Below are 72,089 nucleotides of genomic sequence, written 5' to 3' on the forward strand. Positions count from 1 at the left end.
AACCCCTTCTCTAAATTTATTAATCAGTTCAATATTTTCTTTTCTTACTTTAGGTATTGGTGCAAGATCTATATTTACACCGGCGATTTCAGTACGAACTTTGCCAATGCCTTCAAAGTTCATGCCTACAGGAGGAGGGGGTTGTGCGGCAGCTGTCTCAGTTGGAAGATCTCGTAAAATTATATTCGTTTGTTTAGTTCTTCTTGCTATTTTTCCAGTATCTGTAGCAGTTCGTTCCAACATCGGAAGCAGACCTTCAGTAGCTTTTACAACTGTTTCAGTAATTTTTATAACAGGTCTAAATAACTGTTCCGTACCTTAAGCAAATTCAGCTTGAGATTCTTGACGTTCTTGCAATTTCTGTTTGACAGAATCACGGACGGGAAAAAAATTCTTTATTGCCTCTAGTCGCACTCGAGCTTATCTAGCTGTATAGGATTCTATAGCAGGTGCCATTATTTTATTAGCGATGGTTTTAATTACCTGCGCGGATTTATAACAATAAATTTACACGATCCTCGATCACGATATCGTATAGGTCTTGATAAAATATTTGGCTGAGAGATTGATTTAATTGCTCATACATTTATAAGAGCAGAAAGGGTGCGACCTCAATGAAACGTCCGGCGGGTAAACGAAAACTTGCACACAAATTTAGAAAAACACGAACGACAAAAAATAAAGTAACAAAATAAACTAACCCAATTAGAAAAACTGTTGGTAAGCAGCAGAGGGGGCGAATCGGACATTTTGTCCAATCGTTATTTTGCTTAATTATTACTTTCTGCACTCAACGATCTAGTGTCGTCAGCGCCTGGTAAAAAAAAAACGACGACGACGCTGGGGGATCGTCCAATCGTCATTTGGTTTAATTAACACCTTCTGCGCGCCGATCCCCAGCGTCGTCAGCGTCCGGTAAGCACGTCGACGACCGCGTCGATGTCATTGCCCCCTCTGCTGCTAAGGAGTTATTTACAATGAGGGTTTTTATGATCTTACAAACAGAGTGATCACTAACTCCTCCTCCTGCAGATCAATTAGGTTATTTGACTGATCGGTGAGTTTAAAATTAATTCTCGTTAAAAACCGATCATGGCATCGCATATAGACCGGATTAATCGGATTCTCAACGATTAAAAATCCCGGAGGGGCTGTTGGTGAAAATGAATAAAGGATATATCCCTGTTGAGCTTGATTTGATTGATTGGTATCTACCTGGTAACTCCCTTCGATAACATCACACACTAGATTGATTGCTATCACCGATGCGATATTTACGTTGTATGGAGCAATATGCCTACCATCATCCCCGTTATCGTGTCTGAGGATATAAGTTGATGGACTGATAAAATCATTAAGAGACTTTCTTAGTTCTGGCGCGTTGTATCTTGGAAAATTAAAATCGGGTAAATCGGCTTCTGCGATATTATACTCGGTTAGGAATTTTTGTTTATCATTAGTTCTGCTAGTGGATATTATTACCCCGACGATTCGTTCATTGATATATTCCATGTCTGATATAAGTTGATTTAACACCTCAACGTGTTTTTGTGCTTTTGTTTCCCGTAGCTGTTCTAGTTGTGATTGGTAAATATGATTAATCTCGATAAAAAACCTATCGATATCATTTAAATTAATTTCGGCCGTCGAGACCGATCCAGGAGTTTTCTCGTCCCTAAAATACCAATACATGGTATTCCTGTCTTGAAATGAAAACCAGTCGGGGGGTGACGCGTTTTTCATAACGAACAAAACATCTCGATAACTGGGATTAATCTCATGATACGATTGCTTGTCCGCGGGGTTTTCATGAGGTGGATTCTTAGGCCAACCTAGTATGGTTCTTATTGAACTGTTATAGATATCAACCATATACCCCGGTGTGCTTATTTCAATCGTCGACGATAACGTCGGTTCATGAACCGTAATAGCGATTTTTGACTCTTTTCCTGTGATCGATTTTATCCTGCGTTGAAATTCTTTATTGATTTGTTCTATTTGGTATGACCCAGTTGGTATTGTAACCTCCTTCCAGTCTGGGGTTCCATCGGGTTTATTTGTCCGTGCAAAAACCAGCGAGTTATTAGGTTGTTGTCCGTTAAATGCGTCCGCTCGAATATTAGGCCAACTGTGATATACTCGCAATTTTGCCAGCGCTATTTCCTTCACTGGAACCGGCGATGGGAAGTTCACACTAAATTCGGGTTTCGTTGATGTTATCGATATCATATTTGTTTGTACCGGAGTGGTGTTCTCCACGATCCGCTGAAGTAATTGAAACCCTTCGGGGTTCAGCGACATTATTATTATTTGTTGTCTTTAGTGTTTAATATTAATAACCAGAGCCCATTGAGGTGGTTCCGGCTTCCAGTTGAAAATCCTCGATTTTTGACATCGCGGAGCTATACAACTGGACCATCGTGGAGAATTCAACATCGGATACGAACAAATTATCAATCGATAACGAGATCAACCCGGATAATTTCGAGTACGCGTCGGATACTATTTGATGTTTTACTGTGTACTCGTCGAGTTTTTTCTGAAAACACGATGATATCTTCCTAGTGATTGCGTTGGCGACTCCAGCAATTGTTGTCATTGCGGAGACAGCGATTGGAACAGCGATCGGGGCTATCGTGGTTACCGTGGATAAAATAACACCGGCGCCGGCTACTATGCCCGACACTGAGTACACGACCGCGTCGATGGCGGTTATTTTACGACGGTATTTTTTTATTTTTGCACGGTATTGTTCGGAAAGCGTTTTTAAGTTCGCGGAGAATTCTTTTGCGGTATCGAATCGATATTGATGTGACGTCGGTGATACCTCTGATTCAATTTCCTTGGTGGTCATTTTTATTTTAAAACAGCTAGTGTTTTTAATTACTTAGATTCGCTGCAAATTCCACATACCATGTAATGTTTGCCCCGGCTAGATTTCTATCAACGGCATAAATTGTAAACAGTTCAGTTGCGTTCTTGTCTATAATTGTTGATATTGTATTGTTAAACCCGGATGAACTCGACGATAATATATTAAACTGCATCATTGAAACCAGTGTCAATCGATAAATACCCTTAACAGTTGCGGTAATATTTACTGTATTCTGTGTAGGAGTCCAATCGAATGATCCATGCCGAATTGTGTATACTGTGTTGATGATGTTCTCATGAGGGTTTTTTATTTTTTCGAATTGCTCTGCTACTCTCGGTAGTCCGTCTTTAATCGTTTCAACATCAGTTCTGATTATTCCTACTTCCCGCCAATGCGCGTCTATATTATTCTTGTTCGCTGCAACATTAGTTTTGATTGTTTCTATTTCCCGTGTATTCTCGGTCATACTTTTTTTGTTTGCTGCAACATCAAGTTTGATTGTTCCTATTTCATATGTATGCACGTCTATACCTTTTTTGTTCGCTGCAACATCAGTTTTGATTAATCCTATTCCCCGCCAATACGCGTCTATATTTTTTTTGTTCGCTTCAATATCAGTTTTGATTGTTCCTATTTCCTGTGTATGCGTGTCCATATTATTTATGATCGTTGTAACATCAGTTTTGATTGTTTCTATTTTCCGTCCATGCGAGTCTACATTATTTATGATCGTTGCAACATTAGCGCCGATTATTTCTATTTCCCGTTCATGCGCGTCTACACTCCTTTTGTTCGTTGCAACATCAGTTTTGATTGTTTCTATTTCCTGTCCATACGCAGTGATATCATTTATAGTTATTGTGATTTCATCCGGTTTGGTATTTTTTTTACCAAGGAATTTATCAAAGTTGTCATCGATCCTGTTAACATTTTTTCGTAACGAGGTAAATTGGCCCGACAGCGTCGTAAACTCCAAAATAGCATTTTTTATTGTTGCAAGATTCGGTTCGGTTACCGTCGGGGTTCCAAAAAAACTAGCGGTAGTGAGTTGTATATCGGTGACAGATTTTTTCACCTCGGCGACAGATTTTTTCACCTCGGTGGCAGATTTTTTCACCTGCGCGTCAAGTTCGGTCACCGATCTATCTAACCTTGTAAAACCGTCCTGGACTAATGTTATCCTATCCGTCACCGCTGATATATGTCCACCCGGTTTGAGTCGTCCGTCGACGGTATACAACGCGATATCGCCCTCGTCGGTATCACGCTGTCGTGTTAAAACATCATTCAGTGACACATTACCGGATTTCAATTTACCCTGGCGGTCTTGAAATACAACTATTTCGCCCGGGTCAACACTTGTTAGATTCAATATATCAGTGATTTCATCCTCAATTAGTTTTTTTATGTCATCGGTGGCGGGCGTTTCCGTGGGCTTTTTCAGCGCCGAAACCGGTCGCCCCCAGATATCAATCATTATTATTGTAAATGTTATTCTCTAAAATCCGTTGAGCTTCTACGACCCCACTAGTGTATTCGTTTACAACCATATGAGGTGGTTTTCGCGATGATGAAATCGCCGCAAGTACGTTCAATACCTCGCGGCCACATATCGGTGGGTCACTTAATTGCTGTGTTGGCAGCGTGGAATAAAAAACCCGGGCTGAACACGCCGGGGCTGAACACGCCCGGACATACCGCATGAACTCTTTCGGCGGGGCTAACCCGTATGAATCAAAATAGACGATCGCGCGCGGATCAATCGCGTACGCAACCCAATGAGTTCCCGCTCCGGAGGACCCATCGAGGTTAATTATGCCGGTTTCAATATTCCTTGGTGCCGCCGGTAATTGATCCCTCATAAAAACACCTCTGAAGTTTTTTATCGCTAACGCGTTTGCGGCGTCTATTAAATCAAAATTAGACATGGGAGTCATAGACTCAGGAGTCATAGACTCCCGAGTCAATAAACGGTTCCCGGTAGTCTTAGACCCTTTCCCGAGTACCATGAATACGGGGTTCCCGGTAGTCTTAGACCCTTTCCGGCCACGGGTCGTTTTTTTTTGTAGCCTTTCCCGGTTGCCTTCTTCAATGCCATCCCCGCCGCGGTACCAACGGCTCCTAACGCCGCCGCCTTAGCCACTGCTGGGGCCGCCGCGGCAATCAACGCTGGAATCGCAGCTAACAGCGGAAATATCCCACCGGTCTTTTCCATGTTTTTAATTGCTGCGGCTGAAAAATCTATTTGAACACCTTTTTTATTCTTCATCGCATTATTGAAATGTTTTATTTGACGCGCCGTCAACGATATCTTATGATTACCACCCGCCATCTGCGACGGCTTCAGCGTTATTGTGGTCCCGCATTGTTTAGCCGACTTTGATCGTAATTTCTTGACTTGACCATCAGTCAACTCTACACTGACGACACTATACGACATTTTATTGTAAACGCGTTTGTGTTTTCAATTACATGTTTTCCACTGGCGCATCAACGATTCTCATTCGTCCACCAACACCTTCTAGCAGCATTGATTTATCGCTGAGAATGACAGCAACCGCTCTATAATTAACATTACCCGGGGCTATATGAGCTCGGAAGTGTATATCAACGACGGATTGTCTCGTTAAATCAAGATGTTCCAGCGAAAAATAATAAATCGGATACCGGTTTTTAAAATCAAGTTGTGATATTTGCAAACCAGTGTCGACGTTTTGATCACGACCCATATACGACAGCAATCGATGATACACACGTGCGATATGGTTGTCACCGTAATTAAGCTGTATATCCTCGGATGGTTCCTGTTGTCCGTTTATTCTCAGCGAAACATCCCTGACTCCTAATTGATCAAATATCATATGGCTGTGTTCTTGATTACCCAATCGATTCCTATTCTGTAGCGCTATGAATATATGACGCGGGGCTGAAACACCCTGTTTTGATGCTAGGTGCCATGTAAACGTATCGGCGACGTTATCCTCTTTAGCATCAGTTGTTACCGCTAGCCAACTCAACAGCGATTTCCCTCCCTGTTCCATAAATGCTAACAATCGTGCTTCCGTGGTAACTGATGGAGTCAGCACCGGCATCCACAATGCCATTTTAGTTAAAATGACTTTACCGGCAGCGACGCCAGCAGCATGCCATATTGCATTGTTATCATCGCCCCTTCGCGTCAGCGCGATTGTATGCTTAGCCCCATAGACAACTTTTCTGACATTTCTGCAGAATCCAAATATGTGATGGAGTGGAATCGCGCATGAAAACTGTCGGCGTGGTCCTTGCAACATTCCTACTCGTGCTGCGAATCCCATATTGTAATTATCGTTAAGACTTTTTATAACAGTGAAATTAACGCCTGGTTTTACTCTGCGGTCTGGGTTATTTGCTTCAGCCTGATCAATTGCGGTATCTTTTTCCACCAGCAAGTTAACGTACTGAATATGGTCAGCGTTATTGGTGGTGTCCTTCGCAAACATCATAGATGGGCCCGCCGATCTTGTATAATCATCCGAGTATCTCGCCAACCCAATTATCGTCGTTGCAACATCAACCTCGCGTTCTATTGATTCAATTTCTCGCCCGTCAATAAGATCAAATAACGCCATGATACCGTTGTTGACGAAGCCAACTCGAACACGATGGTCATCTGCGTATGGTGCATTATCGGCGGCATTTGTCACGAGTTCTCCCTCAATTTCGATAAACGCTTCACACGGCAGAAAGTATTTACTGGTATCTTGGACTTGAAGTTCAATTCGCGATCGTAGGTCGGGTTGCGCTGCATAATAAGAATAATATTGATAATCACGGACAGAATCATCCCTGCGCACTGGGGCATCCATATCAAACGCGGGGTCAGCGGTTCGCGCAAACATTTTATTATTATTCATGTCGGTGTTTTCAATTGAAATCCATCAACGTCGTTTTCGTCGTAAATTCGAAGAATTTAAACCACTCCCCGCTATCGCGTTCATGAGCGCGTTGGTTCCCGCATCGGCTGATGGCGAAGTTGCCAACGACGGAGTCGTCGCCAACGACTGAGTCGTCGCCAACGACTCTAATTTTTCTTCCACGGCGTTATTTATTACTTTACTGACATTTGCAGGCATCACTGTCGTTGATGGCATTACCGGTGGTTTCTGTTTTCTTTTTGAAAATCTCTTGGATTTCACCAATGACATTAGTTTGTTCCGCGCGGCTGAAAGCGCCTTTCCGGCAACATCTCCAATGGCACTAATACCCTTATCACGAATAACATCAATAGCCTTCATTCCTAATTGTTTGGCTAACGGCGCTACTTTTGGAGCCATTCTTGTAAATAACCCCGCAATGGTGCTACCGAGACCATCTCCATAGTACGCGCGGTAAACAGGCAATCGCGAGTTTACCACGTAGACGAGTACTGGTTTATCGTGGTTGTAGTGTATGATCATCCTTATTAAAAACACCAGTTTTCCAATTAATCATCCACGAGTTCGTCTATGAGCGTTCGATATGCATTAATGTCCATAATACCGCCTGCAAATAAACGCTTGCAAATATCAGCGGCCTCATTGATTATTTCCGTAGAGTTATTTCCGGCTCGTTTTCCTCCGATTAGTACTTCCAGCCGTGATATATCACTGAGAACACTATTAGGGCAGGTAACGCCGTAGGATTCTTTACCAACAGAGTATCCTTTTCCTTTTTTTGGTGTTCTACTCTTAACTTTCTCGAGGAATTCATCGTAATCGGGATCACCACGATGTGGTAATGCATCTTTATGTTTACTCGCTAAATACACTATTCTTGCCCAGTTCTCCGTCGAGGTTATTTTTTTCTTGTAACCTTCATTGATATACTCATCTCGAATGCTCTTAGTTGATGTTGTAGCAACAAAATTAACTAATTCTTCATCGTCGTCGATGTCTCTAATTTGATCTATTGCGGACTTTTTAAGAACATTACGGGGTATATTTCCCTCTTTCTTTTTTTCTTTCGGTGTTTCTTCTTCTGGTGTTTCTTCGGGTATTTCTTCTTCTGGTTCTTTCGCAGTAGCGCCTAGTTCTTCTTCGTCGGCCATTGTAACATAAGGTTCTTGTGGTTCGGTTATAGCGAGTGGTGGTGGCCTCCGTGTTGTAGCAGCCGCTATTTTTGCAGGGAGTGTTTCTAAAGACCTTTTTGTTTGTTTTGTCTCTGCCGCTATCTTTTCAAGTGCACCAAGAACGGGTACAGTTGCCGCCGTAACATCCTTAGTCGCTTTAGTTACCGGGGCAAATAACTGTTCACTTCCAACAGCAAAATCAGTTTGCATTTGTTGTCGCGTTTGAAGTTTCTCTCTCACTCTGTCTCGTAACGGTATAAACTTTCTAAGCGCTGCTAGTCGCTCTCTGTAGTAGTAAGTGATTCACCTACCATTATTGCAAATTACTCCGCAAATTTCTAATTTTCCGCCGAGTGTACCATCGGGGGCTCCACGGAGTTTTCGTCTATAATCCTTCTAATGTTTTTGATCTTACTAGAAATCTCCCGGCGTCGTTCATAAACACGTCCGAGTTTTTTTCGTATTATTTCAACGGCAGTAAATAGTCCAATGAATGCATTTGCGTCATTGTGGTACAGGTTCTCATTAATCGTATGTTGTAATCGTTTTATAAAAAAGTACTCGCGGGCCAGGGTAAAACGCCCCCGTTTCGACTGTTCGTTAATAATCTCATAATCGGATAATATTTTTTCACTGTCGAGACCATCAGATAATTCAATTCCTTGATTTTTTAATTTTGAAATCTCGGCTAATATATTATTGATGTCTTCGATATTCATTATTCTTATAAACATCTTATTTCTAATATCAAAAATTTTAATAAAATTTAAGTTAAAATTTAATAAAAATTATATGGACAGTACAATGCCGTAAATCTCCACTCGAGTGTTGTGGCAGATTACAGGCATACATGGACAGTACAATGCCGTAAATCTCCACTCGAGTGTTGTGGCAGATTACAGGCATATACATATACTTAATTAAGGACATTCACATCTTGGAACCCCAAAGCATACATCTCCGGGAGGGAGGCCTAGGGTGACAAACGTCATCGTAGACCGCCCAGAAGATATGCTTGGGGGACATCACTACATGTACTTAATTAAGGATGAAATGATTGATGGATGATGGGACGGTACAAGACAGCACAAACATAAAACGGCGGGGCGGAACTCTACGGCCAATTCAACCAATCAAAAGCAACCCAATTAAATTAACCCGGTTGCATGATTGTGAACAAAAGACAACCACACGCCCGGGTCAAGAGCGTGGGTTAGTTTTGATTAGTTGAATTGGCTTTCGAAAGCCCCAGGCTTATAACGAGTCATCTTATATATAAAGTGACTAATACAGCGGCGTCAGTCACAAGGTGTGTGTTAATTTGAATTCCCTTGAATCGTTTGAATCCTTAAATACTTATTAATGGTGTTTCACGGCATTTAACTGAAACCAAATACTCAAATAAAACATTAAAAAAAAGAATACAGCTGTTAGATAACAGCGTGTATTTCATTAGTTTTCATCGTAAAATGATTAATTAATCGCAACATTAATTGGACTTCAAGGGACGTAACTCTTGTCATGCGACGCTATCACAAAACGAGTTATCTCCCTTTGATGTTATATATGAAAATCGAATTCTGTGTCCGGTCTTTTTTGAGATCGCTGTTTTAGTTATATTTTCTGCAACAAATCGTACTGCGGGCATACAAATATCAAAATATCTACTGGCTTCATTCATCGACTGAAAAGTTTTTTCTTCGTGCGTTGTTGTATCAAATGACTTTACGGGTTTTGCTTTTTTTGCGTGCTTCCCTGTTTTACCTTTTTTGACATTCTGACTTTGAGTAATGGACTGTAGGTTTATAAGAGAATTATCAGTCTTATTATTATTAATATGATCAATCACAAACCCATTCTCGATTAATCCGTTAAATACTTCAAATACAATCCTGTGAACATAATAGCTTTTTCCTCCCGCAGTAAACATCAAATACCCGCTATTACTAACAACACCAACCGGCCTCTTCAGTCTACAATTTCTAACAATGCCCTCGCGAGATGCCTCGTAATTAACGAGCACAGGATGCGGCTGAAATTCTTGGTCCATTTGTATAATAATACTACTTGTCTAATTCATTATTTGGTTTAATTATAAACCTTTCAATGTAGTCTTGAGGAGTTTTGATGATTTTGTCGGCGGTGGAGTAGATGACGGCGTTTTTTATTCGTTTATCATAATAGCGTTTTAACTCTCTGTATCGCTTTCCGCCACAATTGATACACAACTGCGATTTTCCTCTTACACCGACGTGACAAACCAAGCACGGGAGGGGGCCAAGAGAGCCATTACGAACGCTTTGTAAATGATACCCGCAGAATTCACCTCTACATGATTTATTGCACGGGGTTATCGACCCAATCATCAACCATTTGCATTTATTCATTATACTATATTCTTTTATTTAAATACTTGTTTTAATTATATGGATGAGTTTGAGAGATTAGCAGTAATTAAGCCCTGGAAAAATATTAAGTTCAATCTCGATAGAGTCCTCAAGGACACACCAAAAGCGTTAATAAACGATAAAACCCTGTTGAGTAAAATACGCGATTGTATCAATGAATTCAAGCGTGATGGTGCATCTCATAGTTGGTCAACATTTCGAATTGATGGTGTTGTTGATGCTACCATGAACGACAACCGCGCAGCAACGATAATATCACAACTTGACGGTAAAAGGTATTTCTTCAGAGTAAAATTCATTGTCCGGGTGGAATCAGGCGATTGGATCATACGTGATAAATTTGAACCAGTTCTCAGCGACAAGAAAACAGTCACTGTCAGCCGCGACTCCAAGCCGGGGTTGTTAACCGGAATTGACAGACCATACTATGAACGAGCGTATCCTGAAACAGCAGTTGTTTATGGAATATACCCGTTAAATAAGAAACCTGATATCGGAAAACTGAAACCGATGAAACAGTCAACTGGGATAAATTGTGTAGCAGAACGAATAATAGAGCATTTTACAAATGCATGTCGAGGAAACAAATTGACTGATTTACGACGTAGCAAAATCAACCAGTGGGAACTAACCGTAAAAGAGCGTGGAGCAACCATCAGCGACATAGCGAGATTAGAAACGTCGTTGAGATTTCCAATAACCGTTACAACGATAACCGGTGAAGTATTATACGAATCGAAGTATAAATCGAAGGGAACCCCAATCAAAATTATCGATCATAACGAACACGCATGGACGCCCGTGATCACAATATTTCCACGGGATAGAACAGTAAAGTATATACCCGAAGAATTCCTGGGAGAACAATTCTCCAAGGATGGTTTTCTCGCGGAGAGGAAACTATTTGATGCTATTGCCTACTTGTGTAAAAACGACCCTGTATCAGTGTGGTTACTTCGCAGCGCTGAAAACGATGCGGATACCTTTGATCAGTTTGTAAGACCAAACGGCGAATTATATCGCACTGAAGCATTTCACAACAGGATGAAAAAAACCGCCATAGAATTTGAGGAGCATGATGAACAACTGCTAACAAATTGTTTTACGATTCCATCGGTTGTAGCTCATGTTGCAGCAAGGAAAAATGCGTGGAGACCAACGCGCAAGGAATTTCTGCCGGATGTACAATCCAGTTGTTTGGAGTATTATCACGGTGGATTATGGAACACTGAATACAACCGCGACGCTATGATCTCGGTTGATATGGTTGCCTGTTATCCAGCGAGTTTTCTCGGGTATGGATCCGCCGCTGAGTATTTCAAACGATTTGGACACCCCAGACATGAAATGACTCGTGTTGCTATTAATGGACCACTGCCTGATTTTGATTTAACCGGATTCGCTCGCATAGTATCATTTGAATTCGCGGCAGGACTCCATCGCTGTTGCTATATTTGGATCGGTAGACACATGGCTGAAAAGAAGTGGCTGCCAATAGCGCTGCTACGGTATATGATTGATTGTAGCATGCTAGTTTCGTTGATTGTCAGTGACGCGATTATATCATACCGGGCACAGACTGAAGTCTGGTTACCAGAACCGGAGCGTCTAGATAGCATAATTGACGAGTCCAGAAAAAACATTGATGCCGACGAGGAATATATCATCGAATGGTCCAGGAGGATATTTAACCAACGAAACCGCGAGGCAAAAGATCTCGGTAGAAGAATAATTGGTAAGTTCACACAAGGTGGAAGAAACTGCGACTACAAACGATATTGCTCACGGCTGATTATAGATGACGCAGAATATGATTTCGTAATCAAGGACGCAGTGGCGAAAAATAGATACGTGAACTGCAAAACAGCTTTCTTGTCCAATGGAACAAGGTTGGGTACAGTTGTTACCTACAGCGATGGAGACAGCCCGGCGTATCCACATTTGAGGGCGTCTATGCTGGGTTATGCCGCTATTAATTTATTCTCGATGATAAATAGATTCCCCGATACCGCGGTTAGAGTAGCCGTTGATTCGTTTTATATTGACGTAGCGTACAAGGAAAACGTGGCCGAGTTTACTAGTCCGGACGAGAGTTGGGGTACATGGAGAATTAAAAATGAAATACGACGCGATTATTCCCCGTCAGCAGATGTCACCGTTGAGAACAACTACTTACGCGGTGATAAATTGTCAGAATGGTCTAATGCACCATCGTGTTCTGATCCAATTTGTAGACACAAGACGGTTTATTTAAGCGGCTGTGGCGGGTCGGGAAAGACGACTCGGGCAATTGAATTATTTCGAACGCGGGCAAGTATAATCGTGCTTACACCGACCCATAGACTAGCGCGAGAGATAAAACAACGAAATGTTGACGCCGTTACTTATCACAGCTTTTTTCGATACAGCGGCGGTGAGTGGACTCCTGATCGAATGGGTGAAAAATTTATTCCCGACATTATCATCTGGGATGAGATATGTACTGTTTCGTTAGATACTTTACAAATGTTTCTTGAGTGGTTGCTGCGCGCGAATACAGCGGTAATCATGTGTGGGGACCATGGCCAACCACCACCATTTGTCGGCGAGGGTCCACATGATTGGTTAAGGGGTTTTGTGGACTATTATGAAGAAACCGATACTGATTACCGAGCACTTGATGAACAACTGCGCGAGGTTAAGAAATTAATCAGATTACAGCCGGATAGAGTTCAGTGTGAAATAATCCGCGAGGTGATTCCGGAAACGCCGTTGAATGAATTCTGGGAAACATGGAGACCAAACGATTTGATTGTAGCGAGTAGAAAGATAGTCAGAGACACACTTCAGCGGAAGTTGTTTACGTTGCATAAGGAAAAGTTTCCAACGCGTCCAGTGCCGTTATGTTATAGACCCGCGGACACACGGCGGCAGAACATTGAAGCTGAAATTCCAGGCCGGACAGAAAAACAAATTCTCGTGCTGAATGATATCGTGCTCGTTGATATCGGTGTCGTCGAGGACGCGCTACGTGCTGATAAATCCCCGTGGACGCTAGGATACGCAACAACAATACATTCCTCGCAGGGACTAACTATCATGGACACAATTGTTTGGATAGTTGATAATCGCATCGAATGGTCGAATCTAGTCTATCTTGCAGTGTCCAGAGTACGAAGGATAAATCAGCTTCGAAGAATTGTTATTGACGGAGCCGGTGACCGAGTCACTGACGAAGCCGGCGACAAAGTCACCATCGATGCAAGCGTCATTGATAGAGAACTCTCGGGTTACCGCCAACAGGATAAAAAAAAACAGCGGCGTTTTGATATTGATGCCGAATTAATAATCTCGCTACGACAACAACAGAATAATCACTGCGCGAGTTGCAATTGTATAATGAGTTGGCGTTATTCGGATAAAGACACTCGCCAATTTACCGTGGATAGGATCGATAACAGTCTCGGTCATGTCAAAAACAATGTGAGGTTGACCTGTCTTGAGTGCAATAGACGCAACGGCGCTAGTTAAGACCACGTGGGGGTAATTGAGTATCGTTAGGTATCACTTGTAGTTGCTCGCGTGTAAATCCGCGCTGAGGAGCAGTTGAATCCAGTCTGTAGATCGGTGGTCTACCAGTTGATCGTGTTATCGTTGATATGTTATGTGTGGTAACACTCCAAATAGGATCGGTAGCCCTTTTTTTACCGCCTTCAAGCTCTCCTGGTTCATATAGATATCTAACAGTGACATCGCCAAGAATCGGCTTGGAAACGCTATTTATTTTTGATTTTCCGGGTATATACTCGTATTTAATTGCGTCGCTGGGCTTCATGTTGATTGCTCGGGTAATCTCGTTATTTAACGCTGCAATTACACCTGGCAACCTTTTAACCCATTCACGAGATCGTTTTTCTTGGATGAATTCCTTCGCGTATTGATATCCAAATAACCGTTCAGCGAGAGTCCGATTGAATCGTTCAACAATTGCCTGATCACGATGTAGCGCAGTATGACCTCGTCGTATCGCGACGCTATGATGTTTCAGCGTTGATAAAACAGCGCCGCGAAATTCACTACCGGGATCAACTTGTAATAGATTTGGCCAGCGCAGAGGGCCTCTTCGATAAATTCTTTCAAACGCAGCGGCTACTTCAGTTGCCGACTTTGTTTTTAACGGCTCCGCTTGTTTGTATCGACTCGCAACATCAACTACGGTTAGCGCGTATTTGTAACCGTTGTCATGCGGCAAAAATAGTATATCAGCCTGATGAACTTCATTAGGTACGCTGACATCAAAGCGCGAGAAGTTGATTTGTTTAGGCGGTGGTAGATAGATTTGCCATATAGCCTGTTTGGATAACCAATTAGCCGCAGTGGTCTTTGTTACCTTTGCAGCGCTTGCAAGCTTACCAATTGCGGCCTTCCCCTTCCAGTATCCTCTCGGAGAATAATAGATGTATTCCATGTTGTTATTATAAACGCTATCGTTTTCAATTACCAGCGCCAGAAGCTCCGCTTCCAATCATTAATTTACCTTTCATAGCCGATTTTACCAACCATGAGGCTAATTTTTCTTTGACGGATTTATCAGGAATAGCATTTAATGCGTGAATTAATTTTACATCCGCGATATGACGCTGTTGCAGATCGCTACTTTTGTAAGCAACATCATGAGCATGACACGCCTTATCGATAGCGTTTATTGGATACTCACCGGGTTTGGGCTGATTTTGATCATCGAGTCTGATATCTAATCGTGTTCCGGGGCCACAGTAGCTATATCCTGGGAGGTGCTTTTCTCCTGGATACTTTGCCCACGGTGTTCCGGGGAGTTTTGCCAATTTGGCTGCGATGTCACCTCCTCGCTTTTTTTTAAAACATCTCCGGGTCTAATAGAAATAAATCTAAATTTCTTTGTACCGCATTGTACACACTTGCCAGTAAGCGCCGATCTGTTATTTCTTGTTGTAGCGGTTGTCATATCATTTGTGCCAGTACGTACTCTACACTTCACACAATATAGATCCATAATTTATGTATAGAGATATGAATATAATTGATTTTTCGGCGACTAAAACAAGAGAACCAGTTAAGCATGTTGCAGCGTTACCAAACTCGATCCGGATGATTATCATCGGACCATCTGGATCCGGCAAGACGCAATTGTTACTCAATTTAATAATGAGATGGATGAAGTGGGATAAGTTGTATTTGGTTGCTCCTAGCGTAGATGATCAACGATGCTACGAGGTGTTGAAAGATTTCAACGAGAATGTATCAGCGATCGCTAAAAAAAATGTTATTGAGTTTATTACGGATATCAATGATGCACCGGGTATTGATGATATTGATGGCGACGTTAACAATCTAGTCGTGTACGATGATGTTATGTTAGATAATCAAAAAAACCCAGCTAGGATATTTTCCAGAGGCAGGCATAAAAACACTGACGTGATATATGTCACTCAACGATACACTCAGATTCCAAAAGTAATTAGAGACAACTGTAATATTCTTGCTGTGTTCAACGGCGTTGATACACACACGCTACGAAATATTTGGCAGACATGGTGCGGCGGTGACATGGACTTTAATGTTTTTCGAAACTTTTTTAGTCATGCTCAGTCGACCCCACATGGATTCGTAACGATAAATTTACATGATCCTCGGACACGATATCGTATCGGACTTGACCAAATATTCGGTTAGTTGTAAATAATTTTCATTGTAAATAACTCCTTAGCAGCAGAGGGGGCAATGACATCGACGCGGTCGTCGACGTGCTTACCGGACGCTGACGACGCTGGGGATCGGCGCGCAGAAGGTGTTAATTAAACCAAATGACGATTGGACGATCCCCCAGCGTCGTCGTCGTTTTTTTTTTACCAGGCGCTGACGACACTAGATCGTTGAGTGCAGAAAGTAATAATTAAGCAAAATAACGATTGGACAAAATGTCCGATTCGCCCCCTCTGCTGCTTGGTAAGTTAGAGGCTCTGGTTTGGCGTTATTGACTTTTTATCTTTCATTTTCGTAGGAAGCTTTATTTATTTTCAAAAACGACGTTCTAACAAAAGGTCTGCTCACCCTCTCTGCTGCTGTAAAGTTCAGAAATAACCTCGTTAGGGGCTATCCGTCTAGTACGTACGCATGGAGGGGGATGGGTTAACCAAAATGCATACGCTTGCGTATGGGGAGCGTCTTCTGATAATGCATGTTCACATAAGAAACTCGAGGGGGTGGGGGTGAAACCGCGATAATAATTTGTCTAATACGTAACCTGTTCCACTGGGTTCAGTCGGCGTTGAATGTTAGCGGACACTAGACAAACTTTTAAAAGTTAATATTATTAAACTTCGGAAAGTTCAAAACACAGCTGCTCTGATCATACTTAGAGTACCACGATAGTAGTGAAGGGGGACACTTTACGTATAATGGGAATTAGCATTAAAAACACCCTTGGGACACTTTACGTATAATGGAAATTTAACATGGAGAAAAATCGTGGGACACTTTACGTACAAGGGGAATTAACATGGAGAAAATCGTGGGACACTTTACGTACAAGGGAATTTAACATGGGAATAAATCGTGGGATACTATACGTACAAGGGAAATTTAACATGGGATTTTTTTTTTTTAAAGTTTTTTTAAATTTAAATTTAAATTTAAATTTTAAAAAAGGGGTAGGCAATTCAAAGACTATCTCTTTTCGAGAAATATGGCTGGCCCTGAAAAGGGCCTTTGGGTTTTATGTTAATGTATTCATTAACATAAATGGCACCGCATTGGTCTTCTTCTTGTCCTTAGGCTGCGTCTTACTGTTGGTCCGTACATCAGCACTCTTTTCAGGCATCCTTGTCTTTCGACGTAGATCCTACGTATCCACAGGCTGGTGTTTGTCCTGTGGACAACGGTCCACTTCGATCGGACATACATGAGCAAGTCTGTCCGAAACATCATGGAAGACACAAGGGTGGATGACTCAACTGTAGTCCACATCTTGAAGTGACGAGAACAGGTGAATCAATGCATTGAACGGCGCTTATTTATAGGCGGAGGAAGGATTGAAACGGATTGAGTTCATTCACCAATCCGAACACGCGTTACAGAATTCAGTCAGCCCGCATCCAATCCGAAGAGAGCAGTCTGTGACGTCACGTAGTCAATATAGATTCGCTAGCGCTTGTGTGCAGTCAATCTATGCGATAGTGATTCAACATGACGGAAACTCAGAAAACGATCCAGTGGGGTGCACCAGCAGGGGAGACTGCCCAAGGGAACCCGGACTTACTTTCAGAAGAGGTGAATTGGGATTTTGTGGATTTTCTCTCCTCGCAAGAATTTGTTCCGGAACCTTCGTTACCTTCTTCATTACCGCAAGTGGAGAATTTTAGACAGAGACAGAAAGAAGAATTGGAGAAATTTATACAACGACAAAAGGAAGCCGAACAAGTTTTTCTCCTACAGCAACAGCAGCAAGAAGAAGAGGTAAGAAAAAAACAACAGCAGCAACAGCAAGAAGAAGTAGTAGCAGCAAAGAAACAAGAGGGTGAAAATCAAACGGTCACGGTACTGTTGGACATTTTAGCGGAGTTAAGAAGTCTGAAACAAATGTATCAGACTTCATTATCACGACCGAAGAGAATACGACCTTCCCGAGCTAAACACGTCAACCCTGTGACTAAGCCTACCGTACCACCCTTAGTGATTTCAACCCAATCATCATCAGCATTACGCAGTTCAGAAGTAGGCCTTGGCCGTGGCAAAGGCATAAGGCAGTTAAAATTGATTGGTTAAACTCACCCCTGCACCATAAAGAAAAAAGGCCCTTTTCAGGGCCACCCACATTTCTCGAAAAGAAATACAATTTCAATTTGCCAATAACTCAAAAAAACCCACCCATGTTACCCTTATAGTACGTGTCTGTGTATGAATGCGTGAGTGTAGCTTCTTATTTTAAAATCACAACTCAAAGACTCTTACCTTATATCATTCATTTATTCTTTTCTCCATTTTTTACAATCCAATTCACAATTCACAACACAACACTTTAATAAAAAGTTCATTGACTTCTTCTGTCTCCTTGTTTAGTCTCTCCGTTTTTTGAATTTCTTCACCGTCACACTCTTTTCCTCTTCTTCTTCCTCCTCGCTTTCTTCCCTTCTTCTTTTTTTCTCCTGTTTCTTTTTCTTCACCTGTCTTCTTTCTTCCTCAGAAGAATCCCTCTCTTCCTCTGAAGAATCCCTCTCTTCTTCTGAAGAATTCCTCTTTTCTTCTGACTCCTCTTGTTTCTTTTTTGGGCAATCTGGAGACCAATGTCCTTTTTCTTGACAATAATAACAGGTATCTTCACTTTTGTCTCTTTTAGTCCCTGTTTTTTTTCTTTTTTGACGGTCTGGACACTCTGAAGACCAATGCCCTTTCTTCTGACAGATATAGCAAGTATCTTGACTTTTATCTCTAAAGGAAGGAGAGTAGTCCGTAGGCTGGTCTGAAGAGAATTTTCTAATGACCCCTCGCAAAGCTCTGACGAAACGTTCCATCTGGTCAGTCTCTTCCATCGTTGTGCTCGGCTTGAGAGTGAAATGAATAGTGAAAGGACAAGACACACACCCTTTTATATACGCTGGTCTGCCAGGACTATAAAGTAGTTTATGGTGTTTGAACTTGAGTCATTTGACTTTTTGCTTTCAAGATGAAACGATCCCATTCATTCGAGAAGAAAGAAGAAGAAAGTAAGAGGCAGAAACGTGATCTATCGCCTCGTACCAGGGCTGAAATCTTGGCACAAATTCATGCCAGTGATTTTGAAGAGGACATGAGTGAACCAGAATCCAAACCCTCTAAACCAAGTTCACCACCCTTTGTCAACCCTGAAAAGTACTATTCCATTCGAGAGACGGAAAAGCGCTCCTCTAGAAAATTTAGAACCACGGCTTACAAATACACGGTGAAGTTTAAAGATTTCAAGTCCGAAGTACCGTTAGAGAAAGCAGAAGTGTTCATCACTGAGGTGTGGGATTCTTTGCTCACTGCACTCAAGCGACAATGTCAACCCAAAGAAGACGATCGTTTGAGACTTTCCATACAACACGACGGTTTGAAATCCCCTGTTTGGATCGAGTTTAGCACCCCTGCAGAATTAACTGCTTCCAAAGTCATGGACAAGATTCAACACGTACAACAATCTAATGATCAGTTTGACATCACCGATGGTAAAGCCACACTGGACATGACCCACGTCTCTCCTCCTCAAGGGACTGGACGCAAAAAGATGTTATTGGTGGACGACCTTCGCAACACCAAAAAGAGTCTCGTCCGAATTAACAACTCTCATGACCAGATGTGTTTAGCCCGTGCCATCGTGGTGGGACGAACCTATGCCGACAAGAACGACACGGTAGAATGGAAAAGAACCTGGAACACTATTCAACGTTCCCATCTAGCCAAACAACGAAACGAAGCAGAACTCCTGTTACAACAAACCGGACTGTCCAAAGACACACTCTGTGGCATTCCTGAGATGCAAAAATTGCAAGATACCCTAGCTCCACGCTACACCTTGAAAGTGCACCCTCAAGAAGTGCGCGGACCTCTGTTGTTTCGAGGCCAAGACTTTAAGGACGGAAAATACATTCATCTTTATCATCACGATGAACATTTCGATACCATTACCAGTATCACCGGATTCCTGAAATACGGTTATTACTGTGAGAAATGTGACCATGGTTATAACAATCGAGAGCAACACAAGCATTGTGGATCGAAATGCACAGGATGTTTGGCCTCTTCACCCTGTCTGAGCGAAGAACCAGTGCCTTGTTCCACTTGTCTGCGCACGTTTGTCAGCCCTACCTGTTACCAACAACATCTGAAAACGCAAGGTTCACAGCAGAAATGTGCTTGTCAACTCCTGAGATTGTGCCCTACGTGTGAACAAGTCATACGTACCAATAATACCAAGGCACACGTATGTCGAGGAAAGAAAAAATGTCACATTTGTCACCACATCGTGGACTTGGAACACCAATGTTACGTGCAAAAATACCAACCCCCACCTGAGAAAGAGGACGGTCACAAGAAGAAAGGCAATTTCATCTTTTTCGATTTCGAATGCATGCAAGAAACTGGCATTCACATTCCTAATTTCTGCGTGGCTCATCGAGCGTGCGAGAAGTGCATTCAAGAACCTATCTTCAGTCATTGCCCTCACTGCAGCAAGATTCCCGGAGGGCGTGAAAAAATCTTTCGGGGACCGAACACGTTAGCCGATTTTGCCCAATGGGTCTTAGACCCCGTCGACAAGACATGGAGCCAAGAGGACATCGAACGTTACGGAGATTGTCATCGTCATGCCACGGTGATGGCTCACAATTTCTCCGGATACGATGGACAGTTTCTTTTGAGGTACTATACGGAACAAGGCACCGAGCGTCCTAAAGTAACTTTGAACGGAGCCAAAATCATTTTCATGCAAGTGGGACAAGTGCAGTTTAAAGATTCGATGAGTTACTTGGCCATGCCTTTGAGTCGAATGCCTAAAACGTTTGGAATGACAGAAATGGCTAAAGGGTACTTTCCACACTTTTTCAATACGGAAGCCAATCAACACGCCGTTCTACCCCATTTGCCCGAGGCTCACTATTACGACCCCGACAACATGCGTACCGAACAACGAGAAGCTTTCTACGCTTGGTACCAGGCTCACGCCTCGGACCCTTTCGACTTTCAGGAAGAAATGTTAAAGTATTGTCGTTCCGACGTGGACATTTTACGGCGTTGCTGTGGAAAATTTCGAGAACTGTTCATGGAACACGGAGGGGTCGATCCTTTGAAAGAAGCTTGCACCATTGCCAAAGCGTGTTCCTTAGTGTATCGACAACGATTCATGCCTGAAAAGACCGTGGCTGTCATCAGTCCTCAAACGACCCACTTTGTCAAACGTCAATACTCGGTCAAAGCCCTACGCTGGTTACATTACTTGTGCGACAAGGAAGACAAGTGGATTCAGCATGCCCGCAACGGAGGAGGCGAAAAGACCATCGGAACGTATTCGGTCGATGGCTGGGACTTAGAAAACCCCAAGATCGTGTACGAGTTTAACGGTTGCTTATTTCACGGATGTCCCGTCTGTTACCCTGACCGTGGCACTAAAAATCAGTTTTTGCAACGAACCATGGAAGACTTGTACCAGGACACTTGTCAGCGACGCCTAAAGTTAGAACAGCAAGGATACCAAGTGGTGGAAATGTGGGAACACGAGTACGATCACCGTATGAAAACCGATCCCGAGTTTAAAAGCCTCGTGGAAAGTTACCAGTTCATGGACCCGCTGAACCCGAGGGATAGTTTGTACGGAGGAAGGACCAATGCCACCTGTTTGCTGTACCAAGCCGACGAAGAGAAAGGAGAAGAAATCAAATACTTGGACGTGTGTTCGCTGTATCCCTACGTGTGCAAATATTGTCGCTTTCCTGTAGGGCACCCACAATTGCTGACGGAACACATCGACCTGAAAAATATTCGACAATACGAAGGCTTGATCAAGTGCAAAGTTTTGCCTCCCACGAACCTCTACCATCCCGTCTTACCTCACCATTGTCAAGGCAAACTGATGTTTCCCTTGTGCCGTACTTGTGCCGAAACGTGCAACCAAGACCAACCTTGTCAGCACAGCCAGGAAGAACGGGCCTTGACGGGAACCTGGGTCAGCGTAGAATTGTTCAAAGCTCTCGACATGGGATACCAACTGTTAGAAGTGTACGAAATTTGCCACTTTCCCAAGACACAACAATACTGCAAGGGTGATCCCAGTCAGAAAGGCATTTTCGCCGACTACGTGGATGCCTTTTTGAAACTGAAACAAGAAGCCAGCGGCTATCCTTCCTGGTGTCACACTCCCGAAGACCAAATACAATTCAAAGAGAAATACTACGAACAAGAAGGCATCACTTTAGACCACATCGAGAAAAACGAAGGCAGGCGATCGTTTGCCAAAGTGATGTTAAATTGCTTGTGGGGTAAAATGGCACAACGACCGTGTTTACCCAAGACGGAATATTTGACAGAACCTTCCCGCTACTTCCAGATGATTCACGACAAAACCAAATACATGAAACACGTGGACGTCGTTCGAGAGAATTTAATCTTGGTCAATTACGAAGAAGATCTGGACTTTGTACAAGACGACCCTTTTGGAAATGTCATCATTGCGGCTTACGTGACAGCTCATGCTCGCTTAAAATTGTACGAAGCTTTAGAACTGTTAGAAGAACGCGTCCTGTACTTTGACACGGACAGTTGCATTTACATCCATCACCCGATTCAACATCACCCTAACATCGAAGGAGACCGTTTAGGAGCCTGGACAGACGAGCATCCCGACGACAAGATTCTAAGTTTTGTCAGTGGCGGTCCCAAAAATTACGGCTACGAATACCGGGACAAACAAGGAGAAGTGCACACGACGTGCAAAGTGAAAGGACTGACTCTGAATTATCGTACCAGTCGAGTGGTCAACTTTGGGGTATTGAAAGAAGCCTTGCAATCGGGAGAGGATGGAAACTTTAAAGTGACCACTCACCAACCGAACAAGATTGTACGTTTACCCACTCACCACATCGTCAGTCGACCCTTGGAAAAAGTCTATCAAATCGTGTACCAGAAGCGAGTGAGACTTCCCAATCATTTCACCTTACCGTACGGTCACGTCGGTATTGGTCTGTATATAAAAAAGGAACCCTAGGCAAGATCTATAGTTCATTGTGACTACCAAGACCGAGCGAACAAGATGAATACTTTGAAAGAGACATCGTTCCAGTTTGGGGATTGTAAAAAAGTTGTATCTTCCTCTAGTGTGACTAATATTGGATGGATAAGACCCATGCATTGCGACGGAAAATGTCCGGAAGGAAACTGCGATTGTCCATGTGGTTACCATTGTAATTGCGTAACGGAGTTTGCAGACGAGTGCGATTGTGAGCCTTGCGATGGGATCGATGCTGTACCTTGTGACCTGAGCGATGCCGTAAAGCATCATGGGAACTTTAGTACCCCTACCCCTATCATGGAAAGTGATGCTGTGTGTGTCAGACCTGTGGGATGCGAAAGTGATGCTGCTCGTCCTCTTGGACATTTTACTGGGTTTCGTTTTAAAGGGGAATGTCCACCTTCACGTCTACCCCCTTACGGATGTCATCCAGCCCTGAGCAAACTCCTACCTATGTCACTCAACCCTCATCGAAACGAACCTGTGAAAGACGAATATTCGTTTCCTGTGCGTTTGTCGGAATACTGCGACTTTGAAAATCGTCTTCAATCGTTCAAAGGAAAATGGCCAAAGTATCTGGGAGGACCGACCCCCGAAGAATTAGCCAGAGCCGGATTTTTCTACTTGGGCGAAGGAGATAAAGTCAAGTGCTTCAGTTGCGGTGTGTCACTTCACCACTGGGAACCGCAAGATTCGGCCTACGTTGAACATGCTCGATGGTCACCGAATTGTCATTACTTACCCTTAGTGGGACCGAGACATTGAAGTAACTTCTTACCATAATAATCTGTTCATGGATACTTTACAAGAGAACATTCGTGCTTTGCCTGTGGAGTTGAGAGAACGCATTTATCGAGAACTGGTCAAAATACAAGTGAAACGTAAAGAACAATTGCATCCGATACGTCACCGGTGTTTGAACCACTGGTACCTTCAGGCTATACAAGGACTGATTCAATTGAAAGTGTTCCATTGGACAGACATTGATCAACGACCTCCTGGTTATAAAAAGGAATGGTTTGGTATGGACGATTCTATCTACTACATTGTAAACGTACTGCATCGAATTCCAGAGGAAGAGTTAACGAATTACCAACATCTTTCACGCAATGTCAACTTGGTGAAAGAGGAAACTTCTGAACGAATTGTCATGTGTAGATTAGTGACTCAACGATTTAAATTTGACACTGAAGTGAAACCATGTTTGTGCAAAGAGTACATTTCTTGTGTCAGACCAAAGAGGATTTAGTATGACCTATTCATGGATACTTTGCTAGAGAACATTCGTGCTTTGCCTGTGGAGTTGAGAGAACGCATTTACCGAGAGCTGGTCAAAATACAAGTCAAACGTAAAGAACAATTGCATCCGTTACGTCACCAGATCTTTAACCACTGGTACCTGAATGGTATAAGAGAACTGATTCGTCAGAAATTCTTTCAATGGTCAGACATTGTTCAACACTTTGAGGTCGCTAATGATCGACATGTTCATGATTATGGTTACTTCGAGATTCACCTAGTGCAACGCATTGAGGAAGACAAGTTAAAGGATTACAAACATATTTTACGTGGAATCTACTTAGAGGAAGAGGAAACACCTAAACGAACTCTGACGTTTCGGTTACAGTATGCAAGATTTAGATTCCCTACTGGAGAACGAAGATCTCTGGCTAGAAAGTACGTCTATTGCATCCGAAAAAAAGAGAATATAAAAACAGGCTGCCATGCCACGGTTTATGTCACATGTCATCCAACAGATTCCGTGGAAGGAACTCAATGATCATATTCAAACCGTGGATCATTACCATCAATTATTACAACAACTATATCCATTCAATTTTGGACGACAAGTGGTGTGTGTCTTAGTGACTTGTTTTCTGGGATTTCGTTTACCAGCCGATTCTTTGTGGACTCTTTACGATCAGTACTTACCACCTCCATGGCCTTAAATGGTCACGAAAAACTCCTTTTGTTCAAAGCCTTGCGTTTTCATCTGGATACTTCTCGACCTCAACAGGAAAAAAAGATTCGTCAACTTTTAGCGACCCAAGACGTGTATGACGATGTGTGTGTAGCTTGTGACTTACACCCTCATTGGACAGATGTTCGTGATTGGAAAAAGGGGGGTTTTGAGGCTTGGACCCAAGAAGTGGCCCAGTATGCACAAGAGTTGTTCAAGGAAAAAAGTTACTTTTCAACCCGTGTTAGTGACGGTGCCAGAAGAACCCGTCACCGAGAACAACCACTCGCTTCAGGACAGGACTGTCATGGACATGCCTGAAAGGTCATTCCGGGAGGACACTTGTGTGACAATACCTCATGTAGAGACTGTAAGAACATTACACACTGTCCCTAGGACATCTTGGTTAACCAAAACATGTTGTACAGACACTTGTTTATATTCCACTTTGATCGCTTTGCTGTGTTTTATATTCCTGTACATCACTATTTGGGTTGTATGTATTTTTGTCTTTCGTGTTCATATTTGAAAAAAAACATTCAATAAACGTGTTCTGAAAAAGTATATAAACTCTTGTCTTGTTTGTTTTTTCGTGTCACAAGTGACATTTCTCACACCATGGCTACCTCTGCTGTCTCTGCTCCCTCTTCCTCTACTGTCAAAGTCATCGACGAACACTTAGATCGTGCCAGTTGGGAGGCTTTGTATCTTCGCCATCCCTTTAACATGCTCATTGCTGGACCTAGCGGTTCAGGCAAAACCGAATTCGTCAAACGTTTGATCGAACATAAACATCATTTGATCGATCGGCCCCCTCAACGGATCGTGTGGTGTTACAAAGAGTGGCAATCGGCGTACAACCTCTTGCGAGAAAGTCAAGGCGATTCCATCGTGTTTGTGGAAGGCATTCCTAAAGAAGACGATGGCATCGTCTCTGACTCCCGTCTAACCCATTTGGTCATTTTCGACGACATGTTAGGAGAAGACGAAGAAGAAATTAAACTGTGGTTCACGCGCAAAGGGCATCACCGTAATGCCAGTGTCATTTACATCACCCAAAATTTGTTTCAACAAAGTAAAGCCCATCGCACCATCAGTCTCAATGCGCATTACGTAGTCTTGTTTAAAAGCCCTCGAGATAAATTGCAAGTGCAAGTCTTAGCCAAACAGTTAGGAACGCCTTGGCTGACTCAGGCGTACGACGATGCCACTCAAACGCCACACGCCTATTTACTCGTCGATTTGAAACCTACGACTCCCGAGGATTTGCGATTTCGTACCCACTTGTTTCACCACTGGTGCCAAGACGGAGGACCTGTCCTGTACACGTCTCCGTCCTCGACTTCATTTCACTCCTCCCATGAAAAAAATCTATAAAAACCTCAGACCCTTTTTCGTCTGTCTCACACAGTGTGAACATGACGTCCCTTCAGTCACATCTTCCCGTCAAATTGATTCGTGCCTTGTATGGCATCAGCCGAGAAAAAGATCCACAAACACGAGCCCGTGTCTTAGAAGCTAGTCTCAAAGAAGTCTTACGATGGTTCACGGTGACGGCACGTCAATTACTCCAAGGAATCATTCAGATTCCTCATCAAACCCAACGCTTTTTCGATCGAAACAAAGTCGCTTTGGTCCAACTGGCCGATCCCCGCATCGACACTCAAACCAAAAAACAAATCATTTTGAAACCTGGAGGGAGCGGTACTCTAGGAGGGGTCATCATTCGCTCACTCTTAAGATGGGATCCTAATGCCCCCAAAGTTATCCCCAAGACAAAAGTTCAACGAAGCCCCAAGAAGAAAAAGAAAAAGACCAAGTCCCCAAGAAGAATAACTTCTCCAGTGGCAGGACCCTCCTCTTACCAGACACCACCCCGGAAAAAGAAAAGAAGCCCCCAGAAAAAGAAACAGAGAAAAAGTCCTCAGAAAAAGAAAAGTCCACAGAAGAAAACTAGTCGCAAGAGAGGCACTTCGGCCAGGACGCAACCTTACACTCGCAAACCACGACCTGCCACATCGTCTCCGGCAGCCTCACGTTTGTCCACTTCTCCGTTGATGTCACCAGGAACTGAAGAGTACTTGGAGACGTTGATCACACCAAGAACTTCTCCGTTGATGACCCCCAAAAGAACTTCCCCAGTGGCAGGACCTTCCCATTTAGCGGCAGTGGCTGCTGCTCACAAAGTACCTTCTCCCAAAATCAAAGTCCATGAAAGATCGGGCATGTTACAAAGTTTACTGGATTTGTCCAAGCAAGAACTGGCTCGATTTAGTCCGTTACGTACCCCTGCACGACGTGTCATGCCTGTCCTCAAACTGATAAAACGTAAAGACAATCAGTGGCGACGCGTTCCAGTATAAAAAAGGCCTGTGACCAAGTAGGGTATCAGTGTTTTTTAGGTGCTCCTAAAGACTCAAAGATGTCACCCTCCAGAAAACCCCAAGGAAAGAAAAGAAAAGGACTGCCACCACGTTTAGCCAAACATGGGGACCTGTTATCTGTCCTGTCCAAAGCTTCTCCACCCCTACGAAAAAAACTCATTCAAACAGCCTCCAAAGAGGTCATCGATACCGTGTGCGAATGTTGTTTGAACGTTTTGAAAGGCACGATCCTTTTGTCCAAACACCAGAAACAATGCTTAGGCAAACATCGTCACGTTCTTCGGAAAATGGTTCAAAAGAAAATTCCCATTCGTCAAAAAAAGAAGATGTTGGTCCAACGTGGAGGCATTTTACCTCTCTTGTTAGGCCCCATACTGAAAGGAGTCTTGGGAACCATGTTGGGAGGACTGATGGGAGCAAGATAAAAAGGCCTTCGGAAGTCCCAAGATCTCAGAATTCACCCCTGACAACCCCATGGAAGGACGAAAACTAGCTTTAGTGCCCTACAAACGATGGATGGAATACCATCGGTGGCAAGAACAACGCACCCCGCATTTACCTCCCAATCCCAATTTGAGCGAGATGTCCCAGTTACAACACGAATTGCAATCCTTGCTGGATCGCCAAGATTTGTCCGAAACAGAAAAATCGCAAAAGTACGGTCAACTCTTGCAACGACTGCAACTCTTTCACCAGAAAGCTTTAGACGAAACAGCTCTACCCACTTTGAAAGATTTTAAGACCTTGATGAAAAGTCCAGCACCATCACCAGTACCAGTACCAGTACCACCAGTACCCGTGACCAAGACAGAAAAAGGAAAAGAAGAAGAAGAAGGGTTTCAAACTCCACCAGAAAAAGTACGCAAGTTAACAACACCACCTACCTCCAGAATTAGATGGATTAAAAAGATGATGGCCACCCCTTCTTCCTCACAAGAGAAAAAGAAAGTGAAGACAGAAGTGAAGACAGAAGTGAAACAAGAACCGATATCCCCCGCTCAGACATCCTCCTCCTCTTCGACACCTATTGCTGGCCGCACACGCAAAGCCTTGCAATCCAAGAAAATACCCCAAGAGAAAAAGAGTAGCCTCTTCCAAGAGTGGGTGCCTTATTAAGACACCAATCCACACAAAATAAAAAAAAAAAATGGAAAAAGTCTTAGCCAGCATTTACTACGATCCCTCCCATCCTGCAGGTTACGCAGGAGTTCAAAAATTGTTTCGTGCTGCCAAAACGCGACTGAAAAGTCTCCGTTTACCTCAAGTGCAACGATGGTTACAAGAACAAGTTACCTACACTTTACACAAACCCATTCGACGCAAGTTTGCCAGAAGTCGCACCCGAGTGGAAGGCATCGATCATCAATGGCAAGCCGATTTAGCCGATGTCTCTCATTTGGCCAGCTACAATCGTGGCTACAAATATTTGTTTTGTGTCATCGACGTCTTTTCCAAATTTGCCTGGGTCGTACCCTTGACTTCCAAATCGAGCAGTGAGTTAGTGCGAGCCCTGCAACGGGTGTTGAAACAAAGCGGTCGTCACCCTCTTCGATGGCAAACGGACAAAGGCACCGAATTTCTGAACCAAGCTTTCCAAAAAGAATTAAAGAAACGTGACATTCATTTTTTTACCACCGAGAATCCAGAAACCAAAGCCAGCATCGTGGAACGTTTTCAACGCACTTTGAAAGAACGCATGTGGAAATATTTTACGCATCACCACACTCTGAAGTACATCGACATCTTACCGCATCTGGTGCAAGCGTACAACCAATCTTACCATCGAAGCATCGGACGTGCCCCGCAAGACGTGACTCCCGACAACGAAGTGCTGGTGTTCGAGCGCCTGTTCGGTACGTCCCCGACGAGGGCTGTCCCCAAGAAAAGTGGAGAGTTGACCGTAGGAGATTGGGTGCGCATTGGCAAAACCAAACGCACTTTCGACAAAGGTTACTTACCTAACTGGACGACCGAACTGTTTCGCGTCACTGGACGAGTACATGGCCGTCATCCTACCGTCTATAAATTGGAAGACATGAACGGAGAAGTAGTCAAAGGAACGTTTTATTTGCCCGAGTTACAACGTGTCACCAAAAAAGAAGACGACGTGTACGACATCGAAAGCATTCTCGAACGCAGAACCCGTAAAGTGGGCAAACGACGTGTCAAAGAAGTCAAAGTACGTTGGAAAGGATATCCACCCAGTTTCGATTCTTGGATCGACGCTTCGCAAGTCATCGACTATAAAAAGAAGAAGTGACCATCATGCCCTTTCACACAGCAGACGCAGCTACGTCGACCAGTCCTTCTTCCCCTAGTTCTTCTGTGCAAGATTTACAAAAACAACCCTTGTGGGTGTGGTGTGGAGAACGTGTGCCTAAAACGCAAATCGTCTTTTTCTGCCAAATCTTCGTGGTGTATTGTGTCATCGGGGCAGCCATCGCCAATTTGAGTTTGCAACAAGGAGACAAACAATTGTGGACCATTTTATTGAGCAGTTGCATCGGTTACCTGCTTCCCAATCCGTCCCTGAAATTCTCCTCGAACGGGAACGTTGTGTCCAGTGCCAGTGTCAGTCACCACTCCAACAACCACAACCAGAACCCAATTTTGGGCGGAGACACGCCTCTGACATCCACTAACCCCTCGGACAGCCACAGAACTCTGGAATTATGAGTCACCAAAACCAATTTTACTTAACCTTACCCAGTGACAGTTCCATGGAGGTGTTTCCCAACAACACGTTGTGCTGTTACACGGCCAAATTACCTCAAGCCATCCCCTTAGATCACGAAGCCCATTGGGAAGTGGCTTTAGTAGAAATGATTCACCCGACCCAAGTCCTCAATGTCGTTGCCAATCAAAATGTTTTTGATGTGGAAGTTTATGACGAACAAATACAACAGTGGATGGATACCCATAGCAAATATAAGCATAAAACCCCTAGCACAAAAAATCTAAAGTACACCATCTATCACTTGTTCGTTCCCCAAGGGTATTATTTTAGTGGTCAACATTTGGTCAACACCATAGCCACCAGGTTTAATGGCGTGTTTGGGGAAGCTTTTAAGAATGTCAAGAACAAAACTGTCACCCTGGAATACCACAAAACAGCTCGTCGCTTCCTGATCAAATTTCCTGAGGATAAAATCATGGGTTTCTATTTTTGTGATGAATTGTTTGACATGTTGGGCGGTGACATGGAGATGAGGAAGAGAGTAGAACAACAAAAAAAACCCCCCGAATTATCAATCATTTACGACAACGAGACTTTTGGCCAGTATTTTCGTACCCCGGTAGAACTGAACCAAGGACAGAATTTGATGTTCGTGTATTCCGATGTGGTGGAATACAACGTGGTGGGACACACCTCCGTGCCGTTACTGCGTGTCATTCCTTTCAAAGTGGATTCTGCCGCAAACGCTGACGAGGAAGGTGGAAACACTTACCACGTCCACCGCGAATTTGTCCATCCTCACTATTTGCCGGTCAGCAAGTCGTATTTGGACACGGTCAACATTACTATAAAAGGAGATTTGGGACAAAATATTCCATTCACCAAAGGAAAAGTCACGGTGAAACTCCATTTTCGAAAACGGTTCTCTCACGATTCGTAAGTAAGTCATGTATCCAGTGTACCAAGGGGTGGCTCGACAGCGAGGACACGGTTTAGGAGATATGTTAAAATCGGCCTTTCGTTCGGTGGCCCCGGTGTTGAAACCGATGGTGACACGCGGATTGCACGCCTTGAAAGATGCGGCACTGACGCAAGGCAAAGAATTTCTCCAAAATGTCATCATCGACAAACAAAACCCTAAAGAAGCCTTCATGAGGGCAGGCAAAAATGTCTTGCTGCAAACGGGCAAAGACATTTTGGGCCGACGAGACACACCTATAAATGCCCTGCACGCTACCGAATCAGGCATTCAGCAAGGACAAGGCAGAAAGAGACGAAGAAGAAAACACCCTTTCACCAGACTTCAAGCGAGAAAGGCCAAGAAAAGAAGAACCGTTCGAGACTTAGACGTTTTCGATTATTGAGACACAGAACAAAAAAATGATGCACCGAGAGTCTTGCGCTTGTTCCAAGACGGAACTGGATCTGTTTGCCATGCCCCCCACCATGATGACCATGCAAGAATCTCAGTGGGTGGAATTTCACCCCGTCTCCTCATTGACCGATTCCGCTCCCATCGAGTTTGAAATCAAAGGACAGCCCGAAGATTACATCGATCTGAATAGCAGTTACTTGTACCTGAAAGTCAAAATTCTAGATAAGACTGGAGGTGCTATAGACGATGAAGCAGTAGCTCCCGTCAACAATTTCATGCATTCCTTGTTCAGTGGAGTGGACTTGTACTTGAATAACAAACTGGTCAGTAGCAGCATGGATACTTACCCTTATCGTGCCTACCTGGAAAATCTCTTGACGTACGGAATAGATGCCAAGAACACTCATCTCAATTCCTGTGTAGTATGGGAAGCTGACGAAACAGGCGAGTTTGAAACATTCGAAACTGATCCATCAGCCAAAAAAAACAATGCGGGATTTGTAGAACGAAGAGACAGAATCAAAGATGGAAAGAGTTTAGAACTGATGGATCGTTTGCATTTGGACATGTGGCTGCAAGAGAAATATTTGCTAAACGGAGTGAATGTTCGCCTGAGACTGAATCGGAGCAGTACCGCTTTCCATTTATTGGGTAATGGTGACGAGTACAAAACCAAAATCCTAGAAGCCAGACTCTACGTACGCCGTGTGGAAGTGTTACCTAAAGTGGGAAACGACATCAGTCAGACGTTGAGCAGAACGACCGCCAAATATCCCATACGACGAGTGGAAGTGAAAACGTTCACCATTCCTGCTGGACAGCGATCCATGATCGAAGATCATCTATTCCAAGGACAGTTACCCAAACGTTTGATCGTTGGTATGGTCGAGAATACAGCCTTCAACGGAGCCTTCGCTAAAAATCCTTTCAACTTTGAACACTTTGACGTGTCTAAGATCGAAGTCAGTCGCGATGGCAAGACCTTGTGTACCCGACCTTTCGAACCTGACTTTAAAAACAAGAATTACTTGAGATCGTACTTGTCCTTGTACGAAGCCACCGGTCAGTTAGGAACCAACACCAGTCACGGTATTACGTACGAAGATTATGCAGGAGGCTATGCTTTGTGGGCGTTTGATTTCACTCCAGACCAAGGCAGCGACGAGGGACATTTCCACCCTATAAAATCCGGCCAGATTCGTGTGGAACTTCAGTTTGCAAATCCTCTGCCAGAGACAGTGAACGTCATCCTGTATGCAGAATTCGATAATACCATAGAAATCAACAGTTTGAGAGAAGTCATTCTAGATTATTAGAAGCCATGGAAGACTGTTATCCCTCTTTACAAAGTGAAGAAACTTTGGACATGGAATGTAAGGAGACCGTGGAAGGAGAATCCCAAGACGAAGAAATTGTCATGATGAAGTCGAGATGGCCAGAACAAGAAGCCCATTTAGTCTCCTGTTTTGCCAAACACTTGGTCGACAAAATGACGGAATTGATCAAGAAAAATTGCTATGGATGTCAAAACGATCATCCCAGTCAAATTCAACACGATAAATGCCTGATGTTGAGTCAAGAAGAAAAATTGGACGAGTATCTGGACGAAGCTTGGAGTCTCATCTCGAACGAAGACGTGTTGCACCAGTGGTATAAAGACTTGCGTGAACATTCTTGTCCAGCATTAACCACTCAAGAGATCCATCGTATCGAAGCTCTCCTGAATCAGAGTGAGGAAACAGAACGAATAACCGTTTATTCGTCAGACATTTTCAAGCAAAAAGTCAGGATCGAATTGACGACGTATTATTACCTGTGAAGAAGAAGAAGAAAACAAACACAAAACAATGGATACCTGGGAACTTTATTACCTTTTGAACCACAGTTCGTATACGTCTTCTTGGAATCCCGTCGTCTGTGCTAAAGATGAACTGCCTCATCGCAAACCTAAAGACCATCAAGCTTACGTGATCAACACGGACGACAGTCATCTCCCAGGAACCCACTGGGTAGCCGTCTACTTTCCTCAAGAAGGCTATGTGGAATATTTCGATTCGTATGGATTGCCCCCTTTGGAAGACGATATCATCGACTTTATGAGAAGAAATGCTCAAACCACCCGATTCAATAATGTGAAATTACAAGGCACAGATTCCTTGGTGTGTGGACAATATTGTGTGTATTTTCTGCATCATCGCAGCCTGGGCTATTCCTTAGAACATTTAGTGACTCATTTCGATCCTCGTTCTTCTGCTAGAAACGATGTGAAAGTACATCGATGGTTTTGTGACCAGTATGCTTATCTTTTGTCTCAAGCTAGGAAACGTAGTGTCCATCAATGGCCTAATGATTTCCAACAGTGGAAATCACAATTTCATTCACAACGTTGTCAGCCTTGTTTAAAGTAGATTGTATTTGAAGAAAAGAATGTTAGTGATTTGAAAAAAATTGTTTGATGTTATGAAGTTGAATTATTGTTAAAAATGTTGTTGTTTAGTGTTAAGTGATTTTTTGAATAAAAAAATGTTGTGTTTTGAAAAAATGCCTTTGTGGTTTGTTTAGCTACAAGAATGTTGGATTGATGCTCTTTCATTTCTTACTATCCCTCTCATGAACGTTGCGGCTCGAAAACCGTGTGGGGGATGTTTTCCTTCACGTCCGCGCTTTCACTTTAAGAACCGGGTTGTTCCCAGTCTAGCCATCCATTGTCGACTCATCCTCCTAAGAAGATGTGCTCCAAACTAGCTAAGCTCAACGAAGCCTACGTGAATTTGCATAGGGTCAGACACAGTCTGATACCGAAGCCAGAAGAAATAGAGAATGTGAGAATGTTAAAAATCACTGAAGACCTGATAGAAGAGCTCTTCAGAGAAGAAATGAACAAGGAGAAAGAAGAATGGACAGAGAAGTACAGACTTCAGAGACAGCAGCAACAGCAGCAACAACAACAGCAACAGCAGCAACCTGAAGCTGACAGAGGCTTTGTCGATTGTCGTATCGACACCAAAGAATTCTTCTTCTCTTTCCGAAGAAGCAGACCTATCGCCAGAAAGTCTATCCTCAGAGGACATCGCATTCTTAGAAACTAAAAAGAATGCCATAACAAAAAAACAAAAAAAACAGCCCTTTTCAGGGCTACCCAATACTCTAGAAAAGAAATAACGATGGATTTGCCAATGTGTGAAGGTAGAGTAGTGTGAAAATAAACACTAAGTCTTTCTAAAAATTTTGAGGGTATGTGTTAGTGTGATTGTGTTTGTAAGTGATAAAGTAGGTTGGTGTGAATAGTAGATTAAAATGATGTTTGTTTTTTTGGGCTGTTTGAGGTGTATATTTGGGGTTAGATTGGATTGCTTTGTGTATGTGGATAGTCTATTGAAGTGATGGGTAGCATAAAAAAGTGAGCGAGTGTTTCTTTTAGGTCCGCGCGTTGTTGTTTTTTTCGGTCATGATCTAGGTAAGATAAATTTTATGTTTTTAGGGGGATGTTTTCCTTCACGTTCGCGCTTTCAGTATAAATTGAAACTCGTTCGGCAGTCCAGCTACCCTTGTTGATTGATCAACACAGCCAGAAGAATGACTAGCAGAATAGTAGTGAAACTGTTAGAACTCCAGATGCACCTGGAATATGCCAGGCGGATAGTAAACGAACTATCAGCGGAGGCTATAGTAGAAGAAGCAAGAATAAAGAAGGAAGAAGAGGACAGAAGACAGAGGGAAGAGGAGGAAAAGAAAAGAGAAGAGAGGATGTCGTTTAATATTCCTGAAACAGAGGATTGGGGTGCTGAAGCGAATCATCCTCCCTCTGCGCTCCCCAGAAGAAAGGTGAAAGAAGACTGGGGAAGAAGATGCGTGTGCGGCGCCAGGCCAGGAAGGTGCAACCATTAGATAGGTGCATCTGGAGTTTAAAAAAACAGCCCTTTTCAGGGCTACCCAATACTCTAGAAAAGAAATAACGATCGATTTGCCAATGTGTGTAAGTAGAGTAGTGTGTATATAAACACTAACTCTTTTTTAAGATAGTGTGAGGGTATGTGTTTGTGTGATTGTGTGTTTGTAAGAGCTAAGGTATGTTTGTGTGAATAGTAGATTATGGGTTTCTTAGCGTATGTGAAGAGTATAGTTAGGGTTATATTATATGAAATGAGAAAGTAGGGGGATGTTTTCCTTCACGTTCGCGCGTTGTTGGGTCATGATCTAGGTAAGATCCATTTTATGTTTTTAGGGGATGTTTTCCTTCACGTTCGCACTTTGAGTATAAAACTAACAGTGTTGGCCATTGGAACCCATTCTACGGAATAAGCAAACAAGAAGATGCCAGCAGCTTCAGCTTTATACAACGATCTTATGGGAAGTTGGTATTGGATGGTAGATGGATTGAGTGTAGTAGAAAGGGTTGAACAGGAATGGAGGTATGCAGTGACAAAAGACTTCGTCTCAAGACAAGTAACCAGCCTCCACTTATCCGTAAATATTGTAAAAGAAATGATAGATGATGAGGAGAAGAGAATCAGAGGTTTAATTAACCCACCGTATGTCAAAGTGGGTAAGTTAAAAGAAGCGATAGATCATGTGACGAGTGCAAGGTGCTTTCTAGAAGACATTGCAGAATGGACAGATTGGTGTTTCGCGAAGTGGGGGTTAGAAAAACTTAAGAAAGCTGAAGAACTAATGAGGAATGTGCTGACCGAAGAGGTCAAGAAGATCAAAGAAAAGTGGTTAAAGGAAAGAAAAGAAGAAGAAAATAGAAAAAAAAGGGATGAATTTGAAAAACTGAACACAAACTGGATGAAAATCCAAGAGAAGTTCCGGGCCATGGGCCACCCGGACTGGTTGCCGGAAACAGAAAAGAAAAAGAAGAAAGGAATGATGGACAAAATAAGAGGATGGTGGAAGAAGTTAAAAAGTTAAAAGAAGAAGAAGAAAAAACCCAAAGGCCCTTTTCAGGGCCAGCCATATTTCTCGAAAAGAGATAGTCTTTGAATTGCCTACCCCTTTTTTAAAATTTAAATTTAAATTTAAATTTAAAAAAACTTTTAAAAAAAAAAAATCCCATGTTAAATTTCCCTTGTACGTATAGTATCCCACGATTTATTCCCATGTTAAATTCCCTTGTACGTAAAGTGTCCCACGATTTTCTCCATGTTAATTCCCCTTGTACGTAAAGTGTCCCACGATTTTTCTCCATGTTAAATTTCCATTATACGTAAAGTGTCCCAAGGGTGTTTTTAATGCTAATTCCCATTATACGTAAAGTGTCCCCCTTCACTACTCACGATCAGAGCACACCTCCCCGCTGCTCTGTACCCTACACTGGCTATCCATTCGATCCAGAATCAAACACAAAATTTGTTCTCTGTGCTACGTTTCACTGTCATACTCTAGTCCAACATACCTGTCCGATCTCACCCATGTGTACAGACCAGCAAGATACTTACGCTCCTCTTCTGACAATCGTATACTCATTATTCCCACTATAAAAACAAAGTCTTATGGACAGCGTTCTTTTGCATACCAGGGCCCAGCAACGTGGAATGAATTGCTCACTGAACTTAGACACAGTGATCACATTCAAGAGGGCTCTCAAAACTCTCTTATTTCGACTGCAAGAACAAACTTAAAGACCTAATAATGTTTCCTACCTTAAATATTCTCAGCAAGTTTTTTAATTTTTAATGTTTTTCTAATTTCATGGTGTTTGTTTTTGTAATAATATTATTATGTTTTTTTTAATTATTTTATAGGTGTTGTCTAATGTTGTAAAGCGCTTAGAGCTTCTAAAGATTAGGCGCTATACAAAGTCCTAATTATTATTATTATTATTATTATTAAACCTTTATCGTTTCTGCGTGGATTAAATATAGGCTGTTCTTTAGAATTAGGAGGGGGTGCGTCAAGCGTACATACGCAGATGAGGGGTGCGTGTAAAAAAGTACCCATGTGTACAAGGAGGGGCAAGCTTTGCCAGCTTTTTGCGTACGTACTAATCCCTTACTTGTAAGAACACATTTAATGTTTCGCCCCGGGCGGAGTGCTCTACAGATATTCCAACTGTAATTTTGTTTCCCGTTCGGTACAGTGCTCGGCCATTTCCGCCAGGTCTTGAAATAATCTGACGGAAAACATTCCGATTGATTGTCTTAGTTCTCCGGCCAAATCCTATCTGTCAAAAAACAATCTCCACTATTCAAAATGAAGCCGCCCAATCGTGTCTTGTCAACAAACTAGTTCTTAATATAGTTCTCACGGTTGCGAATTCCAACGTTTCTTGCGCGATTTGACGGAAAGGCCGAGCATATTCCGATTGATATTTAGTTCGCATTCGGAAATCTTCGTTTCCAGTAGCTTACGTAGATGAAAATGGGGAAAACAAAACTCCCTGATCGTCCCAAACCCCCAAATTTAGAACAGATAGCTGCAGACCTGCATAGAGCTGAAGATGACGATATGGTTTTTCAGACTGACAAAGTACCAGAAGGTGACGTTCATAAATATGTAGCAACCCGAACTTCCGATACCTGCCACATCACGGACTCGTTGTTTATAATAGCAGTTAAAAGGCTCTTTTTGTTTACACAATTTTTTTTCTTTCTAACCACAAGTTGTTGATTTCAGACAAAAGTACATTCCTCGATGGGCGCGTAAAACCACGCACAACCAGATTCTTCTAAATCTGTAAAATTCTTTATTTCGTACGTATTTGTATCATCATTAGCGACATATTCGGTGCGGATCTGTGTTGATTTCGTTACTTGGTTCCCTTTAATATTGACCCGTGGTCGGAGTGGGCTCTTTTTAATATTGACCCATGGTCGGAGTGGGCTCTCTTTAATATTGACTCGTGGTCGGAGTGGGCTCTCTTTAATATTGACCCGTGGGGTGGCGTCCTTGTATAAATGCAGAGGATTTGTCAGGATGTCAACTTTCCTATAAATTGACAAAGGTAATTGAGACTGTTAACTAATTAAAATTACAGTTTAACAAGTTCTACCAGTTGTGACATAATTGCAACTATAATTTGTGTGATGATTTTTAAATTATAAATGGTTTTACAAATTCAGAAATTACAAGTTACAAATCTATGCAAAATGTTATTATATAAATGGAACACTATATTATTACAGACTTAATTAAAGGCATTTTATGTCAACATGAACCATAAACAGACACCATTCTTTCAACTCTTATTTGCTTTTCAGATTTAATACCAGAGATAAATTACATATTTTGCCATTGGAATTCAATCAGACCCTTAATGATTCTTTTACCGATGCACACATGCATTCTCTTTGGTTCCTTTTCAGTATTGGGTAACTTGAAATATAAATTTTCCCTCTGCTTATGATGATTTGTGCACCCACTTAAGGTCTTCAGCATACCTTCAAATTTTATATTAATTCCTTCTATGCAGATCACATTAATACAATGGTTTTCATCTCGGTGGCATTAATTAAGCACTGAAAATGCCAGAGGTAAAAAAGTCCATGTTTATTATACATGATTTAGGTGTACCTTTATGAACTTTTTTGAAGTAGTTGTATTCATTAGCCTTCAAGTAAAACACTAAGGAATTTTGTTTTTGGTTTACACAGTTCTGATTTCCAAGGAAAACAGCATATGACCAATTTTTTTAGCAGGCATACTTTGCTGAGACAATCTGCTGACAGCAGCATACATTGAGGGGCTGAGAGTGGCTGAATGGTCATGGGTTCTTCCTCCACCAGTTATACTGGTTGCCATGTATAGCCTATCTTGTGCTAAAAAATTTTGTTAAACCCTACAACAACAAGTGGGGCCCTGAGTGGTCTAAAGTGCTTACCATCACAGATCATTGCCATCGGGCTCGGCCAATATATATACATGGGAAAGTTTGCCAGTAGCTTCTCATGGGTTGGTGGTTCTTTCCGGGGTTTTCCTGGGTTCTTCCTCCACCATTTATACCGGCAGCCACATATAGCCTATCTGGTGCTGAAAAATGATGTTAAACCCTACAACAACAACAACAACAACAACATGACAGCTGTTTAGACAAAGTCTCATTTATATCTGAAAGATTGTTAATGCTAATTACAATACATATTAATGGAGATAGTCTAGCTAACATGAAGTTAGTATGGACTTTGGAAATGTGGAGATATAATGAATTTCACCAAATCTGAGAAGTAATTGATTTTTTGCAGCGGTATAGCATGTCCTCTTTTATGTGGGTTGATATGCAGATGCCGTGTCATATCCATCCTGATGTAGTCCTTATTACAACCTTTATCTGAGTTCAATTCCATTATTGTCTCTTTTAAAAGAAATGAATATCATACATTGTAATTAAACAAAGGCAGGTTAACAATAGTTTATATATATGTGTGTGTATATATATATATATATATATATATATATATATATATATATATATATATATATATATACATTAGTACATGCATCATGATCAAATTGATGTGGTGTCAAAGAATGAAGAATTTCAAAGTTTATGATGGGGCAAGAGATTTTTATGCTGTTGTGCAGATTTAAAAATATTTGTCACCCCTTATGAAATCATAAATTCATATATTCATGCTACGTTTTCTTTACCTTGTATATACATTTATAAGTCAAGTCCAACAGCAAACTGCATAGACCCTGCTATGTCTTTGCATGATGCACCAGCAGAACTTCGTCTGTGCTGTTTGCTAGGGGTATTAAGTATAAAAAAACAACATAGACCCTGATTTACTGGCACAGTGTGCAATGAGAGATCAGGGTCTATGTTATATGCAGTTGGACACAACTTATAAGCAAGTACATAGAGTATTTTTGTCACTAATGCCCTGACAGTCCCATTAAGCCTGTTAAATATAACAAACATTCCAAGTGATTTCTTACTAAGAATTAATGACTAAGTCTTAGTCATCAATTCTTCCACCATTGTTATGCAACCTTTCATTTTTTTTTCAGAAGATGGATTTAGTTTTTCTACCCTGAACAGTCCAAGTGGAGGCACAGACTTGTTGGATTTGTCTGCATCAATGCTTGAAGGTCAAATTTCTTTAGCCAGTATTGATAGTAATAGTCTGGGACAAAATGAAAATGACACTTTCACTCAGGAGATGGAGAAGTCATACAATCAAGTTAAAAGACTAATCCAACTTCATTCAGTCATAAAAATGGAACCTGCAGAGTTGAACAATAAATTAACAACACTTGAAACATTAGGAGAAGAAATCACAGATTCCATTCTAGATTTGAGACAAGCTGCTGAGGCCATAAGAAAGACATGACACATCAGGCCACTTGATCTTCATATTTATATGAAGAAACCTGTTAGAAGGCAATGTTAGTTCATTCTTCAGTAACAGTTCATATGGCTTTTTCTAAATTCTTGACCAGGTTTGAAAACTACATACATTAAATGAATTGCATGATTCAGGCTTGTTGAAACATTTGTTGATTTGCCACCAGTGCCTTGTACTGCCAATGTTCCTGTTTTTTTAATTATGGGTCACACTTGGTTTGGCAGATAGCAGCCTGTTCAACAAACATTATCTGCCTGAACTTCAAGCCAAGAGCTGCTGTAATATTCATGCATCATTGTACTATAAGATGAGGAATAAGATTTCTGAAAAAAATATTTTCTTACAGATTATGTACGGTCATAATTGTGGATAAATTTTCAGATTATACCTTTTTATTTTGATTGCTGGTTATTACAGAAACCAGTATTCATTTATTCAGATAAACATATGTAGACATAGACATTTTACTGTTCACAAATTGGTGTACTCTTTTTACATTTTCTGATTTTAGGAGGGAAAAGATTTTTGTGTCAGGTATAAAAAGGCTGCATAATTTCCAATCTGAAAGAAATAAACTTCATTTATATGTACATGTGTAATTTTGTTGATGTTGGAGAAAACATATAAAGCACAATATTTACTTCATTATTTAGATTTTATTTCTTTATTAGAATCACAACTGTATTCAAACTTGTTTACGAGGCAGAAGAATAATATGCTGTATGGGATAAGGGCAATAACTCTTGCCCATTACCTCCCTTTGCCACAGATGCTCCTTCCCATATTTCGCATCTGGTGCACAAATCAGTCAGTGAATGGATGTAGGATCTTTGTAAGTGTTGTGCAGGACTGTACAAATTTGTCAAAGTCGACTCGCCTTTGGGATATGACATATATAATATCATAACTAAAGTTACAACATTATAGATGCAATAAAATCTGATGTTTTAAGGAAATAACATTATATTAACCTTTGCAATTGTATGCTGACATTTAATTTTATCTAAGAATAATTTATGTAAACAGTATATATAGATGAGAAGAAAAGGAAAGATTACAATGCACATGTAGTTGGAAAAGCAAGGATGATCATATATATATGTGTAGCCAGATAATTGGATATAAATTCTTTGGAAATAGCAAGAATTTTAAGAGAGAGACAGAGAGATGTTTGGGTAAAAGAACTTGAACTGGAAAATGAAACTATTTTTCTATGAAATAATCTATTAATTTTACTTTTGTGGAAACTTTATCAGGTTTCTTTTTTTTTTATTTGACTGTACTAAGTTGTCTTTTCTTCAACTACATCTATGGTAATGATTTGTTTATAATTGCAACTGAATGATATGATTCTTTTATTTAACAATTATCACCTAATGATCTTGAAATCAGAAACATGTATCAAAACGATTTTTGGCAAGCCAACTTTTGAGAATGATCTGGGAACACTTGTTTGCATCCATTTAATTATTTGCCTGGCAGTAAGTATGTATATATCTCTTGCGATCATCACATATACAACAAATAAACAGTGCTTAGGGGTGCTTAAAATTGGTGACCTGAATCAGACAAGTCTTGACAAACTGATTGTTTGGAGTAGGCAAATTGGAGTGCACAAAATGTCAATGGCTAGCTTAGGACTTGAAAGTTGTGAATGCAGTCTCAGAGAAAGTCATATTGAAGGGGTCGGAAACAAAGTTTGTCTACCCTGAACCCACTGCTCTCTTGCCATTGACTTGTGTCCTCAACAGTTTTGTGCTTTCTGTTTTGGCTGGAACTTAAGTCTTTGGCATTTATGAAACTGCTGAACTGTGTTGTCTCCCTTCATCTACTTCCATAGTAGCATATTTAGATGACATTCTGTGGAAACATGATAAGTTGAATTCTTTTCCCAGATGAAATGGATGATAGCCACAGAATGTTTGCACCTCCTGTGATTGTCTTATGCAGTCACAGATCTTATTCCACTGGGTTTCCTCTACATGTACCCTTAGCAGATTGCTTTGCAGATCTTTTTCCACTGGGTTTCCTCTACATGTACCCTTAGCAGATTGCTTTGCAGATCTTTTTCCACTGGGTTACCTCTACATGTACCCTTGGCAGATGGCTTTGCAGATTTTATCCACTGGGTTTCCTCTACATGTACCCTTGGCAGATGGCTTTGCAGATCTTATTCCACTGGGTTTCCTCTCCATGTACCCTTTGCAAATGGCTTTGCTATCTCAGTGCCATCACTCTTCACAGGATCGTTTCCTCGACCAGTGGATCAACCTAGGTTTGCTCATGACATGAATACCTCTTGAACAGTTGGAACCAGCTGTGACCATGTGTACAGATCGGCTTCAAAACTGTCAACAACCAGTGGGGTCAATAGGGCACAGATCTTCACATCAATCTGTTATAAATGAAAGCTATCATCAAGGCCTTCCATTTTTGGATAGAACGTCTTCAGAGCAAGTTTGTGTTCATCAGATCAGTCAGCTTGGTGGCATTGATGTACCTCACCAAACAGGGCAGTACCAAATCACGCCAACTCTGCATTCTGGTCTGGGAATTCCTCTGCTGGTGTGCGCATCACAATATCAACATCCAGATAAGACATATTCCCAAATGTCTTGGCCTATTCTCTGTCAAGTAAGGAACAAATTCTCCTTAATGAATGGTTCTTCCATCCATTGGTCTTTCATTAGATGGGGACATCCAGTGGTCATTTTTTTTGTGCAAGTGGAGTCATTCTGTCAGTTGGGATGGTCTGTGGCCCTTTGCCTATCCCACCCCCAACGGTCTTAGTTCCAACAAATACACAGAAATTGAGGGGCCAGAATCACAAACTGAATTTGATTGCACCTCTCCTCTGGGACTAATTCTACCCAGGAAGATCATGGCCAGGATGAGTCTTCCCAAACAGCTTTGAACCCATGTGTTCCATTCCATTCCCAGAATGTCTTTGTATGGTCGCACTCTTAGTAAGAGGTATGGTTAATTGGATTTGGCTGGAATAGAATTTCAACAGAGAACTGAGCGAGAATACTGGGAAGAAATAAAACAAAACGAGCCTCATTTTCACAAGAAAATAACAAATTTAATCAGAACAAATTAATAATGGCAATTCCAAGTCAAACTGGATTATATCAATAGAATTTAACAGGTGTGTCTAATTTGGATTCATTTATTACCATAACGAGAGGTGAAAAGAGCGCAATGTCCACGACCGATTTTCATCACCTTCCTGTCTGACTGTATATCAACGTCTCCTAGTTCATCCTTCATAAACTCTATGCTTTGCCCCTTCATGAACTTCCTGGTCCTTTTATTCTGACTTCGAATTTCTTTCCTTCCCGGACTCCTGTCTCGTCTTTCTTTCAGAAAGCTGTTTCTTAAAGGACAAAATTACCCCATAATTCTGTATACCCCACTGTTTAGAGGTACATACAATTCACTTATATTATTCAGAGCATGTTGCTATCCACACACTGTGTAAATTCTGACTTAGTACGGTATGACATTGACCTTGCATCCAATGGCAAGTCTTAAATCACCGTATTATTTTACATATGCTTCTACATGATATCTGTATCGTCCTAACAAACATAGGAAGTTATTTCATATAACCCTATGAAATCCTACACATTTGAAATTTAGATAGCATGCGATCAACTCTACCAATGAAATAATAACTGTATACTTTAAAGGTAAATTGCATAACGATTCTGGCAACAACACTTTACATGAAATTGAATAAAATAAATTGCATAACAACCCTAGCATGAACACATTTCCATGAATTGAATAAACGATGCATAATATGGAAACCTAGGCATAGCAAACATATTTGGATAAAACAAACAATCAAATAATAGAACATTACGTGAAACTAAAATTGCGTACCTTAGTAGTTCTCTTTTGAGAACTTGGGCGTCCTAGCACTAAACATGTCTGGACCCTTTCATTTTGTTCACGAGAAAAGCACTAATCTCTTTATGCCTCCCCGGAGTCGAGACTAAGTTTCTTCTTCTAGGAAATTTTCAGAGTAAAGAATTTCGACTAATGTCGTCACTTTAAAGTCTGATTGCTCTAAAGTGTCTGCTCTAATTTATTCTTCCCTATCGTAGGCAGCGTGACAATTTCCCTTTTGAAAGAATGATATGTTGACATAAGTTCCTATCAATCGGTTAGGGTTGGTAGCTCAAATGTTTATTTTCTAAGGACCATTTTAAGATGCCCCGGTCAATTTCACTGAGTTGGAATGCTGTCCCTTTGAAGTTTACACTGACATGGGGGGGGGGGGGGAGATGAATGAAGAAAAGTCTAAGTGACCCTTCATAAAGACTTTTCTGGCTTAAATGTGATAAGATTTTTATTCTCAATGCATTCAACTTTAAAGTTCGTTGCAATTCAAAATTCGACACTTCACAGTCTTCTTCATGTTCGGCTCTTGTCAGAAGATACTCATCGCATAAAAATCCAACCCTTCGATTGTGGAAAGAATTGCACAAGGAAGGCTCTTCACTTTAAAGACTTATGAGGGAAAATAATGCATTATCAATAACTGGTGCATAGTCAGTAGCACCATCCCTTAGACTAAATTTCACAAGTAGTTGACGTTTTTCTCTTGCTGTTCGAGGAGAAAATGTTGGCACTGATTACTATTAAGGGCTAATGCTCTATAATATCGGACACATTACATCATCATGGTGGTGAGGATCTTGGTCATAACAAAGACATCTCATATTTGTAGACCTACTTTTGACTTGCATAGGCCTAAATCACTCACTATTTTCCCAAATAGAACCTTTCCTGGATACTGACATGGCTGACAAATTCAGGCCTTTAGTGCGGACCTCTTTGAAGCTCCGTTCATACAGAACATGTTCCCTGAAAGTGTTAGCTTTGGCATGCAGAGTCTGGGAATGGCATGCCCTCTCTATTGGCCCATGCTTCTTTCAGTTTCGATCAGACGTCTCAGCGGTCCTTATGACACAAGCTGGTTTCATCACCAAGAATTGGTTGATGTCAGTGGATGATCAAAAAGTCATCGTATGACCTATTTCCTGTATTGACATAACCCAAGAGGCATTCAGACAGGGCACATTATATGCACAGATACTTTATGAGAAGCAAACTGAGCCGGGTAGTGGAGCTTGGATGCCTCTTTTCTCAGTTAATCCAGTGAAAGAGGACACAACTCTTTAAGTCTTCTTATCGCTGCTGAAGTGGCTCATTCACACTGCATACTCTGACATTGCCAGAACATAGTTACCTCATGAAGAATTCTGATCATAAGTAAGAGCGATCTTGCAAGTCTTGCCTTTGACCACAATTCTATGTCAATGACATTTTCGAGGCCATTGATTGGCATGCACAGTCAACCTTCTCAAGGTTTATATTCCACAGCGACACACTCTATTTTCGATAGGTCCAGTCTCAGTTGCACAAGCACCTAGCAGATCCAATTGACATGATCACAGTCTCCAGATGGGCACCCTGTCCAGCTTTCACTGGACTCACCCAACAGTTTTACTTGGTAAGAGGATCTCATTATTTCATTTTCATAGACATGAATCATGTAGCCTCTGGTTGTGCTGCTTGCATGTTAGGAGAGTGGGTTATCTTTCATGTGGGGAATCTAATCTTCCTCTATGATTACCAGAGGTATAGGTTGGACTCTTTACATTTCAACCACCTATTACCTTATTCTGCTAACGTTAATTTGATTGGGTAACTTCTTCAAAGGAGAAAGCACATTTTTACCTGTCAGCTGCATGGGGTGGTAATGGACAAGAGTTATTGCCCCATGTCTATATAATGTAGGAAAAAATGAATTTTTATCTTTTGAGAGGGCTGGATGAGGTAGTGGGGCTTATATTCATACCATACCTAAGAGGAAAATAATTATCTTACCTCAAGCATGGCATCATACCCATTGTTCTCATTGTTTGTTTCATGAATAGTGCTATTGACAAGGATGTTTTAAATACAACAAAGCTTTCCAGTATTTAAAAGGTTATTAATGAATATGTGCATTTCAAATCACCAACATACCAACACTTTTGGGAAGGAGTGTTAATGGGAAAAATTTAATAAAAGAAAGAGTTTTATGAAAGATTATAGAAAAATAGAAATAAGTGATTTTGCCAGCCATGTTTAAAAATATTCAAATATTGATACAAATTTGTGTGAGTGCAATTTAACATTTGAGGAACGTGGCTAGTGAATTCTACAAATTGCTATGATAAGATTAAGGGGGCTTTGTCTTTCAAGTGATTAAACACTACAATATTTACAATTATCATGAATTTCAGTCTCCATAAATGAGTACTTGCATTCCAAACGAAGAGAAAGACAGTTTTCTAACAATTTGGCAACCATCCATGCTGCTAATTAAAATTCTTGTTACTAGGGTAAAAAAAAGTCATTCATCTGTTATAAGCAAAAGTCAGACAAAAGGACAAAATTACCCCGTAATTCTGTGTACCCAACTCTTTTATGAAAAGGAGATTTACTAGTGACAAAACCAGAATGCACTGTCTTGAGTAAAATAAACATACCTATACTTATCGATTGAAACGTTTGTTAACTTTATATAATCTATTTGTTACTGGTTCTAGGTTTTGCAACAAGTAGAAAGTTCTGTCATTGACAATTTGTCTCCATTTAGGTTTAGTTTAAACGGAGATTACCAACCTAAATAATTATAATTGGAATAGAAAATAATGAAATTTACTATGTTGAAAAGTGATCAAATTAGGGCAGCATGCTGAAGACACTTTTCTATTAATATATGGTTCAACATCCACCGTCATTTAAACCAATAGCCATGCAGAATTTTACTTACCCTAGTATTACATTTTCAATGCCCCGGTATCAGATCTGTATTATAATATTTCTAAATCTATAGCTTTTTTATACAAAAGACAAACAAACAAACAAACAAACAACGAACATTCAAATGAAATATATATGGGTATTAATTAATATTAGCTAGTTAACATTCAATTTTAAATTACCGAGAGTGGACTTCTTTCTAAGAATGGAGAATATGGTAAAATTTAAGTATCCAGAAGTTGAGGGAATAATGAAAACAGTAATCAGCTTTGGAGCAGACTAAATTTAAAGTTTTATTTTGCCTAAATTCATTTGTCTTTTTTCAGCTATTCTAAATGCTCCGTACTTTAAAAAGGCTGAGAGGGTTAAGAGAGAAACTCTTTAAGTGTCTTTTACGATACTGGGATACTGTATGATTCACTTACACTTATTCGTTTTTTCTTGGATTAAACTTCTTTTATTAAATGGAGATTGTATAAAGTAAACAAATGGTTTCTGAACAAATACTTTGAAAAAATTGGAGGTACAGTTATAGAAATTAAGAAAAGTATTTTGAAAATGATTTTCACAGCAGTTAAAAATACAAACTTTAGCGCTATGGAAAAGAGAACAATATATTGTTCAAGAACACTTATTTCAAAATATTATGAAGTTATTTTATATAGATATGTTAAATCATGCAAATTATTATGCAAATACAGATGTATTTTTTCAAGATCTTTTTGAAGGAAAGGGATATCACTTGATTAAATAAAGCAAAAGACATAAACCAATAATTTCAAAGCTAAGTGGAAAGTGGAAATCTGTAATCTTAAAAACATCATTCTTTATGGTTGGAGAAAATAATAAATTTATTGATAAATTTATTAGGACATGATAAGAAAGTCAAATGGCAAATGTGAAATTTAGTTCAGGCAATTAGAATATGTATTGGTGAATAGACCAAGTTTTTTTGGCAAATTTGGTTCCAATCTGGCATGAATGTTGAAAATGCTGGCAGAAAAGAGTCAGCAGCTCTGCCTGGAATTATTGAGTCAGCTGTTGCATACTTGCTGAGGACTGCTGGCAATGGCATTGGCTAGCTGGCCGGATACTTCTTGGTACTTATTTTCTTGACAACGGTCTTGTTCTTTGCCATTCTTCGATTTCACACAGGTAAAAATCTAGATCTTCAGCGGAGAAACCAGATGGCCACAAGACCCATTGTGATGTCCCTCACTTAAAGCAGTTTTATAGGCATCGTGGTCTTCCATGGTACTGTTCTGTGCTGCTGGCACATCGTGCATGGCAGAGCTCAAACTGACCCCTTCATGGCTCATTAGCTGTGGTTGTTGTGGCACTTGTGCGGACATTTGTGCGTTCATCCTTATGGAAAGAATATGGGTGCCTATTGCCATTGTTGCTGTCCGCTACAAGACGTTCATTGTTGTACCCCTCATAGGTAAGCTCCATGTTAGTTGGGATCATGCCTCGGATGCGGGAGGTCGTGGGTTCTTTCCCCGGCCGAGTTATACCAAAGACTTATAAAAATGGTACTTGGCGCTCAGCATTAGGAGGTTAGTGTTAGGACTGGTCGGCCTGGTGTCAGGATAATGTGACTGGATGGGACATGATGCTACATGTCTGCGGCGTGATGCCCCAGTGCAAGACATCACTATAAACTGCCACGCTGCAGACATCATAGTGGTATGACTGAAAAATTGTTAAAGCTATGTTAAAAATCAAAATCACACACACACACACACACACACACACACACACAGAGTTGGGAATCATGCCCCCAAACTATGAAATCTAACTTGTTCTTGGTGTATCTGAGCAATGGTTAATGTTACGAATATATGGTCATAAACTAACTAACAGAAAGAAGCAAAACCCACAGGTTTTGTAAAACTTAACAGATATTATTATTATCAAAATTATAAATGAAAACGTGAGAGGAACTTACAGTATTAATGAAGTTAGTCTAAAATAATCATGAAAAAGATCTATTAAAGTTCTGTATAAATTTCAGAAACGGAAAAGTACTGGTCCAACAGGAATCATGTCAAAATGGCATCATCCAGAACTCCTTTGAATAATTTACACCAGTTCCAAGATACTATTATGGTCCATTCAGCACTTTATGTTTCCATTGAACAATCCAAACAAATGTTTTTGATCTCAAATAATGTCAATAAACAACATGAAATACACCTGCAGATGAGATGTTACGACTAGAACACAAGAAATGAGAATGACTCCAAAGAAGGGATGAATCCGATTGCTCAGTCCTCCCCTTATATACACATTCAAGAGTCTATTATGACTACATGTCGCAATATACCCCCACATGACAGGTCTTATTACTTAGTCTAATATTTCAAAATAACTATTCATGTGACTTAACCCATCCGATGGAAGTTAACTACTAAACTACCACCTGACTGAATTTTCCAGGAAGGCCAGATCTTGTCAACATACTTATTAACAATTTTATTATTAGTAACCATAAGCACATAAGCACGTACACATCTGTTTATAGATCCTGCTTAAATGATGCTGATGTGAAGACCGTTCTCATTAATATAAATGATGCTGACGTGAAGACCGTTCTTCATTAATATAAATGATACAGATTCGAAGACCGTTCTCATTAATATAAATGATGCTGACTTGAAGACCGTTCTCATTTATATAAATGATGCTGACGTGATGACCGTTCTCATTAATATAAATGATGCTGACGTGATGACCGTTCTCATTAATATAAATGATGCTGACGTGAAAATCGTTATTGTTAACGTAAGTGATGCTGACGTGAAGACCGTTCTTATTAACATAAATGACGCTGATGTGAAATCGTTCTCATTAATATAAATGATGCTAACTTGAAGATCGTTCTAATTAACATAAATGGTGCTGACGTGAAGACCGTTCTCATTAATATAAATGATGCTGACGTAAAGACCGTTCTCATTAATATAAATGATGCTGACGTGAAAATCGTTATCATTAACATAAGTGATGCTGACGTGAAGACCGTTCTTATTAACATAAATGACGCTGATGTGAAATCGTTCTCATTAATATAAATGATGCTAACTTGAAGATCGTTCTAATTAACATAAATGGTGCTGACGTGAAGACCGTTCTCATTAATATAAATGATGCTGACGTAAAGACCGTTCTCATTAATATAAATGATGCTGACGTGAAAATCGTTATCATTAACATAAGTGATGCTGACGTGAAGACCGTTCTCACTAATATAAATGATGCTGACGTGAAGACCGTTCTCATTAATATAAATGATGCTGACGTGATGACCGTTCTCATTAATATAAATGATGCTGACGTGAAAATCGTTATCGTTAACATAAGTGATGCTGACGTGAAGACCGTTCTTATTAACATAAATGACGCTGATGTGAAATCGTTCTCATTAATATAAATGATGCTGACGTGAAGATCGTTCTCATTAATATAATTGATGCTGACGTGAAGATTGTTCTAATTAACATAAATGGTGCTGACGTGAAGACCGTTCTCATTAATATAAATGATGCTGACGTGATGACCGTTCTCATTAATATAAATGATGCTGACATGAAAATCGTTATCATTAACATAAGTGATGCTGACGTGAAGACCGTTCTCATTAATATAAATGATGCTGACGTGAAGACCGTTCTCATTAATATAAATGATGCTGACGTGATGACCGTTCTCATTAATATAAATGATGCTGACGTGAAGATCGTTATCGTTAACATACGTGATGCTGACGTGAAGACCGTTCTTATTAACATAAATGACGCTGATGTGAAGATCGTTCTCATTAATATAAATGATGCTGACGTGAAGATCGTTCTCATTAATATAAATGATGCTAACTTGAAGACCGTTCTAATTAACATAAATGGTGATGACGTGAAGACCGTTCTCATTAATATAAATGATGCTGACGTGAAGACCATTATCATTAATTTAAATGATGCTGACGTGAAAACCGTTCTAATTAACATAAATGATGCTGCCGTGAAGACCGTTCTCATTAATATAAATGATGCTGATGTGAAGACCATTATCATTAATATAAATGATACTGATGTGAAGGCCATTATCATTAATACAAATGCTGTTGCCGTGAAGACCGTTCTCATTAATATAAATTATGCTGATGTGAAGACCGTTCTTATCAATATAAATGATGCTGACGTGAAGACCGTTCTAATTAACATAAATGATGCTGACGTAAAGACCGTTCTCATTAATATAAATGATGCTGATGTGAAGACCATTATCATTAATATAAATGATACTGATGTGAAGGCCATTATCATTAATATAAATGCTGCTGCCGTGAAGACCGTTCTCATTAATATAAATTATGCTGATGTGAAGACCGTTCTTATCAATATAAATGATGCTGACGTGAAGACCGTTCTCATTAATATAAATGATGCTGTTTCGAAGACTGGTAATCAAATATAAATGTTAGACATATAGATTCCATTGCATCTGTCATTAACGTCAATTTATTCACATAATCGTTCCAGTCATCGTGTTTTTTCTTTTGTCTGACAATATATTATTGGTAATAACTTGTACTGTGAGCTGTGTCATGTACTGTGAGCAGTGTCATGTACTGTGAGCAGTGTCAACTCAGATCTGTCAGTACATAATGTGAATACATTCAGCTTGTGACCAGAATGATAGTTTGATTCTTACCAACTGGAATCTGTCAGATGCCATGGTGTATACTTGGACAGGATACTATGCTTGACTTTCCTATGCAAATTATAATCTTCATGGTGTTGCTCTGCCATAAGATGCTTGCTCCAATCCTAATCAGCCTGTACAGTATGTCAAAGATCTCAGTCTGTGTTGTGTTATACACAGGTAATTACATATCCTTCCTATTTTTTTTGAGCTCGCCATTGTGGAAGCTTGACATATTGGTCACCTTTGCATATATGTTTGTGTCCATTCCTTTCATCTATACTCTAGTTTAAACCCAGTATTAAGATAACTCATTTTAAAATCTATCACTTCTTTTCATCTTTTCTAGCTAAATAAATGAAAGTTGACTGGAGAGAAAGATGGCTTTTTAAAATTCTCCAGCTTTTATTTAGAGTTTTTTTTTTGTGGAATATTTTAAAAGTACTTCTACGTAAAATCTTAGCATATCGGCTCTTTTACTTTCTGGTAAATGTCATTTCTTGAAGGTACAGAGAACTTCATGTACTCACTTTGTTAAGTCCAATCCAAACTGCAGACAACATAGACATTGCATAATGTACCTATCAGATTGGGAACTATGACTTTCGTCCAATTAATTTCACCAAACAAGCTGCATAGGCACAGATCTGCCATAACATGTTGCGATGGCAGATCTTGGTCTATTTAGTGGGACTTGACGTATAAGCAAGTAAGTACGATAGTGTATTAAAACAGAGTATACGACTGGAGTTGAGAGGTTCCTAATTTTGAATAAACGTAACATTCTTGGAAAAATATAACGTAAGACTTACTTTTCTAATAACTTTTTTTATCTACTTTTTGGACCTTGTTTGTACCTAAATTTTATGTGAAAGACACATTTGTACCCCCCCCCCCCCACATGGTCTACACTGTAACAAATCTTCATTCACAAAGGGGTGCTAGAAAGACTGTTCACAAAAATAAATGCATTTCTCATGATCAAAACATGTAACTGTGGATTCATATCTTTGCATGGGTATTATCTGAAGCCTTTTGGTTGCTTTGTGATGACCTCGCGAGTACCTGTACTTAAATTTAAGGTCAGTAATGGTTATGTTGTCTTCAAAGGCAGAGCTCAATTTCACTGGGTCTTTACCTTTAAGGTTTGAAGTAGCTATGAAAGCCAAGAAAATGTGAACACAAAAGAGAATGATATAACAGTGTGACCTGATTATGATATGCACAAAATCAAAGTTCAATAAATGTAGTGCCAACTGTGTATATATATATATATATATATATATATATATATATATATATATATATATATATATATATATATATATATATATAAACACATTATTGGCAGATTTTAACAATTCTGAGCAATTATGTGTGTAATTTTGAAGCCACCACTATTATTTTTTGTTCTTAAATGGTATGTGTCGTTTGTATAATTTTGACAGCTTTCAGCATAATTTTAAGATGTATTCACCTCACATAATCATTCTTTGATTTGATTTGACTGTATCGTGTTTGTTTGAATACTTTGTGACAATCCTGTGAAACATTTTGTATACCATATACGAAACCTAGCCATGTATGGCATACACATACATGCTAAGAGAAAATACCCAGACTTGTCGTTTCTTAACGCACTGACAGATCAGAGCATATAAATAGCATACTCTAACATGGAAACAGAAAATACCCAGATCTCTCATTGTTTAATGCACCTGCAGATGAGAGCCAATGTATGGCATACACTCATCTGCAAACAGCAGAAACCCACATCTGACATCACCTAATGCACTGACACATCTGAACGTGTGTTTTGACTTAACCGCTCTGAGACATAATCCTCTGACGTGAATTCAGTTAAAGTTTTATAATGTTGTACCATGAGAGACAACCTTGAACATTTTAAGAAGAATGTTGTTGATATAACAACTTTTGTCTCTGTATTTTAAGGATTTTATAGTTTTTACCTTCTTCTGTATTAGGATTTTTAACCATGAGACCACTATTGTACTGATGTGCCATTAAGCCCTAATACATACATACATACATACATACATACATACATACATACATACATGCATACATACTTTTAGTATTGTGCTGACATGCCAGAAGGGGTCATTCATATATGCTACAACATCAGTAGTGAATGGGGGCACCCTAGGGACAATGGAACTTACCATTAAAAACAGGGTCCCGGCACTCTGGGGACTATGTAAATTTAACATGGGGAAAACTTGCCCGGCACTCTGGGGACAATGGGAATTAACATGGGAATCTATTTTGGGGCAGTCTAGGGACAAGGGGAATTTAACATGGGGAATAGATCGTGGGAATGTATAAGGACAATGGGAAATTTAACATGGGGAATAGATCGTGGGACTGTCTAGGGACAATGGGAAATTTAAAATTACGGAAATCCCTGGGGGATATAGCCTCAAGGGAATTTAACATGGGAAAAAGTCTTGGGCAACTCTAGCCTCAAGGGGAATTTAACATATGGAAATTGAACATGGTGGGTCTGTATAGCGTCAAGGGGAATTGAACATGGTGGGACTGTCTAGGGACAATGATGGTAGAGGGTCAAACACAACAGAGACAGAGACATACATACACTAGTACAAGCGTGAGATTTATATATAAAGCATTACCAAGACCTGAAATCTTGCTGGGGTGTTCAAAAATTTGCATAATTGTAATGATGCTATAAATAGCTATAATCAAGGAAATGCTCAACGACAAAATGGATGTGACTAGAAGTAACGCTAAAATGACGAAATTGTCCCAGAATTTAAAGGAAAATAAACATATCCCCGAAAATTAAGTTACAATGGTTTAGACTAAAATGGATAAAATTAGTAACTACTTACAATATCAACTTGTGTGACGATCATGGATAAACACCCATGTATCTATTTATAGCTATAATCAGCTGAAATTCCTATGAAATCTCACTATCTATTTATAGCTACAACTTGTGGGTTATTCCTTTGGAAAACCCCACTATCTTTTCATAGCCTCAGCTTGAGTGACGTTCCTGTTTATGAACTCTAGTACATATGTATAGCTACAACCCGTGGAAAACCCCAAGTCCATATTTATAGTCTCAAAATTTCCAGCGTCAGTAACATTACTGTACTGGAAACTAGGGGATAAATGGCAACAAGGTTGCAAGTGGCTAACCTGAATACGCGCTACTATAGGTAGGTAGAATGTATTTGATAGGGATAAAGGGAGTTGTATAGGGACAAACAGAGACCAATACACACACACACACACACACACACACGCACACACGCACACCACAGAGGGAAGAAGAAAAAACAAACCCAAAATATACTATTTACACAGAGAAGAGGAAAAAAACCAACAAATATACTATCCAGACTTTCTTACACTAACACACACACACACACACACACACAGATATCGAAGAATAAAAACAAAATTAAAATATACTATCCATACAAGCGTACGCTAACGCATACAAACCCCAAATATACTATCCATACAAACGTACGCGAACGCATACAAACCCTAAATATACTATCCACACTCGGGAGGAAGAAGAAAAAAAACCAACCAAATATACGATCTACACAACGTACGCTAACACACACACACACACACACACACACACACACACACACACACACACACACACGCACGCACGCACACCACAGAGGGAAGAAGAAAACCATTATACACTATCCACACGGAGTGAAGAAATAACCCTTTATATATACTATCAACAGAGAGTGAAGAAAATAACCCATTATATTCCATCAACACAGAGTGAAGAAGAAAAATTTTTTTGAAAGCACCTAAGCCCTCACCTGCGATGACCAACTCTGCCAAACACCTACACCCCACCCCCACCCCCAACACTACAAAACCCATTTAACCCGTTATTTTATGGCATCAGTGTGTGATTTAGGAAACATCAAGACACAAAATGACGGATGAATAGACTGACTATTGTTTACCGTTTTGCATGCCTAAAGAGCGTGCGTGAAGGAAAACATCCTTCCATTTCAATTCTAACTAAAACATGATCCAGAGGGATAGAGAGAGGTGAAAGAGCACAATTTCATAAAGTGTGAGTAAAAACAAAACACGCCATCCTTATTATACAATGTCAAGACCAAGAGACACTTACGTTTTCTTTCTGGTCTATTCTCTTTTAGAAGGTAGTATGAAATTTCACATCAGGGCCAACGCATCGGCTCACATTGTCAATATTTCCATTTCCATGTCTTCACTGGCACAAGTTCTTCCTCATCTTCAATTTCTTCTTCTTCTGAATCCCTCTTCTCTTTTTCGTCTTGTTTCTGTTTCTTCTCTTTTCTCTTAGGGCACTCTGAATCCCAGTGTCCTTTCTCCTGACAACGATATTAGGTATCTTGACTTTTGTCTCTCTTTCTTGGACGAAGCAGGTATTCTGGAGACAAATGCCCATTTACCTTTGCAGATATAGCAAACTTCATCAGCACTTACACACTTTCGTATGACTCTCATCAAATCAACGACCAAAAGAGTAAGTTTTGTTGCCACTTTCGCCTGTGAATTATGTTTTCGTATGACTTTTAGCATATATTTGACCAGCAGGTCGATCTGTGCTGACTCTTCCATCTTCTTGATCGTTTGAGAGAGGAATGAATACTCTGACGCTAAGACACTCTCCCTATATACAGGGACATGCTGCGTATGAAACCTAGTCAAATGTAATTTTGCAATAAGATGAAACGATTTCATTGAGAAAGTAAAAGGCAACGACGTGCCGTGTCGCCTCACACAAGACCTGAAGTGTTAGCTCAAATCCGTGTCAGCGATTTCGAAGACGACATAACTGAGCTTTAATCAATGCTCTCCATTTATGCCACAAAACCACGAGTCCTGATTCACGCTAAAAGAAATTTCGTTCGGTCCATAAAAAATAGTATCACATCTGAGAAACGCAAAAACGAACTTCCAGAAAACTGAGAAAGACGGCTTACACCTACAACGTGAAATGTATGAGTTCAAGTAGTGCGTAAAACTTAGTCAAATTAAATTTTTATAGTCAAGACGAAACGATCTCTTTTCGAAGAAGAAAGCAGACACCAAGCGACAATGGCGATCCTTGTCACACAACACTTTTCAAAATGTGTATTATTAGAGGTTTGTTCTAGCGATCTGCACGGTTAAATTAAATGTTGATGTATTTTGCAATAAGATGGACACAATTTCCATGGGATCGCCCATGGTACCATTGTTCGTGCATTAGTTTAATTTTTTTAAATATTTTTTTATATAAATCGCCTATAGGATAGACCCAGTAAAGCATGGCCATTCTCGTCACTGTGTGAATAGCTACTCAAGTCAATTCGAAGTGAACTCGGTAAGAAAATAAGTATAGCCAATGAAATGGCTTACAACGGGTGATGCATTGTTTTGTTCTAGGACTGTGTGGCATAATAATCCCTACGCTCTTGCGTTGTTGCCATTACAGTGCAGACAGACTGGAATGTAAACTTACAAGCCCTCTTTGTGTATTGTACCCTTTCTTCTTACCACATCAAAATACTGAGCGTCACAGTATTGGTTCGCGTTTTAAAGCTGACCATTTTTTTTATATCTTACTTAAACATTTCGACATAAACACTCACACTCACATCGGTAGAGTCAGAACAGACATGTTACAGTATTGAGGGGCATGTTATCTTTTTTTTCCTTCAAACTAATAAATTTGGGGCTTGTATGAAGTAAAGAACCGAAAGTACAGTGAACCTCAAGGATGATGACCCAATCTGTCTGTCTATTGATGCTTGCATTTACTTAAGAAGAAACATAACCTCTATAACACAAAGAGATACGGCAAGCATGATTAGAATGAACACAACGATGTTTTCCTTCACGCCCGTGTAATTTAGAGTTTCAATCCTCTTTCAAGACAAACATGGTCTCCTTTTGCAGGGCCTGAAATAAAAAAAACTGAAAAATCTTAAGCACTTTGTCGTTGAGCATTTCCTTGATTATAGCTATTTATAGCATCATTACAATTATGCAAATTTTTGAACACCCCAGCAAGATTTCAGGTCTTGGTAATGCTTTATATATAAATCTCATGCTTGTACTAGTGTATGTATGTCTCTGTCTCTGTTGTGTTTGACCCTCTACCATCATTGTCCCTAGACAGTCCCACCATGTTCAATTCCCCTTGACGCTATACAGACCCACCATGTTCAATTTCCATATGTTAAATTCCCCTTGAGACTAGAGTTGCCCAAGACTTTTTCCCATGTTAAATTCCCTTGAGGCTATATCCCCCCAGGGGTTTCCGTAATTTTAAATTTCCCATTGTCCCTAGACAGTCCCACGATCTATTCCCCATGTTAAATTTCCCATTGTCCCTAGACAGTCCCACGATCTATTCCCCATGTTAAATTCCCCTTGTCCCTAGACTGACCCAAAATAGATTCCCATGTTAATTCCCATTGTCCCCAGAGTGCCGGGCAAGTTTTCCCCATGTTAAATTTACATAGTCCCCAGAGTACCGGGACCCTGTTTTTAATGGTAAGTCCCATTGTCCCTAGGGTGCCCCCATTCACTACTAACATCCGCTTGAAATAACCCAGATCTGCATTTGCATCACATGACATCAGATCTGGATTACACTGCTTGTACTGTATGATACATGAAACAGGGTTGCATCTATGATGTGTGCTCATGAAAGTCACTCCAAAGATTAAGATTTGCTATGAAATATTCAATATTCTATGGACAAAGTTGCACAGAAAGTACGAATTATATGTATTTTTGTGAAAAATATGGTATTTTTTATATCTGAAAATTCTGGATGTCAGTCATTGCATGTGATCATGTGTTTTTGTGAATCATATCTCATATTTCCTCAGTTCTGATTGGTTACTAAGAAAGGTCAGGAGAGCTTGTTTGCTAACACAGGATGATGTGCCTAACGGTAAATCTAGTTAAAACTCGGACAGTAATACATCCGTTAATGGTCAGAGCGGAGATATTTCTGTCAATAGGCACAGTGACAGTGAACACCAATTCCTAATACAAACTGTGTATGCTAAAGATGGAGGTACTGAACTTAAGATCCTTTTAACATCAAGAAAAAAAAAATGATATTTCAATTCAGCGTTTAAATAAAATTGACCACGGCTAGAAACTAATGAGATTCCTTTCACACTTAGTAATAATAATACCGGAACATTAAAACTTAACAGACACAATGAATTAGCAATTCACAAACAAGTGATTCAAGATTTGAAACAAAGTAATAATATTAAAACTACATCCATGACAGCTATCATACGACACAGAGTAAACATACAACACTCTTTTTTAAGGTATAAAAATAATGGACAGAGAAATATGAAACGATTTATAGCCCATGGTTTGATTCTTTAATGACAAGTTTTTAGAGATGAGACCTGTTAGAAAACCGATTTTTTAAAAATTACAGTTTGAAGTATTATACTGTAATATGGAGAACACATTTGTATTTGCTGTTATACCATAATATAAAGAACATGATGTGTATTAAGTGTTGTTCTGTAATACTGAAAAATCACAATATTCATTAAGTGTTTTGCTGTAATACTGAGAACACATTATATCCGTTAGGTATTTTGCTTTAATACTGAGAAGGGGCCCCGAGTGGCCGAGTGGTCTAAAGCGCTCACCGTTCCGGATCACTGCCATCTCACCTCTGTCTGCGTGAGTTCGAGTCCAAGGCTCGGCTAGCGTGGGTAAGTGGGAAAGCCTGCCAGTAGCTTCTCGTGGGTCGGTGGTTCTTCCCTGGGTTTTCCAGGGTTCTTCCTCCACCAGTTATACTGGCCGCCATGTATAGCCTATCTTGTGCTGAAAAATGGCGTTAAACCCTAGAACAACAACAACAACAACAAAAATAATACTGAGAAAACAATGTCTTAAGTGTGTTGCTGCTATACTGAGAATGCACAATATCCATTAAGTGTTATTCTCTAACACTAACAACGCATTTTATGATATACTGTAATATACAGAACCTATGACATGTATTTTATGTTATACTGTAATACACGGAACCAATGATATGCATTTTATCCACTTATTATACTTGTTACTGCTCTGTTTGAATATGTTGAATTTTTGCACTATACCAGTCGGTGCCTCTTATCGCTACAGTGGCCATCCTTTGTTTCAGAATCATTTTTTGAAAGTGCTCACATTTACAAAATCCTACATGCTGCCATGATGGGTCAAAACATCTTGGCTTGATCTGCTTTTAGCCAAATCATCCATAATTAGCTTTTGTCTTAAGTTATTAACCTTGGTCACCTGTTTTTGACCTTGGTCACCTGTTAGTCATAATTATCAGATCCCACTTTAGAAAGTCAAACCACTATATATGGAAAAACAAAGTGAACCCAATGGATGTCTAAATTCTTTTTGCAGTAAGGACACACCAAGACTAATCCGTGATCAACCAATGAAAAAAATGTACACCTTATCTCATCTACACATATGACAATGATATAGTACTTATTTAGTAATATTAAATATTTATTAGTGAGTGATTTAGAAGATGCTGGATATTTTGTTCTCTTTTATCAAACTTTTATGTACATTTATTTGCTTTGAGATTTTCAATGCGGTTTTAAATTATGTATTGGGTATGGGTAGCTTAAGCAATTATGTCAGAATAATACTACCTTTTTACTGGTTATATATATATATATCACTGATTCTCTCAGCAGTTTGCTAATGCAATCTGAAGTAATACTCCGATATGTAAATATTGTTTTAGCTGTTTTTATTAATATGCATTGTTAGACAGAATATACTAAATAATAGTTTTACACCAACATTATTTGTTTACCATTTTTCTATTTGTTGAAAAAGTGAGGTTGTTTTCAGTGATGAATAGCTTTTGGTATATATATATATATATATATATATATATATATATATATATATATATATATATATATATATATAAGCATATTAAAGCAAAACGTCGTATGTTAGGTTCGGATGGACAATATATAAAGAAAAAATATAACAATATATAATTGAAAAACAGCATAACACCCACAGCTGCAAGAGCAAGGATGGAGAGAATCAACCCTGGATATCATAAGGGCAAATTATAGTTATAGACATTTTCAAATAAAATATTTTTTGGACTGAAATGTCAGTCATAATTATATTAGTCTAACAGTTATTTACATAAACAATTACTAGTTTTATTAATATTAAGTGTTATGTGTGAAAAAGTCTTGTAAACGGCAACAGATCTACCCCTAAAGAAGTCAAATTACTTAGGATAACTGTGAAAGGAACTGAATATATTTGGTAAAGATTTCTAAGAATTGTTTATTTTTGTTAATGTATTTCATATATATATATATATATATATATATATATATATATATATATATATATATATATATATATATATATATATATATAATAATAATAATAATAATAAACTGACTACGAACAGTGCAAAACTAGTATCTAGCTAGCCTAAGCGCTTTCGACTCTTAATGAGTCTCTTGCAAAGGCAAATACAAAACATAGACAAGACAAACAAATGAAACAGAAAAACGGTTATGACTGCAAAACTTTACGTGGCTGTTTCTACAGGAATTCAACCTTTCGACTTTATTATGTTTCAACCAGTTTATTTCCGCTTGTTGCTGATGCTGGAAAATATTTGTATTGACCTAGAAATTGATGAGCCAAATGACATCTGTTAATTTATGTAAGCGCACACTATATACCGGATATTTTATTGTTATAGTAGTCATAGTCTATTGTTCAAATCTAGAGAATTATTTAAAAGAAAATGTGTCAGCTGCAAAAGATAATTTTATTTGTGCATGGTTGTTTTTTATCTTCTAGTTTTGGTTTAAACTGCCTGGTTTCAATACAATATATATCAAAATATATGTCAGTTGTGCAAAATATGTATCCAGTGATCTGCATGTAATTCATTATTAATTCCTTGCAGTCATCCCTCTTATTAGGGTAAAAATTGTATCCAAAATAGTTCATGATGACTTAATACCATAGAGCTTTTAGTGAATCATGCTAACTCAGAACGTTATTCGTCTTGCATATAGACCATTTTCTTTCTATTTATGTTTACAGTATACTTACTTCATGTAAATATTCTTATAGTTAGACAAAATAAAAAGAATTACTTATCGATTATTAAGACAGTTATATCTTAGTAAAATTAATAGTATTTTTAAAGATCTTTGTTAACCTCTACAAATATGTTGAATTTATGTTTGTTTTCAAATGTTTCACCGGTACTCAAAATAAGTTTTGCATTAATTAATATAGCTGTGGTTGCTATAAGTTTGTTATGCTGAAATACAAAAAATAAAAATTAATTTTGTCTCAAGTTTTCAAATTTAACTTCAGTGTTAAGATAACCTTATATGAAATTGTTTATGAAGAAAGAATGTGGAACGTGATGTAATACAAACACTTATTTCATATGTTTGCATTATTTAATTACACATCTAATCGAATTATCGAATTGACTTCTTCCATGAGCTCAAGAAATCAGACTGAATTAGTCTAAAGTATACTATCTTGAGCAGTTATTAACATAGGCGAAATGACTTTTGCCAGACATAGCAATATCGTTTTCTAAAACTGTAACAAATGAATCACCATATATATATAAAGTAAGGCCAAGCTATATACTTTATCACCCATATCACGCACATCAATCACACACTAAAGGTTAAGGAAATTAAAAGATTTTTGAGCAAAACGTACTATATACAGTCTTTTCTAAACAGCCAGCATAAACATATGCAACATATCTAGCTAGAGTGCCAACTAATGATGTTTCTTCAGCTTCTGTTTTAACGTCCCGATTTGCAAGTACATTATTTAAAGACAGCTCCGTATCAACGATATTGGAGTTTGACGATGCTAGTGGATTATTTGAAGACAGCTCCTATGAACGCTGTTGGATTTTCATGATGCTAGTGCATTATTTGAAGACAGCTCCCTATCAACGGTATTGGATTTTCATGATGCTAGGGCATTATTTATAGACAGCTCCCTACCAACGCTATCAGATTTTCATGATACTTGTGCATTATTTGTAGACAGATCCGTATCAACGCTATTGGATTTTCATGATAATAGTGCATTATTTGAAGACAGATCCCTATCAACGCTATTGGATTTTTATTATGCTATTGCATTATTTGAAGACAAATCCCTATCAACGCTATTGGATTTTCATGATACTAGTGCAGTATTTGAAGACAGCTCCCTATCAACGCTATTGGATTTTCATGATACTAGTGCATTATTTGAAGACGGATCCCTGTCAACGCTATTTGATTTTCATGATGCTAGGGCATTATGTGAAGACAGATCCATATCAATGCTATTGGATTTTCATGATGCTAGGGCATTATATGAAGACAGATCCCAATCAAACGCTATCGGATTTCCATGATTCTAGGGCATTTTTTGAAGACAGATCCCAATCTACGCTATTGGATTTTCCTGATAGTAGTGCAGTATTTGAAGACAGATCCCTATCAAAACTCTTGGATTTTCATTATGCTAGTGCATTATTTGAAGACAATTCCCTATCAACGGTATTGGATTTTCATTATGCTAGTGCGTTATTTGAAGACAGCTCCCGATCAACGGTATTGGATTTTCATGTTGCTAGTGCATTATTTGAAGACAGATCCATATCAACGCTATTGGATTTTCCTGATACTAGTGCAGTTTTTGAAGACAGATGCCTATCACCACTATTGGATTTTCATGATGCTAGGGTATTTATTGAAGACAAATCCCTATCAACGGTATTGGATTTTCATGATGCTAGTGCATTATTTGAAGACAGCTCCCGATCAACGGTATTGGATTTCATGATACTAGTGCATTATTTGAAGACAGATCCCTGTCAACGCTATTGGATTTTCATGATACTAGTGCATTATATGAAGACAGATCCTTATCAACACTATCATAATTTCATTATTCTAAGATACTGACCTTTTTCATTGTACTGACCTTTTTCATATGACACTCTTAGCATTTTCCTCATGGATGAAATTTAATTGAGTCATGTTTAAAAAAAACCCAAAGACTTTTTCATCTATTTTTGGGTCGTGATACAGGACTAATATACAGTTAAAATGTAATCTCTCCTAGTATCAATATTTGACACATCTTTAAAAAATAAGCCGTTGTTAAAACAGTCAAACAAGTTTTCTATCTATAGGCATGTGTTTTCACTTAAATATTTACATATCTCATTAAATGTGCCCAAAGCATTGATGCGGCCAGATGCTGGATGCGGGCTGCTGTATATTGAGCTGAAATACAGTAGCCCTGTTAACTAATACTTGACTTAACGTGACAATAAGGTGTTGAAATTAGCAACATAAAATAAAAATTGGACATCAAAAGCTTAAAAATGTCACATTTGAGCAGCATTACTTTTAAAGATACTAAGCGTGTGGAGATGTTACAATCGTTGTAAACGCAACATATTTTCCAGATTTCCATTGCATCACATATGAAATAGATGTTAATATTGAATAAAGTTAATCTAAGTCCCTCTCCTTACATTGAAGTAGAAACTATATTATGATACTGATATTTATCAACATCTTCCATTTCCATTTGACAGTTTACACGCTGTAGAATCCACTAATGTAATCTATCTGCTCTTCTGTTTGACGGTTTTCATAAAGTCAAATTCACTAATGTAGTCTATCTGCTCTTCTGTTTGACAGTTTTCATAAAGTCAAATTCACTAATGTAGTCTATCTGCTCTTCTGTTTGACGGTTTTCATAAAGTCAAATTCACTAACGTAGTCTATCTGCTCTTCTGTTTGACGGTTTTCATAAAGTCAAATTCACTAATGTAATCTATCTGCTCTTCTGTTTGACGGTTTTCATAAAGTCAAATTCACTAATGTAGTCTATCTGCTCTTCTGTTTGACGGTTTTCATAAAGTCAGATTCACTAATGTAGTCTTACTGCTCTTCTGTTTGACGGTTTTCATAAAGTCAAATTCACTAATGTAATCTATCTGCTCTTCTGTTTGACGGTTTTCATAAAGTCAAATTCACTAATGTAGTCTATCTGCTCTTCTATTTTACGGTTTTCATAAAGTTAACTTCACCAATGTAGTCTAACTGCTCTTCTATTTGACGGTTTTCATAAAGTCAACTTCACCAATGTAGTCTATCTGCTCTTCTGTTTGACGGTTTTCATAAAGTCAAATTCACTAATGTAGTCTATCTGCTCTTCTGTTTGACGGTTTTCATAAAGACAAATTCGCTAATGTAGTCTAACTGGTCTTCTGTTCGGCAGTTTTGATATCGGCAAATTTACAGTCTCAACCGAGTATAATACCGTGAAGAGTCCCAAGCTAAAATAATTGTCATGGATCTACCATCATGAACAACCCATGTGTGATCGATCATGTTACCATTCCATGTGACAATGGAGTAGTTACAAAACTGATCACATACCAATTTCCAACCTGGATATTATCCTAGTCATTATATACTTAGAGCAATAGATGCATTGCCCCTGGAGAAGAATTGCTTTTTCGGGGTTCAGAGACTGTGAAGGGCTTATCAGATTGATTGATTGATTTTAGTTTTACTGTACACCAGCATTGTTAGGCTATTTAGCGCCATGGAAATAGTTATACGTAGCATTAACAACAGTTGTAAGTGGTTTCTTATCAATCAGCGATAATACAATCGAACAGTTAAAAGTAAACGATGAGATGGTGAGGGTAATACAGAAACCTTCCCGATCAAAGGGCAATGTAAATAGTGTGCATCAATGAAGATTTAGATGAAAAGGTGTTGAGTATGAACGACGGTATATACATTACATAAAAATACTCAAGGTGTTAGAATACAAATTATATCTTAGAATAAAGGTTAACTTCTTTCAGGTATTTTAAAATGTTAGAAAATTCATTGTATCAAAAGTTCCTTCATGTCATGCACATTGTAGTATTGATCGGGCGTATGTTGGAGATCGAAACAATCCATCATAAAATGCTTAACAGTTAATGGTACATTATAAGAAATGTATTCTGGTAGGTCTTCGCCTTTTAGTGTGCAGGAGTGGGTTATATAACTATGACCAATTATAATTCTTGCAATTATTACCTCTTCCCTACGGATGATTCGATAGGAGTTTACCCATTCTCCTAGGGTTTGCTTGATCGCATGGAAGTTTGTTATTAACATTCTATAAACGTTCTATACCGGTATATTGATGATGATTTTTCTATCATCATCCCAGTCAGTGTGCGCTACTACTTTAAGTAAATCTAGAGATTTCAAGCATTTAGTTTCAAGTCCTCTATGTGTGGAATGAAGGTCAGATTTTTGTCGAAGATAATACCTAGAAACTTTGTTACCTCAACAGCTGGTATAGGTGTCCCGTCCGGCGTGAGTTTAGGCTCGTCATGGTATCTTCGTAACTGACAGAAATGCATTCATGCTGTTTTTAGTTTTGAGAATTTGAAACCGTTGGCATTGGCCCAATTTTGAATCTTGTTTATATTTTGTTGTAGTTGTCTCTCAATCGTATGCATGTGCTTAATGGATAGCATATCAAGAAATCATCAACATATAGAGAGCAATCTACTCCATGAGCAAAACATTTGGTGATGATATTAATCTTGATGCTGTAAAGAATTACAGATAAAATACTGCCCTGCGACACACCCATTTCTTGCTCGTAAATATCGGAAAGGGAAGATCCCATTCGTACTTTGATTTCCATGTTTGAGAAAAATTTGTATATAAAAGAGGGCAGGCGGCCTTGTAGACATAGATCGTGCACGCCATTAGGTATCCCGAACTTCCTTGTCGCATCATAGTCCTTTTTTTAAATCAAAGAAAACGGCTGCTAAATATTCCTTGTTGATAACAGTGTCAATAATATATATTTCCCGTCTAACCAGATGATCACCGGTGCAAAGGCCATATCGAAACCCACTTTGTAAAGGAGATATTAAACTGTTAGTTTCCAGGTACAATGCAAACCGAGAATTGATCATTCGTTCCATTGTTTTACACTCCCAGCTCGATAGACGATAGATTGTAGAATCTGTGCTTTCTTTACATGGTTTGGGAATTTGTATTGCTGTTGCTTCTTTCCAAACTTTTGGTACATTACAAATAATCCATACATCATTGAAGATTTCCAGAAGAGCTGTTAGCGAGGGTTCTGGTAGGTGTTTCAAAAACTGGTAATGTATTTCGTCAGGCCCAGCGGATGTATCATTGGATTTATTCAAATCTTCCGTTAACTCCAATAATGAAACGGTTGATTGTAGCTTTCCGAGTTAATAGATGTGAATTTGAAACGTGTTTTTCCTTTCTGACCATATAATTTTCAGCAGGCATTTGAATAATTAGAAAACGAGGAATTTTTAGAGAAAATATCTGCAAGTATATTTGGGATGTCATGTTTGGAGATGAAATTGTTATTGTCGGAAAGAATTGTGGGTTCAGTTTCCATGTATTTTGCGAAATGGATCCCACACAGAACGTATAAAGAACTTATAGTGGAGTGAGAGGTCAAAGTAGAAGCATATTTTTTCTACGATGCTCTTTTATTTTCTTTGATCGTACGGCAAGCTTTAGTCCGAAAAATACGGTATCTATTTAAGTTATCCGGCGGTGGAAGATTATTAGATTTTCTCACTGCTTCTCGGTGTTGTCTAATTGTTTCTTTACATTTCTTTTTAATGTTCGGTGAGGACTTGGGAATGGATTCGTCTGCAATCTCGATTAAAGTAGAAGTAAAATGTTGAGTAGGGTATAGTATTACAATGGGTCTCAAACTTGGCCCAGTCGGCCTTCTAAAAATTCCATTGTGGAATTCCTTCATCAATTGATCAGTTAATATTCCTAAGAGAGATTAGAAAGTGATCACTACTGTGAAGGTCATCAGTGACCTTCCAATCATACTCCGAAAGCAGCGATGGAAAACAAATTGTCAAATCGAGACATGTGTATGTTCCCGTTCCTTGATGTAAATATGTCGGAGATTTATTGTTATATAGACAAAATTCGTGTCTAGAAATGAAGTCTTCTACTTTTTGGCATTTGTCATTTTTGTGATTTGATCCATATAAAATGTTATGGGCATTAAATTCCCCGAGCAGAACAAATGATGAGGGCGATTGCTGTTTGGTAGTAGGCTTGTATTTGGTGGTACATAAATATAACAAATGTTAATCAATCTATATAGAGTAACACGTACAGCAGTGGCTTGCAAATTTATGTTTAAAGGAATGGCGCTATGAGGGGCCCTATTGTTCACATCACAAAGCCACCGCCCTCTAGGAAATCTAAATAGAGCAGACAGATGAGAATAAAGAAATAGATTCTAGGGGCATGGTGGTATCAAGAGAAATACATTGATAAAAGAGAGAGAGCGTAGTATAGTAAGACATCCTTGCGATCGGCATGACCAGCTGATTCGTCGAGAACGGGCCAATCCCGACCACCCGTCTAGACAAAGTAGAGGTCAAAATGGTGTGTTGCATTGGAATCTATCTGCTCAACTACCAGATCCTTTCCTCCTTCGACACGGGTAGCAAGTCACGGCAAACAAAAGGGTTTTCTCCACTCAGTTGCCTCTTACGACACGCAGCGAGGACGCATCGGGCCAACTCTACAACTTCGGATCCGCAAGAGATCCTAACAGAATGGAGAAGGGAGATCAAGCCATCTGCTAAGGATTTAACAAATTCTTGTTAGTAGACTGGTAAACAAATATTGAACATATAATCATTTCTGACAAAGTTTTGTCAAGTCTCTCAAATATAATAAGTCTGATGTGTTAAGTCTTTCAAATATAATAGTCTTGATATGCCAAGTCTCAAATGGAATAGGCTTGTTATGTTAAACCTCTCAAATTGAATAAGCCTTATGTGTTACATATCTCAAATTGAATTGTCCTAATGTGTTAAGTCTCAAATATAGCAGACCTTTTCTGTAAAGTCTCTCAAATAGAATAGGCATTTCCTGTTTTCATGCATTTCTTAAGAGGCAGCTAATGGTGGTAACTTTTTTATCGTGGAATGTATCGCGTGACTATGTTACAACTGAGTTAACACTTGTATTCTGGAATGTATCGCGTGACTATATTACAGCTGAGAAGATCGTAGATTTTTAAAATGAGTATACTATATTTTTTTTAATGTCTCTTGAGTAAACCAATTTTTACCATTGCCATTGTTTTGCATGCCCTTTTGTGGATACTTTCGATGCCTGTGCACTATAGAACTAGAATAAACCGTTTATACGCCTTTAAACCATTTACATACATATTCTTTTAAAAGCTCACCAAAGTCGGTCATCATAATGATTTGGATGAGTGACTATTGAAAAATGTAGTAAAAGCATTGTGTTCTGAGATGTGCCAGAACAAAAGAAAAAACAATTAGGTGCTGAGTGGTCAACACAAGTTTACGTGACCATGTAAATAACAGCTCCAAACATGGCTTCGAATTCCACGGTAGAGTCTCCAGTTGTTTCCCATTTGCTAAGTAGATTGTTTTCTTTAGTTAATCTGTCAACATATACACTACAGGAATCTTCCAGAATGGGTTTATGCCATTTTAAAGTTCTTTTAAAGATCTAGAGACTATACTTTGCCAGGAAGCTTCCAGAATATGTTAATGCCATTTTTAAGTTCTTCTGAAGGTCTAGACTCTAGAGGAATATGCATTGCCAGATTATTTTCAGTTCTTATTGATAGATTGATTGATGGAGAAACTTATGGGCCAGTAAAAATATATAGATGTTTTTCACTAGTGATCGTTTCTTGTTCCTACTTTGCTTTCACAAGTTATATTGTCTTTGTGTTTATTATTTTAGGAATAGCATCATGGAGTTCACTTCAATTTTCCATGTTCATAAAAATCTCTATGAAATTGACATGGCTTTGTAAAGGAAACTACATGGAGAAAGTATTTTATAAGCTGAAATATACTTCAAACATGGAAAGTAACAAAGCAGTTGAACATAATGGGAGTATTATCACGTACATTACATGAAAGTAGCATGAAAAGTTAGACTTAAACAAAGCGACATGTGATTGCACACTCTAGACTTGCAAAACATGGTTTTGACAAATTCACACATGTAGAATGTGAACTTCAAACAACAAATGCACAATGTTATATAAAATTGTGACCATACAGTATATCTATGCCATTTTTCTAACTCTTCTGTCGCGTATATATATTGCTAAAGCAATCGCGGAATAGACCTATTAAAATACTCCAGTAGCAAAGTTGCTGGTTTGGGCTGAAAAAATCAACTCGGACGATACCAGAGCGCGCTATGACTCGTGAAAAATATGTACAAATTTGCACAGATGGAAAGTGGTGATGTATTAGTTGTTCTGAATTTGATACCTTTCCTTTCATATGCGCATGCGCGAACTTACGTCCATTTCCGGAAAGTTAAATCAACTACGACGGGTCGTACAATTTCTGATTATTTTCAACGTCAAGTCAATGGTGGCGGAAACGCGGAAAGTGAACGGGACAATTAAAAGAACAGCTGAGTTTTTGCAAAACGAAAGACGATATTTTAAAAATAATATCGGATGACGGGTTAGATTTATCGTCAAAAACGAAACCATACGTGTACCAATGGTTGCATCACAAGTCCTATATGTTCTGTGATATTTGAAAAAGGTGTGGGGAAAAGTAACCCTATTTCATCGAAAATTCGCTGATTGAATTTTTTTCGACTTTGGTAAAGCGCTAACAGACTAGAGCGGGAAGAAATAGAGACGGATATTTAAATATTAAGCAAATATTGAACTATCACAGTTTCCTTCCTTCCCCCTTATTTTCTACTCCCCACATATTTTGGTGACAAGTCAGGATAGGAATCCCCCTTACGATAAAATCCTGGGGAGCATCTTTGTTATTGTCTTATCCGGCTACCGCATGTTAGGTTTAGTACTCTTGGTCAAATAGCCGCTTGGCCAGAGTGCGGTGAGGGCACTCAGAAGTGGATTGCGATTAATGAATGCTTGTTTGCCTGTTCACACCAAACATTCTTGTTGCGTTTAGCAAGTAATTTCGTTTTGTTTCGTTTTTCATGAACTTAAGGCCAGGATCGACTTGGACAAGCCATAACAACCTTAATGGCCCGTTCTTGTATCTTTTAGATTTTGCGTTGGCGACACTGGAATAGTTTTTCCTGGTGACGGATCCGCGTCATTGTACCTGGTAGGAATATGTACCCTTAGCATTTATGGAATGCCGTGTTAATTTACATCAGTAGGCACACGTACGTTGGATGTCCCTGTAATATTGCCGGGCTTATGAATATTATGCAGGGCTGAAAAATATAGTTACCCTAACGCCTGGCTGCTTAGCCACTCCAAAGAAACAGCTGAAATTACGTGGCCGCACAACGCTCCGTCGCCATTTCAATAGCCGTACTGGCAGAAATGGATGTAAGCCGGACCACCAAGCGATGTTTCGGTGTCCTAGGGCTGGTGCGGACCATCAATATTATACTTAAAGATGAAAGTATCTCATGGTCATGATTTATTGTTGGCTTATCTGCAGTAATGAGATCGTACTTATAGGCGACCTTTGTCCAGAAAAGTTTAGCAAATTTTCAGCACGCCCAATATTCTGTGATATAAGGTCGTGCTCAGGTTGCCTAGATCCTTTTTGTATA

At 39.6% G+C, this 72,089-nt stretch overlaps 1 protein-coding gene across 1 annotated transcript; it reads left to right on the forward strand.

The window, feature by feature from the left end:
- Nucleotides 1-37,832: 37,832 nt before the first annotated feature.
- On the forward strand, nt 37,833-41,399 carry LOC149779076 (uncharacterized). The gene is made up of 2 exons (XM_089939629.1): nt 37,833-38,000; nt 40,472-41,399. Exons 1-2 carry the CDS (start codon nt 37,877-37,879, stop codon nt 40,792-40,794), a joined length of 447 nt encoding a protein of 148 aa, XP_089795755.1. The 5' UTR covers nt 37,833-37,876; the 3' UTR covers nt 40,795-41,399.
- Nucleotides 41,400-72,089: the final 30,690 nt, after the last annotated feature.

Source organism: Sinohyriopsis cumingii, chromosome 17, assembly GCF_028554795.1.
Source record: "Sinohyriopsis cumingii isolate HCF-2022 chromosome 17, ASM2855479v2, whole genome shotgun sequence".
Lineage (NCBI taxonomy): Eukaryota > Metazoa > Mollusca > Bivalvia > Unionida > Unionidae > Sinohyriopsis > Sinohyriopsis cumingii.

Coding starts and splice junctions, on each gene's coding strand:
- LOC149779076 (XM_089939629.1), top strand. CDS start 37,877: ATGAAAATGGGGAAAACAAAACTCCCTGATCGTCCCAAACCCCCAAAT. Junction 38,001..40,471: donor GACTGACAAAGTACCAGAAG/GTGACGTTCATA, acceptor TTTTTTTTTCAG/AAGATGGATTTAGTTTTTCT.